The sequence below is a fragment of the Arachis hypogaea genome, chromosome 7 (genome assembly GCF_003086295.3).
Source record: "Arachis hypogaea cultivar Tifrunner chromosome 7, arahy.Tifrunner.gnm2.J5K5, whole genome shotgun sequence".
In the NCBI taxonomy this organism is placed as follows: Eukaryota; Viridiplantae; Streptophyta; class Magnoliopsida; order Fabales; family Fabaceae; genus Arachis; species Arachis hypogaea.
Genome location: NC_092042.1, coordinates 28,970,372 through 29,042,460, shown reverse-complemented (window position 1 = coordinate 29,042,460; position 72,089 = coordinate 28,970,372). Strand labels below are relative to the sequence as shown.

At 39.1% G+C, this 72,089-nt stretch overlaps 4 protein-coding genes and 1 long non-coding RNA gene across 5 annotated transcripts; 2 read left to right on the top strand and 3 right to left on the bottom strand.

The window, feature by feature from the left end:
• Positions 1-17,008: 17,008 nt before the first annotated feature.
• On the top strand, positions 17,009-21,783 carry LOC140174333 (serine/threonine-protein phosphatase 7 long form homolog). The gene is made up of 5 exons (XM_072198774.1): positions 17,009-17,053; positions 20,405-21,120; positions 21,204-21,294; positions 21,497-21,716; positions 21,767-21,783. Exons 1-5 carry the CDS (start codon positions 17,009-17,011, stop codon positions 21,781-21,783), a joined length of 1,089 nt encoding a protein of 362 aa, XP_072054875.1.
• A 27,764-nt stretch (positions 21,784-49,547) lies between these two features.
• Positions 49,548-51,132, bottom strand: LOC112702892 (protein ELF4-LIKE 4). Its single transcript, XM_025754122.3, has 2 exons — positions 50,356-51,132; positions 49,548-50,040 (listed from the first exon to the last, which is right to left on the bottom strand). The coding sequence occupies exons 1-2, from the start codon at positions 50,814-50,816 to the stop codon at positions 49,989-49,991; spliced, it is 513 nt and encodes a 170-aa protein (XP_025609907.1). The 5' UTR covers positions 50,817-51,132; the 3' UTR covers positions 49,548-49,988.
• A 4,633-nt stretch (positions 51,133-55,765) lies between these two features.
• Positions 55,766-58,918, bottom strand: LOC112702890 (inositol 3-kinase). The gene is made up of 2 exons (XM_025754121.3): positions 57,765-58,918; positions 55,766-56,214 (listed from the first exon to the last, which is right to left on the bottom strand). Exons 1-2 carry the CDS (start codon positions 58,680-58,682, stop codon positions 55,939-55,941), a joined length of 1,194 nt encoding a protein of 397 aa, XP_025609906.1. The 5' UTR covers positions 58,683-58,918; the 3' UTR covers positions 55,766-55,938.
• LOC112702891 (uncharacterized) lies at positions 58,780-60,426 on the top strand. Its single transcript, XR_003154319.3, has 2 exons — positions 58,780-58,925; positions 59,914-60,426. It is a non-coding gene; the product is annotated as an uncharacterized lncRNA (long non-coding RNA).
• Positions 60,427-60,517: 91 nt separating this feature from the next.
• On the bottom strand, positions 60,518-61,422 carry LOC140174332 (secreted RxLR effector protein 161-like). Its single transcript, XM_072198773.1, has 2 exons — positions 60,776-61,422; positions 60,518-60,638 (listed from the first exon to the last, which is right to left on the bottom strand). Exons 1-2 carry the CDS (start codon positions 61,420-61,422, stop codon positions 60,518-60,520), a joined length of 768 nt encoding a protein of 255 aa, XP_072054874.1.
• Between the last annotated feature and the right edge of the window lie 10,667 nt (positions 61,423-72,089).

The window sequence follows — 72,089 nt, the reverse complement described above, 5'->3', positions numbered from 1 at the left end:
AAGAAGGAAAGAATACCAACATAGGAGCCAGCCTAGGGGAAACCCTGAAGCAAGGGTTGACTAAGCTCCTAAGAGACAATTCCGACCTCTTCGCCTGAAAAGCCTCCGACATGGCCGGGATAGACCCCAAGCTAATGTCCCATAAGCTCTCGGTATACCCAGGATCCCGACCTGTACAACAGAAAAAGCGCAAGCTTGGCCCTAAACGAGCTCTAGCGGTGGAAGAGCAAGTACAGGCACTCCTAGAAGCCAGCTTCATCAGAGAAGTCAAATATCCAACATGGCTAGCAAATGTAGTGCTAGTCAAGAAGCAAAATAGCAAATGGAGAATGTGTGTCGACTACACCGACTTAAATAAAGCATGTCCCAAGGACCCTTATCCACTTCCAAGTATTGACGCTCTAGTAGACTCCAGCTCAGGGTATCAATACTTGTCGTTCATAGATGCCTACTTGGGATATAACCAAATCCCGATGTATGAGCCAGACCAGGAGAAGACATCGTTCATCACGCCCAGAGCAAATTTTTGTTACGTGGTCATGCCATTTGGATTAAAAAATGCAGGGGCCACATATCAAAGACTGATGAACAAAGTGTTCGCTTCCCACCTGGGGAGCTCAATGGAAGTCTACGTAGATGACATGCTAGTGAAAACCAAGGAAGAAGTCGACCTCTTGTCAGACCTCTCACAAGTCTTCGACACCATAAGCCTACACGGGATGAGGTTAAATCCCGCAAAGTGTACCTTCGCAGTAGAGGCCGGAAAATTTCTAGGGTTCATGCTAACACAAAGAGGGATCGAAGCAAATCCCGACAAGTGTAAAGCTATCCTTGAAATGAAGAGCCCGACTTGCTTAAGAGAAGTCCAACAATTGAATGGCCGACTAGCAGCCCTCTCCAGGTTCTTGGCAGGATCAGCACTCAAATCCCCTCCACTGTTTTCTTTATTAAAAAAGGGATGCCAGTTCGAATGGACTCCAGAATGCGAAGGAGCGTTCCAGGAGTTCAAAAAGTTCTTGAGCCAACCACCAATCTTGACCCGACCTCTAAGCGGGGAAGATCTCGCCTTGTATCTGTCAATAGCAGATAAAGCTGTCGCATCAGCCCTGATAAGGGAGGACGAGGTCGGACAGCATCCAGTTTACTTCATCAGCAAAGTTCTACAGGGCCCTGAACTAAGGTACCACAAACTAAAGAAGTTTGCATACTCCTTAGTAATAGCCTCACGAAGGCTACTGCCTTATTTCCAAGCACATACCATAAGAGTCCGAACGAACCAACCCATGAAGCAAATCCTCCAGAAGATGGATGTTGCAGGGAGAATGGTTCAATGCGCAATAGAGCTCTCCGAGTTTGACTTAAAGTATGAAACTCGGACAGCAATTAAGGCCCAATGCCTCACTGACTTCATAGCGGAATACGCGGGAGATCAAGAGGAAAAACCAACTACATGGGAACTTTATGTAGACAGATCCTCAAACAAGACAGGAAGCGACGCAGGCATAATATTAGTCGACGAAAGGGGAACCCAAATAGAGGTGTCCCTCAAATTTCAATTCCCAGCTTCAAATAATCAAGCAGAGTATGAAGCCCTTATTGCAGGATTGAAACTGGCAGAGGAGGTCGGTGCAACGAAAGTGATGATATACAGCGACTCTCAAGTGGTGACCTCCCAGATAAATGGAGAGTATCAGGCCAAAGACCCAAACATGAGAAGGTACTTGGAAAAAACTCTGGAACACTTAGGGCACTTCACGGAAATCGAAGTTAAGCATATAACTTGGGATCTCAATAGCAGAGCAGATGCCCTCTCCAAGTTAGCAAGCACCAAACCAGGAGGGAATAACAGAAGCCTGATCCAGGAAACTCTCCAAGAACCCTCTGTAGTAAAAGTAGAAGACAAACGAGATGTCCTTGAGATAACAGGGCTAAACCTCGGATGGATGAATCCTTTGGTCGAATACCTAAAATTCGACATCCTCCCCAAAGAGGAAAAAGAAACTAAGAAAATCCAGAGGGAAGCACAATACTACACTATGGTGAAAAATATTCTCTATAAAAGGGGTATATCAACACCGTTGTTGAAGTGCGTACCGACCTCAAGGACCACGGAAGTACTAGAAGAGGTTCATAATGGGATCTGCGGAAACCATCTCGAAGCCAGGTCACTAGCCAGAAAAGTAATCCGAGCTGGATTCTACTGGCCAACCTTGGAGAAATATGCCACATAATTTGTGAAAAAGTACCAACCATGCCAGATGCATGCAAATTTCCATGTGGCTACCCCTGAGGAGCTCATCAGCATAACTTCTCCATGACCCTTTGCAAAATGGGGAATGGATTTGTTAGGTCCTTTTCCCCAGGCGCCAGGACAAGTCAAATACTTGATCGTGGGAATAAACTACTTCACAAAGTGGATAGAAGCAGAGCCATTGGCCACCATCTCAACCCAAAGAAGTCGGAGGTTCCTCTACAAAAATATCATCACAAGGTTTGGAATACCCTATTCCATTACTACAGACAAAGGAACCCAGTTCACTGACTCTACCTTCAAAAGCCTAGTGGCCAGCATGAAAATCAAACACCAGTTCACCTCGGTGGAGCATCCACAAGCCAATGGACAAGCCGAGGCAGCCAACAAAGTCATACTGGCAGGGCTGAAGAAAAGACTACAAGAAGCAAAGGGAACTTAGACAGAAGAGCTCCCACAAGTGTTATGGGCTTATCGAACGACGCCACAATCTACTACTGGCGAAACACCCTTCCGACTTGTTTATGGCATAGAAGCCATGATACCGGTGGAAATCAGTGAACAAAGCCCAAGGGTGATTTTCCATGATGAAATCGGGAACATACAGGGACACAAAGAGGAACTCAAGCTCCTCCCTGAAATCTGCAAACAAGCCCATATTAAAGAAACGGCATTAAAACAAAGAATGGTGAACAGATACAACCAGAAAGTCATTCGAAGGAGCTTCACTGCAGACGACTTGGTCTTGATTAGAAATGACATAGGAGTCAACAAGTCTGGGGAAGGAAAGCTCGCTGCTAATTGGAAGGGACCATACAAGATTAGAGAAGTCTTAGGAAGAGGTTATTATAAGGTGACCGACTTAAACGGCACCGAGTTACCAAGGTCGTGGCATGCTTGCAACATGAAAAGGTACTATAGTTAAAAGCGAACCCTACTCCTTGATGTACTCTTTCCCTACTTCACGATTTTTTTCCCAAAAAAAAACAAAGGGTTTTTTCTGAAGAAGGGTTTTTAACGAGGCATCACAGTAGGGCCTAAGGGGAATAAATTGCTAAAAACCCTTAGTAGCAGTAAAAGTACCTTTCCAAATAAATAAAAATCTTTTACAAACATCTCTTACAAAAAAATTCCTTCTCGATTATTCTTTTTCTTTTTCTACGAAATGCGCCGACTTAAGCTCGACAAAGCGTGAAAATCCCATGAACCGACCTAAATGGTCGTCAGGATAAAACGACGAGGTACAAGTCGGTGTAAAGAGGTTATAAAAGTTGATCGTAAGAAACTTGGAAACACTCCGACTCATAAGTCGAAATGAAAATCCGAGTAGCTCGGAAACACTTCGACCTATAAATCGAAATGAAAAACCGAGTAGAAAAAATGCATCGCAAAAATAACCTAAGTCACAAAAACTCAATAAACCGCAAAGTTGAGTATAAGGAATAGTGAAAAAGAGATCGAAAAACCTATTAAAAAAGCCAAAAGACTGTCCTAAGTCCTCAAAGCGAAAAAAGCTCAGAAGGACAGACAAGCCAAAAGAAAAGGTTTTTCAAGAAAAGATCAAAGAAATTTTCTAAGTATCAAAAACAGAAAAGCATGCACACGAAAGATAACTTAAACCCTTATCCAAAAAAGGGTATTTCTAAAATATTTTGTTTACGGCCTTAAAAGGTCAAATAAAATGTCAACTACCACCACCAACATAAAAGAGAGAGTTTAAAAAGAGGGGACCCACAGGCCGGGCCCCTATATAGCCAACAAAATTTTTAAGCATCACCACCGGGAGTAGTCGGATCACCACCAAAATCAGGAAGATCGGCCGCAACGCCACCAGGATCAGGGAGAGGAGCACCCACAGAAGTTGGAAGAGAAGTCTCGGGAGCCTTGGAAGAACTCGGAGCATCGTCTGGTCGGGGAGGAGTGATGAGCGGATAATTTATACGCTTTTTGGCATTGTTTTTATATAGTTTTTAGTAAGTTCAAGCTACTTTTAGGGATGTTTTCATTAGTTTTTATGTTAAATTCACATTTCTGGACTTTACTATGAGTTTGTGTGTTTTTCTGTGATTTCAGGTAAATTCTGACTGAAATTGAGGGATTTGAGCAAAACTCTGAAGAAGGCTGACAAAAGGACTGCTGATGCTGTTGGAATCTGACCTCCCTGCACTCGAAATGGATTTTCTGGAGCTACAGAACTTCAATTGGCGCGCTCTCAACGGCGTTGGAAAGTAGACATCCAGGGCTTTCCAGCAATATATAATAGTCCATACTTTATTCGAAGATTGACGACGTAACTTGGCGTTGAACGCCAAGTTCATGCTGCTGTCTGGAGTTAAACGCCAGAAAAACGTCATGATCCGGAGTTGAACGCCCAAAACACGTCAAAACTCGAAGTTCAACTCCAAGAGAAGCCTCAGCTCGTGGATTGATCAAGCTCAGCCCAAGCATACACCAAGTGGGCCCCGGAAGTGGATTTATACATCAATTACTTACTCATGTAAACCCTAGGAGCTAGTCTAGTATATATAGGACATTTATCTATTGTATTAGAAATCTTTGGTCTCAGTTTTGTTTTATTCTTCATCTTAGGAGATCATTGATCACGTTAGGGGGGCTGGCCATTCGGCCATGCCTGAACCTCTTTTACTCATGTATTTTCAACGGTGGAGTTTCTGCACACCATAGATTAAGGGTGTGGAGCTCTGCTGTACCTCAAGTATTAATGCAATTTTATTATCTTTTATTCAAATCTCTCTTATTCTTATTCCAAGATATTCATTCGTACCCAAGAACATGATGAATATAATGAGTTAGATAACCCTCATTATCATTCTCACTTATGAACGCGCGTGATTGACAACCACTTCCGTTCTACATGCAACAGAGCTTGAATGCGTATCTCTTAGATTCCCCAACAGAATCTTCGTGGTATAAGCTAGATAGATGGCGGCATTTATGAGGATCCGGAAAGTCTCACCTTGTCTGTGGTATTCCGAGTAGGATCCTGGGAATCCGGAAAGTCTAACCTTGTCTGTGGTATTCCGAGTAAGATTCCGGTAATGAATGACTGTGACGTGCTTCAAACTTGCAAGTGCTGGGCGTTAGTGACAGACGCAAAAGAATCAAGGGATTCTATTCCAGTAGGAGCGGGAACCAACCGGTGATTAGCCGTACTGTGACAGAGTGCGTGAGCATTAGTTTTCACTGCGAGGATGGGATGTAGCCATCAACCATGGGTGATGCCTCCAGACGATTAGCCGTGCGAGTGACAGCCGCATAGGATCATTTTCCCGAGAGGATTGAAAGTAGCCACCGCTGATGGTGAACCCCTATACAAAGCTTGCCATGGAAAGGAGTAAGAAGGATTGAGTAGAAGCAGTAGGAGAGCAGGCGTCCTTGAGCCATGCAGCATCTCCATTCGCTTATCTGAAATTCTCACCAATGAATCTGCATAAGTCTTCTATCTCGTTTATTATTTCTATTTTCTTATCTTTATTTTTGAAAATCCATAAACCAATTTAATCTGCCTGACTGAGATTTACAAGGTGGCCATAGCTTGCTTCATACCAACAATCTCTGTGGGATCGACCCTTACTCACGTAAGGTTTATTACTTGGACGACCCAGTACACTTGCTGGTTAGTTGAACGGAGTTGTGATAACAACTGGTGCCACAATAATGATTTCATACAACTTAAAGAACAGTGATCACAATTTCGTCCACCAAGTTTTTGGCGCCGTTGCCGGGGATTGTTCAAGTATGGACAACTGACGGTTCATCTTGTTGCTCAGATTAGGTAATTTTCTTTTCAAAAATCTTTTTTTCAAAATTTTTCTTTTCTTTTTCGTTTTTCTAACCATGTTTTTTCGAAAAAAAATTAGAATAAAAATACAAAAAAATTAGAAAATCATAAAAATCAAAAATATTTTGTGTTTCTTGTTTGAGTCTTGTGTTAATTTTTAAGTTTGGTGTCAATTGCATGCTTTTAAAATTTTTCTTGCATTTTTTTTCGAAAATCTCATGCATTCATAGTGTTCTTCATGATCTTCAAGTTGTTCTTGATAAGTCCTCTTGTTTGATCTTGATGTTTTCTTGTTTTGTGTTGGTGGTTGTTTTTCATGTGCACGTTTGCATTCATATTTTCCATGCATTAAAGATTTCTAAGTTTGGTGTCTTGCATGTTTTCTTTGCATTAAAAATTTTTCAAAATTATGTTCTTGATGTTCATCATGATCTTCAAAGTGTTCTTGGTGTTCATCTTGACATTCATAGCATTCTTGCATGCATTCATTGTTTTGATCTAAAAATTTCATGCATTTCAATATTTTTGTTGTTTTTCTCTCTCATAATTAAAAATTCAAATATCAAAAAAATATCTTTTCCTTATTTTCCTCCAAATTTTCGAAATTTTGGGTTGACTTGGTCAAAAATTTTCAAAATTAGTTGTTTCTTACAAGTCAAGTCAAAATTTCAATTTTAAAAAAATCTTATCTTTTCAAAATCTTTTTCAAAAATCATATCTTTTTCATTTTTTTTATAATTTTCGAAAATTTTAAAAAATTAATTTTCAAAAATCTTTTTCTTATCTCTTATATCTAATTTTCGAAATTAACTAACAATTAATGTGATTGGTTCAAAAATTTGAAGTTTGTTACTTTCTTGTTAAGAAAGGTTCAATCTTTAAGTTCTAGAATCTTATCTTGTAGTTTCTTGTTAGTAAAGTCAATTTAAAAAAATTAAATCTTTTTCAAAATATCTTTTATCTTTTATTTTATCTTTTATCTTATCTTTTTCAAAAATTTTATCTTTTTCAAATTTGATTTCAAAATATCTTATCTAACTTCTTATCTTCTTATCTTTTTCAAACTTTGATTTCAAATCTTTTTCAATCAACTAACTAACTTTTTGTTTATTTCTTATCTTTTTCAAAACCAACTAACTACCTATCCCTCTCTAATTTTCGAAAATTCTCCCTCTCTTTTTCAAAAATTCTTTTTGTTTTAAATTTTAATTTTAATTATATTTTGTCTTTGATTTTCAAAAATTACTAACCTCTTTTTCAAAAATTATTTTCGAAATCTTCCTTCTCTTTTCTTCTTCTATTTAATTATTTAATTACTAACACTTCTCTTCACCTCTCTTCATCTAAAATCCGAATCCATCCTTCTTCTTTCTTATACCCCTTTCTTCTTCTACTAACATAAAGGAATCTCTATACTGTGACATAGAAGATTCCTCTTTCTTTTCTTGTTTTCTTCTCTTTCATATGAGCAGGAACAGGGAAAAGGGCACTCTTGTTGAAGTTGATCCAGAACCTGAAAGGAATCTGAAGAGAAAATTAAGAGAAGCTAAATTACAACAATCCAGAAACAACCTTTCAGAAATTTTCGAACAAGAGAAGGACATGGCAGCCGAAAATAATAATAATAATAATGCAAGGAGAATGCTTGGTGACTTCACAAAGCCAACGTCCAAGTTTGATGGAAGAAGCATCTCCATTCCTGCCATTGGAGCCAATAACTTTGAGCTTAAGCCTCAACTAGTTGCTTTAATGCAACAAAACTGCAAGTTTTATGGACTTCCATCTGAAGATCCTTATCAGTTTTTAACTGAGTTCTTGCAGATCTGTGAGACTGTAAAGACGAATGGAGTTGATCCTGAAGTCTACAGACTCATGCTTTTCCCTTTTGCTGTAAGGGACAGAGCTAGAATATGGTTGGATTCACAACCTAAGGATAGCCTGGACTCCTGGGATAAGCTGGTCACTGCCTTCTTGGATAAATTCTTTCCTCCTCAAAAGCTGAGCAAGCTGAGAGTGGATGTTCAAACCTTCAAACAAAAAGATGGTGAATCCCTCTATGAAGCCTGGGAAAGATACAAGCAGCTGACCAAAAGATGTCCATCTGACATGTTTTCAGAATGGACCCTATTAGATATATTCTATTATGGTCTCTCTGAATTTTCGAAAATGTCATTGGACCATTCTGCAGGTGGATCTATTCACCTGAAGAAAACGCCTGAAGAGGCTCAAGAACTCATTGACATGGTTGCAAACAACCAGTTCATGTATACCTCTGAGAGGAATTCCGTGAATAATGGGATACCTCAGAAGAAAGGAGTTCTTGAAATTGATGCTCTGAATGCCATATTGGCTCAGAACAAAATGTTGACTCAACAGGTCAACATAATCTCTCAAAATCTGAATGGATTGCAACATGCATCCAATAGTACTAGAGAGGTAGCTTCTGAAGAAGCTTATGATCCTGAGAACCCTGCCATGGCAGAGGTTAATTACATGGGTGAACCTTATGGAAACACCTATAACCCATCATGGAGGAATCACCCAAATTTCTCCTGGAAGGATTAACAAAAGCCTCAACAAGGCTTTAACAATGGTGGACGCAATAGGCTGAACAATAGTAAGCCATATCCATCATCTTCTCAGCAACAGACAGAGAACTCTGAACAAAACACTTCTAATTTAGCCAATATAGTCTCTGATCTGTCAAAGGCCACTTTCAGTTTCATGAATGAAACAAGATCATCCATTAGAAATTTGGAGGCACAAGTGGGCCAGCTGAGTAAGAAAGTCATTGAAACTCCTCCCAGTATTCTCCCAAGCAATACAGAAGAAAATCCAAAAGGAGAGTGCAAGGCCATTGATTTAATCAAAGTGGCCGAATGCATAGTGGAGGAGGAGGACGAAAATCCTAGTGAGAAAGACCTCCTGGAATGTCCTTCAAGCAAGAAGGAGTTTCCTATTAAGGATCCTGAGGAATCTGAGGCTCATACAGAGACCATAGAGATTCCACTAAACCTCCTTCTGCCATTCATGAGCTCTGAAGACTATTCATCCTCTGAAGAGGATGAAGATGTGACTGGAGAGCAAGTTGCTCAATATTTAGGAGCTATCATGAAGCTGAATGCCAAGCTGTTTGGTAATGAGACTTGGGAAAGTGAACCTCCCTTGCTCATTAGTGAACTAGATACTTGGATTCAGAAAACTCTACCTCAAAAGAAACAAGATCCTGGCAAATTCTTAATACCTTGCACCATTGGCACCAGGAGCTTTGAAAAAGCTCTATGTGATCTTGGGTCAGGGATAAATCTGATGCCACTCTCTGTAATGGAGAAGCTAGGGATCATTGAGGTACAACCTGCCTTGTTCTCATTACAATTGGCAGACAAGTCAGTGAGACAAGCTTATGGAATAGTAGAGGACGTGTTAGTAAAGGTTGAAGGCCTTTACATCCCTGCTGATTTCATAATCCTAGACACTAGGAAGGAAGATGATGAATGCATCATCCTAGGAAGACCTTTCCTAGCCACAGCAGGAGCTGTGATAGATGTCAACAGAGGTGAGTTAGTCCTTCAATTGAATGGGGACTACCTTGTGTTTAAGGCACATGGCCATCCCTCTGTGACAGAGGAGAGTAAGCATGAAGAGCTTCTCTCAGTTCAGAGTCAAGAAGAACCCACACAGTCAAACTCTAAGTTTGGTGTTGTGAGGCCACAACCAAACTCTAAGTTTGGTGTTAAGATCCCATATCCAAACTCTAAGTTTGGTGTTGGGACTACACACTAAAATTGACCTGATCACCTTGTGGCTCCATGAAGAGCCACTGTCAAGCTATTGACATTAAAGAAGCACTTGTTGGGAGGCAACCCAATTTTATTTATCTAATTTTATTTTATTTTGTTTCTTTGTTATTTTTGTGTTTAATTAGGTACATGATCATGAGGAGTCACGAAAAAAATCTAAAAAATTAAAAACAGAGTCAAAAATAGAAGAAAAAAATTGTTCACCCTGGAGGCAGCGCAGACTGGCGTTCAACGCCAGTAAGATGCATCTGGCTGGTGTTCAACGCCAGAACAGAGCACCATTCTGGTGCTGAACGCCAGAAACAAGCAACAACCTGGCGTTTAACGCTAGGAATGTGCACACAGAGGACAAACTGGCGCTGAACGCCAGAAACAAGCATGAAACTAGCGTTCAACGCCAGAAACATGCATTACATGGGCGTTGAACGCCCAGAACGTGCATCAATGGGCGTTTGAACGCCAGAATGATGCATGAAGGCATTTTACACGCCTATATGGTGAAGGAATGGTATTTCTTTTCACCTCAGGATCTGTGGACCCCACAGGATCCCCACCTCAGGATCTGTGGACCCCACAGGATCCCCACCTACCATATTCCCACCTTTCCTTTAATCCTAATCACACTCTCCTAATCCAAATCTCATTTTCACTCTTCCCCATGTCACAAAACCCAACACTTCCCACCAATCACCTCAATTCCTCTTCCCAATTACCCCATTCACCATTCACATCAACCCACTCTTCCCCATAAACCCCACCTACCCTCATCAAATTCAAATTCATTTTCCCACCCATTCCCACCCAAAATGGCCGAACCTATAACCCTCCCCTTTCCCTATAAATACCCTTCCACTCTTCTTCATTTTCACACAACACAAACCCCATCTTCTCCCAAATAGCCGAACCCCCTTCCCCCCCTCTCTACTCTATTCTCTTCTTCTTCTTCTACTTTTCTTTTCTTTCTTGCTCGAGGGCGAGCAACATTTTAAGTTTGGTGTGGTAAAAGCCTAAGCTTTTTGTTTTTCCATCACCATCAATGGCACCTAAGGCCGGAGTATCCTCAAGAAAAGGGAAAGGGAAGACAAAAGCTTCCACCTCCGAGTCATGGGAGAAGGAGGGATTCATCTCCAAGAGCCATCAAGACCACTTCTATGATGTTGTGGCAAAGAAGAAGGTGATCTCCGAGGTCCCTTTCAAGCTCAAAAAGAATGAGTATCCAGAAATCCGACATGAAATCCAAAGAAGAGGTTGGGAAGTCCTAGCCAACCCCATGCAACAAGTCGGAATATTGATGGTTCAAGAATTCTATGCCAATGCATGGATCACTAGAAACCATGATCAAAGTATGAACCCGAATCCAAAGAACTATATCACAATGGTTCGGGGGAAATACTTAGATTTTAGTCCGGAAAATGTGAGGTTGGCGTTTCACTTGCCTATGATGCAAGGAGATGAACGCCCCTACACTAGAAGGGTCAACTTTAATCAAAGGTTGGACCAAGTCCTTATGGACATATGTGTGGAAGGAGCTCAATGGAGAATAGACTCCAAAGGCAAGCCAGTCCAACTAAGAAGACTGGATCTCAAGCCTGTGGCTAGAGGATGGTTGGAGTTCATCCAAAGATCCATCATCCCTACTAGCAACCGATCTGAAGTTACTGTGGATCGGGCCATCATGATCCATAGCATCATGATTGGAGAGGAAGTAAAGGTTCATGAGGTCATCTCCAATGAACTCTATAAAATAGCCGACAAGTCCTCACCCATGGCACGGCTAGCCTTCCCTCACCTTATTTGCCATCTATGTTACTCAGCCGGAGTTATCATAGATGGAGATGTCTCCATTGAAGAAGACAAGCCCATCACCAAGAAAAGGATGGAGCAAACAAGAGAAGTTCCTCACGGCCCTCAAGATGAACATGAGGAAGTTCATCATCAACATATGCCTCAAGGAATGCACTTTCCTCCCAACAACTATTGGGAGCAACTCAGCACCTCTTTGGAAGATTTGAGTCATAATGTTGAACAATTAAGGGTGGAACATCATGAGCACTCCATCATTCTCCAAGAAATAAGAGAAGATCAAAGAGTAATGAGAGAGGAGCAACAAAGGCAAGGGAGGGACATAGAAGAGTTTAAGGACATTGTTGGTCCTTCAAGAAGAAGACGCCACTAAAGGTGGATTCATTCCTTGTTCTTTATTTCTTTCTGTTTTTCGGTTTTTAGTATTATGTTTATCTATGTTTTGTGTCTCTACTTCATGATCATTAGCATGTAACCATGCCTTAAAGCTATGAATAAAATCCATTAATCCTTCACCTCTCTTAAATGAAAAATGTTTTAATTCAAAAGAACAAGAAGTACATGAATTTCGAATTTATCTTTGAATTTAATTTAATTATATTGATGTGGTGGCAATAATTTTTGTTTTCTGAATGAATGCTTGAACAGTGCATATTTTTTATCTTGTTGTTTATGAGTGTTAAAATTGTTGGCTCTTGAAAGAATGATGAACAAAGAGAAATGTTATTGATGATCTGAAAAATCATGAAATTGATTCTTGAAGCAAGAGAAAGCAGTGAAAAAGGAAGCTTGCGAAAAAAAAATGGCGAAAAATTGAGAAAGAAAAAGAAGGAGCAGTAGAAAAAGCCAATAGCCCTTAAAACCAAAAGGCAAGGGTAAAAAAAGGATCCAAGGCTTTGAGCATCAATGGATAGGAGGGCCCAAGGAAATCAAATCCAGGCCTAAGCGGCTGAATCAAGCTGTCCCTAACCATGTGCTTGTGTCATGAAGGTCCAAGTGAAAAGCTTGAGACTAAGTGGTTAAAGTCGTGATCCAAGGCAAAAGAGTGTGCTTAAGAGCTCTGGACACCACTAACTGGGGACTCTAGCAAAGCTGAGTCACAATCTAAAAAGGTTCACCCAGTTATGTGTCTGTGGCATTTGTGTATCCGGTGGTAATACTGGAAAACAAAGTGCTTAGGGCCACGGCCAAGACTCATAAGTAGCTGTGTTCAAGAATCAACATGCTTAACTAGGAGAGTCAATAACACTATCCGAAATTCTAAGTTCCTAGAGAAGCCAATCACTCTAAACTTCAAAGGAAAAAGTGAGATGCCAAAACTGTTCAGAAGCAAAAAGCTACAAAGTCCCGCTCATCTAATTAAATTAATATTCATTGATATTCTGGAATTTATAGTATATTCTCTTCTTTTTATCCTAATTGATTTTCAGTTGCTTGGGGACAAGCAACAATTTAAGTTTGGTGTTGTGATGAGCAGATAATTTATACGCTTTTTGGCATTGTTTTTATATAGTTTTTAGTAAGTTCAAGCTACTTTTAGGGATGTTTTCATTAGTTTTTATGTTAAATTCACATTTCTGGACTTTACTATGAGTTTGTGTGTTTTTCTTTGATTTCAGGTAAATTCTGACTGAAATTGAGGGATTTGAGCAAAACTCTGAAGAAGGCTGACAAAAGGACTGCTGATGCTGTTGGAATCTGACCTCCCTGCACTCGAAATGGATTTTCTGGAGCTACAGAACTCCAATTGGCGCGCTCTCAACGGCGTTGGAAAGTAGACATCCAGGGCTTTCCAGCAATATATAATAGTCCATACTTTATTCGAAGATTGACGACGTAACTTGGCGTTGAACGCCAAGTTCATGCTGCTGTCTGGAGTTAAACGCCAGAAAAACGTCATGATCCGGAGTTGAACGCCCAAAACACGTCAAAACTCGAAGTTCAACTCCAAGAGAAGCCTCAGCTCGTGGATTGATCAAGCTCAGCCCAAGCATACACCAAGTGGGCCCCGGAAGTGGATTTATACATCAATTACTTACTCATGTAAACCCTAGGAGCTAGTCTAGTATATATAGGACATTTATCTATTGTATTAGAAATCTTTGGTCTCAGTTTTGTTTTATTCTTCATCTTAGGAGATCATTGATCACGTTAGGGGGGCTGGCCATTCGGCCATGCCTGAACCTCTTTTACTCATGTATTTTCAACGGTGGAGTTTCTGCACACCATAGATTAAGGGTGTGGAGCTCTGCTGTACCTCAAGTATTAATGCAATTCTATTATCTTTTATTCAAATCTATCTTATTCTTATTCCAAGATATTCATTCATACCCAAGAACATGATGAATATAATGAGTTAGATAACCCTCATTATCATTCTCACTTATGAACGCGCGTGATTGACAACCACTTCCGTTCTACATGCAACAGAGCTTGAATGCGTATCTCTTAGATTCCCCAATAGAATCTTCGTGGTATAAGCTAGATAGATGGCGGCATTTATGAGGATCCGGAAAGTCTCACCTTGTCTGTGGTATTCCGAGTAGGATCCTGGGAATCCGGAAAGTCTAACCTTGTCTATGGTATTCCGAGTAGGATTCCGGTAATGAATGACTGTGACGTGCTTCAAACTTGCAAGTGCTGGGCGTTAGTGTCAGACGCAAAAGAATCAAGGGATTCTATTCCAGTAGGAGCGGGAACCAACCGGTGATTAGCCGTACTGTGACAGAGTGCGTGAGCATTAGTTTTCACTGCGAGGATGGGATGTAGCCATCAACCATGGGTGATGCCTCCAGACGATTAGCCGTGCGAGTGACAGCCGCATAGGATCATTTTCCCGAGAGGATTGAAAGTAGCCACCGCTGATGATGAACCCCTATACAAAGCTTGCCATGGAAAGGAGTAAGAAGGATTGAGTAGAAGCAGTAGGAGAGCAGGCGTCCTTGAGCCATGCAGCATCTCCATTCGCTTATCTGAAATTCTCACCAATGAATCTGCATAAGTCTTCTATCTCGTTTATTATTTCTATTTTCTTATCTTTATTTTCGAAAATCCATAAACCAATTTAATCTGCCTGACTGAGATTTACAAGGTGGCCATAGCTTGCTTCATACCAACAATCTCTGTGGGATCGACCCTTACTCATGTAAGGTTTATTACTTGGACGACCCAGTACACTTGCTGGTTAGTTGAACGGAGTTGTGATAACAACTGGTGCCACAATAATGATTTCATACAACTTAAAGAACAGTGATCACAATTTCGTCCACCAAGGAGACTCTATGATTCTCTGACCCTGAGTCTTCAACTCAGACTCAGACACAGGTCGGGGAGGAGACACAATGGCCCCATCAATGACAATCTTGTCAGGGTCCAAAGGAAAGAGATCCAGATCGGGAGCAAGGACTCCGACCTGCTCCTTAAAAATCCTCCAAGCCTCCTCGGTTCCCTCAGCAATAGAGTCCTCCAACTCGGCGTAAGCAGTCCGAGAATTCAACAAGTCCTTCCTCACCTCCACGAGGTCCTTGAACAAGCTCGAATAACTCTCTTGCGCCTTCTTCCTCAAGCCCTCCTCCATATTGCATTGGGCTTGTAACTTGCTCCCCTTCTCCCGAAGGCCATCCCTCGCCTCCTTCAATTTAGCGACCTCCTCCTTCAACTCCTTCTCATGTTTATGATACATGAGAAGTCTTTCCTCCAACTCTTCAACCCTCGAAGTTGAACCCATAGAGCTAAGAGGAGCCTTCTCAAAAATATCAAGAAACTTAGTGCACACCGCCACCGCCCTGACATTTTCCTGAGCCAGAATAGTGAGGTGGTTCCGGACAAAAACATCATCCATACCTATACGGGTATGGGGATAGATGTGTTTCCGGATAAATGAAGGAGCATCCACCTTAGCCTCACCTTCAAAAAAAGAGGAAGACTCTAAAGTCTTGTGCTTCTTCTTGTCTGGCTCAGGAAAAGATCGGGGGGAAGGGGGCGGCTGAGAAGAGGCCGAGGAGGAAACAACAATAGTACGAGAAGAGGTCCCCAAATTTTGGGAAGAAGGGGGAGGAAGAGGAAGAGGAGAGCTAGTTACCCTGGCGCTACCGGTCCTGGCTCGGGACCTCGTTTTGGCCTCCTGGACCCTCTGGTAAGATTCACTGGAATTCCTCTTCGCCATCTCTGCAAAAAACAAATTAGTAGCAAAAAAAGTCAGACAAGTCGGGAAAACAAATCGGAAATAAAGCAAAAAAGGCAAAGGCTACCTAATTGTGTTTGGACAAAGGTCGGCGACCCGTGGAGAAATTTTTTGGTATCCAAATATGGGGCCCTCCCCCACACTTCTCGGAGGAACCCCACAATGGCTGCCTCCACCTCATCCAAGTCGTCCAAGCCATATTTCTCACAGGGGGAGGCCTCCAACCAGTACAGAGGAAAGCGAGGAACAGAATTTTCATCCAGAAAAAAGGGGTGGTGACCCTCTACACCTTGAACTTTGAAAAAATAATTTTTGAAGTCGTGGAAGGATTCATCAAAAAGGGTAAAAACTCTCCGACCTTATATGGCTAGGAAAGACACCCATTGCTGCTTGTTATTTAGCCCACTGAAGGGCTTGGTCATGTGGAAAAGATAGAAGAAAATCCTCAAAGAGGTCGGAAAATCTAAGGCGTGGCTGATAAACTGGTAAATTTTCAGAAAACCCCAAGAATTGGGGTGAAGTTGGGTAGGAGCAACTCGGCAGTGACGTAAAACAGCTATTTCAAAATTAGAAAATGGAAGAAAAACACCCAAACGGGTAATCATGCTTTCATACATGTAGAAAAAAATGAGGGACCTCCTCAGTATCCCTCCCAAAACAAACCCGGTCTTCCAGACCCAGGACCACCAATTCATACTTTGGCTCATCCTCCTCAGAGGTACAAATATGGTGATGAGTGTGAAGGTTGGTGATAAACTCGGCATCAACCAAGGGTTCCTCCCCCAAGACTGTAACATCAACCCACTGAGCAAGAACTTCTACAGAAGACATTTTTTCCTAAGGTACGATGAAAACCTACAAAGGAAAAAGAAAAAAGAATAAAAAACGAGAGTTCCTAAGGGGGCATGGAATCTAACAGAAACCTACGGCGTCATCTTCTCCCTCTCCAAAGAAAATAAAAGGCATGCAAACAGAAGCACTTAATAAAAGGGAAGAAAGAACCAACCTTTGCCTGAAAAGGGGTAGAGGAAGATGAAAGCCTTCAACGAAAGTGTTCCACGAACAGATACGAAAGTGTTCCACGAACAGATGAAAGGGAAAATTTGAAAAATCGAAGAAACGAAACAACGAAAGAAGGGGGAAACACTTATAAGCACGTTAGGGGCATAATGGTAAAAATGGAAGCGATCATTAATGAATGCACCGTTACCAAGGTAATTAATACCTACGCATACCCCTAACGGACGCGACGTTTGATTAGACGTAACTGTGAAAATCAAAAGTCACAAAAATTCACGTCGGTTGCAAACAATCACGTCGGTTCCCTCACAAGTCGGTCACAACCCCGAGTAGAATACTCGAACCCAAATCTTAAAAGAAATTGGGCTCGACTAGGGGCACTGTTCATACCCTGGCCCAATGATAAGGCCCAGGTCCCAACAAAAGGCCAACCCAAAAGGGTTGAGCCTCACCTTGTACCGACCTCTTCCCTACGAAGTCGGTTCTTACCACGACTAACCCTAAAGAAGTCGGGGACGAAGATTAGCTGGCAGATAATCACTCATTCAAATGAGTAACTGCCCCTAAAACCTCTCTACCCAATTCCAGGAGCCATATCTCAACCTCCCTAAGATAAAGGGACGGTTATCCACCTCAAAAGGCGGAACTACTTCAGCGGTGGTTATGGGTTCACCACTATAAATACACTGGCACCTCTCAGGTATCTCAGAAGCCCAATACTCTCTAGACCTGTTTTACCCCTTTGCTGACTTTGGCATCGGAGTGTCTTTGCAAGTACCACCCCCATTCTCCCTTACACAAGTCGGATGGGGTCTCGGAGCACAAACCCACTTGGACGTTTCACCGTTCAGACGATTGGGCCAGCCAAACTTGTCCAACCCATTAATCTCCAGTTACCCATCGTAACAGTCTCTATACTTTTTTTTTAAATTGGATCCCTGCACCAATTTTTTTTTCAATTAGGTCCCTCTTAGCAGTAATTGGCTTAATTTTATAGGGACCAAACTAAAAAAAAATAATTAGTACAGGGACCCAAATAAAAGAGAAAAAAAATATAGGAATCCAATTAAAAAAAATTTGGTACAAGGACTCAATTAAAAGAAAAAAAAAATATAGGGACCTAATTAAAAATTTTACAAAAATATAAAGACCAACAGAATAATTAAACTTTATTAGAAATAATAGTTAAATTAAATAGTTTTTTTTCTAATTAAAAGTTAACAAGAGAATTTTTCAAATAAAAAATTAATTAATTCACATAAATATAAATACTTATTGCCATTATATCTCTTCTTATTTTGTTTTAAATTCAATTATCTAATCTAATTATTCTAATAATTTTATTTTAGTTGTAAAACGTGTATGAAAAAAACTAAATGGTACTTAATTTTTTTATCTAAAAATAAATTTAAAAATCTTTTCAGGTCTTTATTTGCGTGCCATAAAAATTTAAGTTTACGTCTTTAAATAGGATGCGAATTTTACAAACCACAAATTTAAGTTACTTTAAAAAAAATTTAAATAATAAATATTTATATTAAAAATAATTTATAAATAAGTTATTTTATTTTTAACTTTTTAATTCTAAAAATATTTATTTTAAAAAATGGGTGATAAAAAAATTTTATTACAAAAAAAGTTATTTTTTTTTAATTTCTCCATAAACATTAAAATAGTTTTTTAAAAAGCTGTAATTTGATTTTAAAAATTGTACCAGACTTATCCAAACGAGCTAATGTCATGATCTCAGCATCCCAAATTTCAGTTTGAAATTTAAGCCTAATTTGAGTAAATAACTTAATTAAGTTATTTTTTTAAAAATAGATTAAACAATAAATACTTATATTAAAAGTAACTTGTAAATAAGTTATTTTGTATTTAGTTTTTTAGTTTTAAAAATGTTTCTTTTAAGAAAAGAATCATAAAAAAATTTTTATCATGAGAGAAGTCATTTTTTTTAACTTCTCCATAAACACTAAAATAGTCTTTTAAAAAGCTGCAATTTAGTCTTAAAAATTGTAGTAGACATTAATATTATATATTTTCATAAGTTAAAAAAAAAAGTAATTTATGGACCTACTCAAACGGATCCTTAAAGCTTTCTTAATTCTTTAGTTCATCGAAACCTTCTTCTAGAGTAGTTTTTTAAATATGGCAACTACTCCAATGAAAATGCTAAAAATATCGAGTTTTTTATTTTTAATATTGGGGGAGAAGTGGTGTATAACAACGATATGGGACTTCATGGTGCATAACCAGAGTGTGACGGCCAGGATCGAAGAAATCGGACGGTCCGATTTGAGGAGCTGTAATCGGATGGTCCGATTTTGGGCTGGGAAGGTACGCAAATCGGACGGTCCGATTTGTGACCCCCCTGCCACATGTCGCGCATGCACGTTGGTCCATGTTTGATGATCAAATCCCAACCACCCGAGCTCCCTTAAGGTAGTTTCAGTTCCCTTTCCCTTTCCCATTTCACTTTCACTTTGTTACAATTCCCTTCTCCCATATACCCCACCCCCAAGCCACGGTGAACAACTCCATTGTTGAAGGTTTGAGCTCCAAAAAATTGGACCACAGTATGCCTAAAAGAAGAAAAATAAAAGATGTGAATCGTCCAGAACTTCATATTGCTAATTATCTTGATCATCCTAATTATGTAAGTTTTCAATCCAAAATTTTTTATTTTAATTAAAATAATATTTATAATGTTAGAGATTAGTAATAGTTTATTGTAATGATAATGTTAGGAATTAGTGGAGTAATAATATTTAGATATATTTGAATTCAATTAAAATAATATTAGAGATTATTGGATATTAATATTGATATTGTTATTAAAAGAATAATTGCAATAATAATATTGTTAATAATAATACGGTTATTATAAAATTTTGGATGTATGATAAATAAATCGAATAAGTAATATTAATATTAATAATTGTTAATAAGTAATATTAATATTAATATTAATATTAATATTAATAATTATTAATATTAATATTAATATTAATAATTGTTATTAATATTAATAATACATATAGTATTGTAATAGTAATAATTATTACTGCTAGTAGCGTTGAATTTAACTATCAGTAGAATAGAATACATATAGTAGTGCAATGTGTGTGCTGTACGTGTGAATATAAATAAATAAGTTAAGTAGTTTTAATTTAATTGTTAGTAATAAATAATTTTTTTGTAGTTAATCAATATTGTATTAGTAGTCGTTCGTAAATAAATATTATGAATTAGAAATTGTTGAATTAATTATTTATGTTATAAGTTTAATATAAATAATTAATTAATGAAGGGTTAGTGATTGATTTATTATTGTATGTTTGCTCTTAGAGCAGAATAAAATAGAGTAGTTAGTTATTTGAGTATTAATAGATAATATAATAGTTATTTGTATAAAGTATTGTATTGTATTGTTGTTATTAATATATTTATTGATTCTTATGTGTGGCTGATTATTTGATAATGAAAATTCGATTCTTTTAAGTTTAATTTGTTAATTTATTAATATTATTGTTTTTGTTTAGGGATCTAGAATGTTGCAATGTGACCACTACATGCCGCCAGATCGGTACAATCCAATAGCGGAGGGGTTTTTACGGGACACCGGTTTTTATTATGTTTCACAGATTGGAGTTGTCCAATGTCAGGCAGCATTGGTTAATGCTCTGATTGAGAGATGGCGCCCCGAGACTCACAGCTTCCATTTTTCGGTTGGTGAGTGTGCTGTGACACTGGAGGATGTGGCGTTAATTTATGGTCTTCCGACGAATGCTTTGCCAGTTACGAGACCGACACTGAGTAGTTATGAGGCGTTAGAGGCTGAATGCTTGGATCAGTTTGGTGTTGCACCTAGGCAGGCAGACTGTAGGGGAAGTTTCATCAAGTTGACGTGGTTTCGAGCATTGAAGGATCGGTTAGTGTTGGTTGATGATATCCAGATTCAGAGGTACGTGAAGTGCCACATAATGTTATTGTTTGGAACCGTTATGTTTGGAGATAAGTCTGGAGCAGGGGTGCACTGGAAGTTTCTCCCATTACTTCGTAACTTTGCCGGGATAATACAGTTCAGTTGGGGTTCGGCATGCCTAGCACACCTGTACAGAGCTTTGTGTAGGGCAACTCGTGTCGACTGTAAGGAGATTGATGGTCCGTTGACACTCTTGCTTGCCTGGGCTTGGATCCGCCTACCGTTCCTTGCGCCGATTCCTAGCAATCCTCGAATCTTTCCGATTTCAAAAAGGTAAACTTAATTAATAAACACTTTTTAATAATGTATCTTAAATTTAGTTGATAAATGTATATTAACGAATTGCATGATGTTAGGTGGCATAACTGGGAACGTGTGAATTGGCCTTACAGATTGAGGAAACTTGAGCATTTTAGGGGATACCTGGATGCTCTGCAAGAAGGACAGGTCTGTTGTAATAAATACGTAGTTGTTTTCAATTAGCCGTGTTATTATTAATTGTGTAATCCTCGGTTACTTGCATAATGTGTCATGTTTGATTATTTGAGTTGTATATTGATTATTTGAGTTGATTAGTTGGCTTGGTTATTCGTTTAGCCGTATTATTATTCTGTGTGTAATCCTATGATTACTTGCATAATGTGTGCAGTTTGTTTGGGAGCCTTATGCAATTGGAAGGACCGATCCGGAAGTGATTCCTCTTGACATCCGTCAGCATTTTGCTATTTGGAGTGCCACAGTTCCACTTATATCTTTTGAATGTGTTGAGTGGCATGCATCTGATAGACTGAGGAGGCAGTTTGGCTTGACTCAGGGTATTCCTGATCAGGAGCGAGACCTAGGTGAAGCACACGGCGAAGTTTTGACAGGTCCGAAGAATCAGGATTGGTCTGGAACCCACTCATCCTGGGTTATGCAGTGGACGAACCGGTATAGTCTAGTTCTTCTCGATGACACGGTGCCCTCACAGCATCAGGCAGATATCTACTTGCATTGGTACCGAGGTGCATTTGGTGACCACTTGCAGCTGTCACAGATGGAACCGCAAGATAATCAGTGGTGGACGAAATTGTGGTTTCTATCTTTTTGAGCTTTAGCATATATTTACTCTTAGGGCACTGTTTATTTTCACAACTCCGTTCAACTAACCAGCAAGTGTACTGGGTCGTCCAAGTAATAAACCTTACGTGAGTAAGGGTTGAATCCACAGAGATTGTTGGTATGAAGCAAGCTATGGTCACCTTGTAAATCTCAGTCAGGCAGATTAAAATAGTTTATGGGTTTTCGAATTTTAAAGAAGAAATAATAAAATAGAATATAATAAAGAGGGATAGAACACTTATGCAGATTCATTGGTAGGAATTTCAGATAAGCGGATGGAGATGCTGTAGAGCCCAAGGACGCCTGCTCTCCTACTGCTTCTACTCAATCCTTCTTACTCCTTTCCATGGCAAGCTTTGTATAGGGGTTCACCATCAACTGTGGCTACTTTCTTCCTCTCGGGGAAATATCATGTGCGGCTGTCACTCGCACAGCTAACCAGTCTGGAGGCATCACCCATGGCTGATGGCTACATCCCATCCTCGCAGTGAAAACTAATGCTCACGCACTCTGTCACAGTACGGCTAATCACCGGTTGGTTCCCGCTCCTACTGGAATAGAATCCCTCTTTTGCGTCTGTCACTAACGCCCAGCAGGTTAAAGTTTGAAGCACGTCACAGTCATTCATTACCGGAATCCTACTCGGAATACCACAGACAAGGTGAGACTTTCCGGATTCCCAGGATCCTACTCGGAATACCACAGACAAGGTGAGACTTTCCAGATCCTCATAAATGCCGCCATCTATCTAGCTTATACCACAAAGATTCTGTTGGGGAATCTAAGAGATACACATTCAAGCTCTGTTGCATGTAGAACGGAAGTGGTTGTCAATCACGCACGTTCATAAGTGAGAATGATAATGAGGGTAATCGAACTCATAACATTCATCATGTTCTTGGGTACGAATGAATATCTTGGAATAAGAATAAGAGAGATTTGAATAAAAGAAAATAGAACTTCATTAATACTTGAGGTACAGCAGAGCTCCACACCCTTAATCTATGGTGTGCAGAAACTCCACCGTTAAAAATACATAAGCAAAGAGTTCAGGCATGGCCGAATGGCCAGCCCTCTCCATGATCAAGTGACCGAATGAAAAAGACTAAAAATGGTCAAAAGATATCTAATACAATAGATAAATGTTCTATATATACTTAGACTAGCTCCTAGGGTTTACATGAGTAAGTAATTGATGCATAAATCCACTTCCGGGGCCCACTTGGTGTATGCTTGGGCTGAGCTTGATCATTCCACGAGCTAAGGCATTTCTTGGCGTCAAACTCCAGGTTATGACGTGTTTTGGGCGTTCAACTCCGGATAATGACGTTTTTCTGGCGTTTAACTCCAGACAGCAGCGTGTACTTGGCGTTTAACGCCAAGTTACGTCGTCATTCTTCGAATAAAGCCTCAATTTCAGTCAGAATTTACCTGAAATCACAGAAAAACACACAAACTCATAGTAAAGTCCAGAAATGTGAATTTAACATAAAAACTAATGAAAACATCCCTAAAAGTAGCTCAAACTTACTAAAAACTATATGAAAACAATGCCAAAAAGCGTATAAATTATCCGCTCATCACAACACCAAACTTAAATTGTTGCTTGTCCCCAAGCAACTGAAAATCAAATAGGATAAAAAGAAGAGAATATACTATAAAGTCCAAAATATCAATGAATATTAATTTAATTAGATGAGCGGGACTTGTAGCTTTTTGCTTCTGAACAGTTTTGGCATCTCACTTTTTCCTTTGAAGTTCAGAGTGATTGGTATCTCTAGGAACTTAGAATTTCAGATAGTGTTATTGACTTTCCTAGTTAAGCATGTTGATTCTTGAACACAGCTACTTATGAGTCTTGGCTGTGGCCCTAAGCACTTTGTCTTCCAGTATTACCACCGGATACACAAATGCCACAGACACATAACTGGGTGAACCTTTTCAGATTGTGACTTAGCTTTGCTAAAGTCCCCAGTTAGTGGTGTCCAGAGCTCTTAAGCACACTCTTTAGCTTTGGATCACGACTTTAACCATTCAGTCTCAAGTTTTTCACTTGGACCTTCATGACACAAGCACATGGTTAGGGACAGCTTGATTTAGCCGCTTAGGCCTGGATTTTATTTCCTTGGGCCCTCCTATCCATTAATGCTCAAAGCCTTGGATCCTTGCTTTAAAATTTTTGCCACTTTTTTTTTTCTGCTTTTTCTTGCTTCAAGAATCAATTTCATGATGTATTTCAGATCATCAATAACATTTCTCTTTGTTCATCATTCTTTCAAGAGCCAACAATTTTAACACTCATAAACAACAAGATCAAAAATATGCACTGTTCATTCATTCATTCAGAAAACAAAAATTATTGCCACCACATCAATATAATTAAATTAAATTCACTAATAATTTCGAAAATTATGTACTTCTTGTTCTTTTGAATTAAAACATTTTTCTTTTAAGAGAGGTGAAGGACTAATGGATTTTATTCATAGCTTTAAGGCATGGTTACACACTAATGATCATGAAGTAGAGACACAAAAACATAGATAAACACAATACTTAAAAACCGAAAACAGAAAGAAAATAAAGAACAAGGAATGAATCCACCTCTAGTGGCGTCTTCTTCTTGAAGGACCAATGATGTTCTTCAACTCTTTTATGTCCCTTCCTTGCCTTTGTTGCTCCTCCCTCATTGCTCTTTGATCTTCTCTTATTTCTTGGAGAGTGAGGGCGTGTTCATGGTGTTCCACCCTTTTCTTGGTGATGGGCTTGTCTTCTTCAATGGAGACATCTCCATCTATGATAACTCCGGCTGAATAACATAGATGGCATATGAGGTGGGGGAAGGCTAGCCGTGCCATGTATGAAGGCTTGTCAGCTATTTTGTAGAGTTCATTAGAGATGACTTCATGAACCTCTACTTCCTCTCCAATCATGATGCTATGAATCATGATGGCCCGATCCACAGTAACTTCAGATCGGTTGCTTGTAGGGATGATGGATCTTTGGATGAACTCCAACCATCCTCTAGCTACAGGCTTGAGGTCCAGTCTTCTTAGTTGGACTGGTTTGCCTTTGGAGTCTACTCTCCATTGGGCGCCTTCCACACAAATGTCCATTAGGACTTGGTCCAACCTTTGATTGAAGTTGACCCTTCTTGTGTAGGGGCGTTCATCACCTTGCATCATGGGTAAATGAAACGCCAACCTCACATTTTCCGGACTGAAATCTAAGTATTTCCCCCGAACCATTGTGAGATAGTTCTTTGGATTTGGGTTCATACTTTGATCATGGTTCCTAGTGATCCATGCATTAGCATAGAACTCTTGAACCATCAATATTCCAACTTGTTGCATGGGGTTGGTTATGACTTCCCACCCTCTTCTTTGAATTTCATGTCGGATTTCCGGATACTCATTCTTTTTGAGCTTGAAAGGGACCTCGGGGATCACCTTCTTCTTTGCCACAACATCATAGAAGTGGTCTTGGTGGCTCTTGGAGATGAATCTCTCCTTCTCCCATGACTCTGAAGTGGAAGCTTTTGCTTTCCCTTTTCCTTTTCTTGAGGAAACTCCGGTCTTGGGTGCCATTGATGGTGAATGAAAAATAAAAAGCTTAGGCTTTTTACCACACCAAACTTAAAATTTGCTCGTCCTCGAGCAAAAAAAGAAAAGAAGAGTAAAAGAAGAAGAAGAGAATTTTGGTAGAGAAGTAGAGAAGGGGGTTCGGCTATATGAGAGAAGAAGAAGATGTTGTGTGGTGTGAAAATGAAGAAGAAAGGAGAGGTATTTATAGGGAGGGGGAGGGTTAGGTTTCGGCCATATGGGGTGGGAATGGGTGGGAAATTGAATTTGAATTTTATGAGGGTAGGTGGGGTTTATGGGGAAGAGGAGGTTGATGTGAATGGTGCATGGGGAAATTGGGAAGAGGAGTTGAGGTGATTGGTGAAGGGTTTTGGGAAGTGTGACATTGAAAATGAGATTTGGATTAGGAGAGTGTGATTAGGATTAAAAGAAAAGGTAGGTGGGGATCCTGTGGGGTCCACAGATCCTGAGGTGGGGATCCTGTGGGGTCCACAGATCCTGAGGTGAAAAGAAATACCATTCCTTCACCCTATAGGCGTGTAAATTGCCTTCATGCATCATTCTGGCGTTCAAACGCCCATTGGTGCATGTTCTGGGCGTTAAACGCCCATGTGATGCTTGTTTCTGGCGTTGAATGCCAGTTTCAAGCTTGTTTCTGGCGTTCAGCGCCAGATTGTCCTCTGTGTGCGCATCCTGGCGTTAAACGCCAGGATGTAGCTTGTTTTGGGCGTTCAGCGCTGGTGGACGAAATTGTGATCCTTAATTAAAGGCTCCTTGGCATGTGCCAAAGAGAACTAATTTAACTAACTGATTACTTTCTTTTCACAATTCCGTTCAACTAACCAGCAAGTGTACTGGGTCGTCCAAGTAATACCTTACGTGAGTAAGGGTCGAATCCACAGAGATTATTGGTTTGAAGCAATCAATATTTATTTTATTAACCTTAGTCAGGATGTCAACAAGGATTATTTGGATTAAAAGTGAAATTACTAGATTTGATTATAAAAATAAAAGAGGGAACAATGTTACTTTGATTTGCAGTATTGGGGAATATGTTGGAGTTTTGGAGATGCTTTGTCCTCTGACTTCAACTCTTCCTTGAAATCCTCTTCTCACACGCAGGTTCCTTCCATGGCAAGCTCTATGTAGGGTGTCACCGTTGTCAGTGGCTACTTCCCATCCTCTCAGTGAAAACGTTCCTATGCTCTGTCACAGCACGGCTAATCATCTGTCGGTTCTCAATCAGGTTGGAATAGAATCCATTGATTCTTTTGAGTCTGTCACTAACGCCCAGCCCTCAGGAGTTTGAAGCACGTCACAGTCATTCAATCCCAGAATCCTACTCGGAATACCACAGACAAGGTTTAGACTTTCCGGATTCTCATGAATGCCGCCATCAATCCGGCCTATACCACGAAGATTCTGTTGGGGAATCTAAGAGACATTCATTCAGTCTAATGTAGAACGAAGGTGGTTGTCAGGCACACGTTCATAGATTGAGGAAGGTGATGAGTGTCACGGATCATCACCTTCTTCACAATTAAGCGCGAATAAACATCTTAGATAAGAACAAGCGTGTTTGAATGGAAAACAAAGGAATTGTATTAAATCATCGAGACGTTGCAGAGCTCCTCACCCCCAACAATGGAGTTTAGAGACTCATGCCGTCACAAAGTATGTAATTCAGATCTGAAAAATGTCATGAGGTACAAGAAATGTCTGTAAAAGTTGTTTAAATAGTAAACTAGTAACCTAGGTTTACAGAAAATGAATAAGCTAAGATAATTGGTGCAGAAATCCACTTCTGGGGCCCACTTGGTGTGTGCTGGGGCTGAGACTAAAGCTTTCCACGTGTAGAGGCCTTTCTTGGCGTCAAACTTCAGGTTATGACGTGTTTTGGGCGTTTAACTCCGGATAATGACGTTTTTCTGGCGTTTAACTCCAGACAGCAGCATGAACTTGGCGTTTAACGCCAAGTTACGTCGTCTATACTTGCGCAAAGTATGGACTATTATATATTGCTGGAAAGCCCTGGATGTCTACTTTCCAACGCCGTTGAGAGCGCGCCAATTGGACTCCTGTAGCTCCAGAAAATTCATTTCGAGTGCAGGGAGGTCAGGATCCAACAGCATCAGCAGTCCTTTTTCAGCCTAAGTCAGATTTTTGCTCAGCTCCCTCAATTTCAGCCAGAAAATACCTAAAATCACAGAAAAACACACAAACTCATAGTAAAGTCCAGAAATATGATTTTTGCCTAAAAACTAATATTATTTTACTAAAAACTAACTGAAACATGCTAAAATCTACATGAAATTACCCCCAAAAAGCGTATAAAATATCCGCTCATCACAACACCAAACTTAAACTGTTGCTTGTCCTCAAGCAACTAGATGAATAAAATAGGTTCTAACAGAAATAAAGAAATAATAATATTCTCGAGTTTTAAATGAGGCTCAGATTCTTATTAGATGAGCGGGGCTTGTAGCTTTTTGTCTCTGAATAGTTTTGGCATCTCCCTGTATCTTTAAATTTTCAGAATGATTGGCATCCTTAGGAACTCAGAATTCAGATAGTATTATTGACTCTCCTAGTGTAGTATGTTGATTCTTGAACACAGTTATTTTATGAGTCTTGGCTGTGGCCCTAAGCACCTTGTCTTCCAGTATTACCACCGGATACATAAATGCCACAGACACATAACTGGGTGAACCTTTTCAGATTATGACTCAGCTTTGCTAGAGTCCCCAGTCAGTGGTGTCCAGAGCTCTTAAGCACACTCGTTTGCTTTGTATCACGACTTTAACCACTCAGTCTCAAGCTTTTCACTTGGACCTTCATGACACAAGCACATGGTTAGGGACAGCTTGGTTTAGCCGCTTAAGCCTGGATTTTATTTCCTTGGGCCCTCCTATCCATTGATGCTCAAAGCCTTGGATCCTTTTTACTCTTGGCTAGTGCCCATGGCTTGTGAATATTGTGTTTTTTTTTTACTGCTTTTTCTTGCTTCAAGAATCAATTTCATGATCTTTCAGATCATCAATCAATATTTTTCGTGTTCCTCATTCTTTCAGGAGCCAATATTCATCAAATTCAAAGTACATATTATGCACTGTTCAAGCATTCATTCAGAGAACAAAAAGTATTGCCACCACATATAATTAATTATAAATTTTATTTATTAAGAACTCGAAAAATATAATTTACTTCTTTATTCTAAAAGAAAATCTACTACTTTATTCATGCCTAATGATGATGAGAAAAATAAATTATAACTTAATTGGAAATAAAATCAAAATAGACATCCTAATTACTACTAAATATCTTCTAAGGTCAATTTCTAAAAGGAATAATTATCACTAAGTTAAAACAGAAAAATTGGAACTCAGCAACCTGTTGTTTTGAGGAGTGGATGCTCCTCTAATTCTTTGGGGTGTGGTTCAAGGATTAATTTTTGGCGCTTCAGCTCCCTTAGATCACGCCCTTGCTCCTCCTGTTCCTTGAGCAGTTTGCAAATCATGCTACCTTGATTATTCTGTTCTTCCTTTATTTGATCCATAGCTTCTTGCAATCTGGAAATAGAAGCCTCAAGCTGTTCCCAATATTCGAATTGGGGCAGTTCTGGGAGGGCTTCTTGTGCTCTCCTTCTGGTGGAATCCTCTTGTTGCTGTTGCCTGACCATTGATGTTCCAGTAATGGGCTTTTCAATTAGGATATATTCAGTTATTCCCATCTTTACTCCAGCATCTTTGCAAAGCATAGAAACCAGGCTTGGATAAGCCAATTTAGCGTCCTTAGAATTCCTGTTTGCTATTTTATATAGCTCACAGGAGATCAGCTGATGGACTTCCACTTCTTTTCCCAACATGATGCAGTGAATCATGACAGCTCTTTTGATGGTAACTTCAGAATGGTTGCTGGTAGGCAATATGGAACGACTAATAAAATCCAGCCAGCCTCTGGCTACTGGTTTTAGATCTTCTCTTTTGAGTTGAACTGGGATGCCAGTTGTACTGGTAGTCCACTTAGCTCCAGGGATGCATATATCCTCCAGAACCTTGTCCAACCCTTTATTGACCCTCATCATTCTCCTATTAAAGGAGTCTGGGTCATCTTTCAGTTGAGGAATCTTGAATATCTCCCTGATCTTGTCAGAATTGGTATGAATGATCTTCCCTCTGACTAAGGTCTTATGGTCAAAGAGAGCAGCTCCAATGATTCTTTGTCTTTCTGTCTGCCATAGATTAGCATAAAATTCCTGAACCATGTTCTTCCCCACTTTCGTTTCAGGATTGGCCAGAATTTCCCAATTCCTGTTTCGAATTTGCTCTTGGATCTCCGGATATTCATCTTCTTTCAGATCAAATCTGACTTCCGGGATCACTGATCTATGACTCATCTTGTAGTAATGGTCTGAATGTTCTTTAGTTAAGAACTTCCCTTGATTCCAAAGTGGCTTTGGAGCGCTTTCTTTCTTCCCTCTTGGGGCGGTTTGCTTTCCTTTAGGAGCCATGATCTTAAGTGAGTATGTTTTTGTGATCACGGATAAGCACACCAAACTTAGAGTTTTGCTTGTCCTCAAGCAAAGGAGAAGAAAGAAGAGGGATAGAAGGAGAGCAATTGTGGAATGGTGATGGTGAGGGGACGCCGAACACAATATATAGGGAGGGGGGGTGGGAAATTTTCGAAAAAAAAATAAGAAAGAGATAAAATAGAAGATATGATTTTAAAAAATATGATCAGAAAAAGATATAATTTTGAAAAGAAAAAGATATGAATTATAATTTAAAAGATAGATTTGAAATTTAATTTTGAAAAAGATTTTAAAAGATAATTGATGTGTTGAAAACAAATTTGAAAAGATGATGGATTGAATTGGAAAGCCATTTGTTCTTTTGGGTTAAGATAAATCTAAAACATTTGCAATCATTGGATTTTAGAAATTAGGATAAACTTTTTGGAATTGAAAGTGATAATTTGAAATATGTTTATGCAAGAAAGTATGAATTGAAACATAAAAAGTTAGAAAAAATGTGAAGAAAAACGAATTTTACCTCCTTCCCACCATCCTGGCGTTAAACGCCCAACTGTTGCATGGTTTGGGCGTTTAACGCCCAAATGTTGCTTCTCCTGGGCGTTCAACGCCCATGTGATGCTTCTTTCTGGCGTTGAACGCCAGGAAGTCCTTCTTCACTGGGCGTTTTTCTAAACGCCCAGAATGCTAGCAGATTGGCGTTAAACGCCCAGAAGGTGCATCTTTCTGGCGTTTAACGCCCAGAAGGCTACCCTTACTGGCGTTAAACGCCCAGTGGGTGCTTCTTTTGGGCGTTTAACGCCCAAAGTGTTTCTTACTGGCTTTTTCATGCCAGTGAGCTTCCAAATTTTTCTGTAACTCTTGGGACTTCAATAAATTTGCTATTTCACCTTTGAAGATACTTAGACCTAAACCTGTAAAGAAAGAAAATTTATTTAATTAGTAATTAAACTTTGTACATGGCTGGGTTGCCTCCCAGCAAGCGCTTCTTTAATGTCATTAGCTGGACTATCACTGATCTTCAATTAAGTCTCAGTTTTGAGCATTCTTGCTCGAGATTACCTTCAAGATAGTGTTTAACTCTTTGTCCATTAACAATGAACTTTTTGTTAGAGTCACTATCCTGAAGTTCTATGTATCCATATGGTGATACGCTTGTGATTACATATGGACCTCTCCACCGGGATTTTAATTTCCCAGGGAATAATTTGAGCCTTGAATTAAATAGCAGAACTTTCTGTCCTGGCTCAAAGACTCTGGATGACAATTTCTTATCATGCCATCTTTTTGCTTTCTCTTTGTAAATTTTTGCATTTTCGAAAGCATTGAGTCTAAATTCCTCTAGCTCATTTAACTGGAGTAATTATTTTTCTCCAGCTAACTTGGCATCAAGGTTCAGGAATCTGGTTGCCCAATAGGCCTTGTGTTCCAGTTCCACTGGCAAGTGACATGCCTTTCCATACACCAGCTGGTATGGAGAGGTCCCTATAGGGGTCTTAAATGCTGTTCTGTATGCCCATAGAGCATCATCCAAGCTTCTTGCCCAATCCTTTCTACGGTTAATTACAGTCCATTCCAGGATTCTTTTAAGTTCTCTATTTGAGACTTCAGCCTGCCCATTAGTTTGTGGGTGATATGGAGTAGCCACCCTGTGGTTGACTCCATAACGTACCAGAGCAGAGTAGAGCTGTTTATTACAGAAATGAGTGCCCCCATCACTGATTAACACTCTAGGGATACCAAATCTGCTGAAGATATGTTTCTGGAGGAATTTTAACACTGTTTTAGTGTCATTAGTGGGTGTTGCAATAGCCTCCACCCATTTGGATACATAATCCACTGCCACCAGAATATAGGTGTTTGAGTATGATGGTGGGAAAGGTCCCATGAAGTCAATGCCCCATACATCAAACAACTCAATCTCCAAGATTCCTTGTTGAGGCATGGCATAACTGTGAGGCAGGTTGCCTGATCTTTGGCAACTATCACAGTTAAGCACAAATGCTCGGGAGTCTTTATAGAGAGTAGGCCAGTAGAGGCCACTTTGGAGGACTCTTGTGGCTGTTCGTTCACTTCCAAAATGTCCTCCATACTGTGATCCATGGCAATGCCAAAGGATCTTCTGTGCTTCTTCTTTAGGCACACATCTACGGATTACTCCGTCTGCGCATCTCTTAAAGAGATATGGTTCATCCCAAAGATAGTACTTTGCATCTGTGATTAATTTCTTTGATTGCATCTTACTGTATTCTTTGGGTATGAATCTTACTGCCTTGTAGTTTGCAATGTCTGCAAACCATGGCACTTCCTGGATGGCTAGTAGTTGCTCATCCGGAAAGGTTTCAGAAATTTCAGTGAGAGGGAGGGACGCCCCTTCCACTGGTTCTATTCGGGACAGGTGATCTGCTACTTGATTCTCTGTCCCTTTTCTGTCTCTTATTTCTATATCAAACTCTTGCAGAAGCAACACCCATCTGATGAGTCTGGGTTTTGAATCCTGCTTTGTGAGTAGATATTTAAGAGCAGCATGATCAGTGTACACAATCACTTTTGATCCTACTAAGTAGGATCTGAATTTGTCAATGGCGTAAACCACTGCAAGTAGCTCTTTTTCTATGGTTGTGTAATTCTTCTGTGCATCATTTAGCACACGGCTGGCATAGTAAATGACATGCAGAAGCTTGTCATGCCTTTGTCCCAATACTGCACCAATGGCATGGTCACTGGCATCACACATCAGTTCAAATGGTAATGTCCAGTCTGGTGCAGAGATGATTGGTGCTGTAACCAATTTAGCTTTCAGAGTCTCAAATGCCTGCAGACACTCTTCATCAAAGATAAATGGCGTGTCTGCAGCTAGCAGGTTGCTCAGAGGTTTGGCGATTTTTGAAAAATCCTTTATAAACCTCCTATAGAACCCTGCATGTCCCAGAAAGCTTCTGATTGCCTTAACATTAGCAGGTGGTGGTAATTTTTCAATTACTTCTACCTTAGCTTGGTCCACCTCTATCCCCTTGTTCGAAATTCTGTGCCCAAGAACAATTCCTTCAGTCACCATAAAGTGACATTTTTCCCAGTTTAAAACCAGGTTAGTCTCTTGGCATCTTTTCAGAACAAGTGCTAAATGGTTAAGGCAGGAGCTGAATGAGTCTCCAAATACTGAAAAGTCATCCATGAAGACTTCCAGAAATTTTTCCACCATATCAGAGAAAATTGAGAGCATGCACCTCTGAAAGGTTGCAGGTGCATTGCACAGGCCAAATGGCATCCTTCTGTATGCAAATACTCCAGATGGGCATGTGAACGCCGTTTTCTCCTGATCCTGGGGATCTACTGCAATTTGATTATAACCTGAATATCCATCCAGGAAGCAGTAGTATTCATGACCTGCTAGTCTTTCTAGCATCTGGTCTATGAAAGGTAAAGGAAAATGATCCTTTCTGGTGGCTGTATTGAGTCTTCTGTAATCAATACACATACGCCACCCTGTAACTGTCCTTGTAGGAACCAGTTCATTTTTTTCATTATGAACCACTGTCATGCCACCCTTCTTAGGGACAACTTGGACAGGGCTCACCCAGGGGCTGTCAGAAATAGGATAAATAATCCCAGCCTCTAGTAATTTAGTGACCTCTTTTTGCACCACTTCTTTCATAGCTGGATTTAGCCGCCTTTGTGGTTGAACCACTGGCTTGGCGTTATCTTCCAACAAGATTTTGTGCATGCACCTGACTGGGCTAATGCCCTTAAGATCACTAATGGACCACCCAAGAGCTGTCTTGTGCGTCCTTAGCACTTGAATTAGTGCTTCCTCTTCCTGTGGCTCTAAGGTAGAGCTTATAATTACAGGAAAGGTTTCACCTTCTCCCAGAAATGCATATTTCAGGGATGGTGGTAATGGTTTGAGCTCGGGTTTTGGAGGTTTCTCCTCTTCTTGAGGGATTTTCAGAGGTTCTATTATCTTCTCTGATTCCTCCAAATCAGGCTGAATATCTTTAAAGATGTCCTCCAGCTCAGATTCGAGACTCTCAGCCATATTGACCTCTCTTACCAGAGAGTCAATAATATCAACACTCATGCAGTCATTTGGGGTGTCTGGATGTTGCATGGCTTTAACAACATTCAACTTGAACTCCTCTTCATTGACTCTCAAGGTCACTTCCCCTTTTTGGACATCAATGAGGGTTCGGCCAGTTGCTAGGAAAGGTCTTCCTAGAATGAGAGTTGCACTCTTGTGCTCCTCCATTTCCAGCACCACAAAGTCAGTAGGAAAGGCAAATGGCCCAACCTTGACAATCATGTCTTCAATCACGCCTGATGGGTATTTAATGGATCTATCAGCAAGTTGAAGACATATCCTGGTTGGTTTGATTTCTTCAGTCAAACCAAGCTTTCTGATAGTAGATGCAGGTATTAGGTTGATACTTGCCCCAAGATCGCATAAAGCTTGCTTGGTACAAACACCTTCTAATGTGCATGGTATCATAAAGCTCCCAGGATCTTTAAGCTTCTCAGGTAAGCTTTTCAGAATGACTGCACTGCATTCTTCAGTGAGGTAAACTTTTTCAGTTTCCCTCCAATCCTTCTTATGACTTAAGATCTCCTTCATGAACTTAGCATAAGAAGGTATTTGCTCAAGTGCTTCTGCAAACGGAATCTTTATTTCAAGAGTCCTGAGATAGTCTGCAAAGCGGGAAAATTGCTTATCCTGTTCCGCTTGGCGGAGTTTTTGAGGATAAGGCATTTTGGCTTTGTATTCCTTAACCTTAGTTGCTGCAGGTTTATTACCTACAGAAGTGGGTTGGGAAGCCTTTTTAGAAGGATTGTTGTCAGCACTTGTATGTGACTGATCACTCACTGGCATTTGAATGCCAGGTGTGGAAGCTGTGGTGGCGTTAAACGCCACCTCCTTGTTTGTTACTGGCGTTTGAACGCCAGAACCATGTTCCTTTTGGGCGTTCAACGCCAGATCCATGCTTGTTTCTGGCGTTGAACGCCAGGAATGAGCATGGTTTGGGCGTTCAGCGCCAACTTTATCCCTTTCTGGGCTCTGCCTGTCCTCAGAGGGATTTTGAGTAGCTATTTGTTCATTTCCTGTCTTCTTGCTGCTTTGAAGTGAGGTATTTAATGTTTTCCCACTTCTTAATTGAACTGCTTGACATTCATCTGCTATCTGTTTTGACAGTTGCTTTTCTGTCTGTTTTAATTGCACTTCCATGTTCCTGTTAGCCATTCTTGTTTCCTGTAACATTTCCTTGAATTCGGCTAGCTGCTGAGTTAGGAAGTCTAATTGTTGATTAAATTCGTTAGCCTGATCCACCGGACTGAGTTCTGCAGTTACTGTTTTAACTTCTTCTTTCATGGAAGATTCACTGCTTAGGTACAGATGCTGATTTCTGGCAACTGTATCAATAAGCTCTTGAGCTTCTTCAATTGTTTTTCTCATATGTATAGATCCACCAGCTGAGTGGTCTAGAGAAATCTGAGCTTTTTCTGTAAGCCCATAGTAGAAGATGTCTAATTGTACCCATTCTGAAAACATTTCAGAGGGGCATTTTCTTAGCATCTCCCTGTATCTCTCCCAGGCATCATAAAGGGATTCATTATCTCCTTGTTTGAAGCCTTGGATGCTTAGCCTTAGCTGTGTCATCCGTTTGGGAGGGAAATAGTGATTCAGGAATTTTTCTGACAGCCGTTTCCATGTTTTTATGCTGTTTTTAGGCTGGTTATTTAACCACCTCTTAGCTTGATCTTTTACAGCAAATGGAAACAGTAGTAATCTGTAGACATCCTGATCCACTTCCTTATCATGTACTGTATCAGCAATTTGCAGAAATTGTGCCAGAAACTCTGTAGGTTCTTCATGTGGAAGACCAGAATACTGGCAGTTTTGCTGCACCATGATAATGAGCTGAGGATTCAGCTCAAAGCTACTAACTCCAATGGAGGGTATACAGATACTACTCCCATATGAAGCAGTAGTGGGGTTAGCATATGACCCCAGAGTCCTCTTGGACTGTTCATTCCTACTTGCTTCCATTATGGAATACAAGTTGAGAATTTATATGTTGAGAATTATTTATTTTATAGTAATGGAATAAATAAAAATGGGATAAATAAAAAGAAGTTAAAAATATTTTGAAACTGAAAATTGAATTTTTAATATAAAATTTTCGAAAAGAAAATGTGGTTCAAAATTAGTTAGAAAAATAAATTTTTTTTTTTTTGAATTTTGAATTTTATGATGAAAGAGAAAAGCACACAAAAAACACAAGACTTAAAATTTTTAGATCTAGTGCTCCTTATTTTCGAAAATTTTTGGAGGGAAAACACCAAGGAACACCAAACTTAAAAATTTTAAGATCAAGACACAAGAAAAACTCAAGAACACTTTGAAGATTCACAAGAACACTCACACGAAAATTTCAAAGAAAAATATAAAAGATGCAATTGACACCAAACTTAGAACAAGACACTAAAACTCACGAAAATTAGCAATTAATTAAAAGAAAATAATAAATTTTAAAAAGAGATTTTTGAAAAGAAACTATCCTATCAAAATTTAATGACTCTTTAACAATAAAAATAAGACTAAAAATAAAAATAAATTATTCCTAATCTAAGAAATAAAATAAGCCTTCAATTGTCCAAACTCAATAATCCCCGGCAACGGCGCCAAAAACTTGGTGGACGAAATTGTGATCCTTAATTAAAGGCTCCTTGGCATGTGCCAAAGAGAACTAATTTAACTAACTGATTACTTTCTTTTCACAATTCCGTTCAACTAACCAGCAAGTGTACTGGGTCGTCCAAGTAATACCTTACGTGAGTAAGGGTCGAATCCACAGAGATTATTGGTTTGAAGCAATCAATATTTATTTTATTAACCTTAGTCAGGATGTCAACAAGGATTATTTGGATTAAAAGTGAAATTACTAGATTTGATTATAAAAATAAAAGAGGGAACAATGTTACTTTGATTTGCAGTACTGGGGAATATGTTGGAGTTTTGGAGATGCTTTGTCCTCTGACTTCAACTCTTCCTTGAAATCCTCTTCTCACACGCAGGTTCCTTCCATGGCAAGCTCTATGTAGGGTGTCACCGTTGTCAGTGGCTACTTCCCATCCTCTCAGTGAAAACGTTCCTATGCTCTGTCACAGCACGGCTAATCATCTGTCGGTTCTCAATCAGGTTGGAATAGAATCCATTGATTCTTTTGAGTCTGTCACTAACGCCCAGCCCTCAGGAGTTTGAAGCACATCACAGTCATTCAATCCCAGAATCCTACTCGGAATACCACAGGCAAGGTTTAGACTTTCCGGATTCTCATGAATGCCGCCATCAATCCGGCCTATACCACGAAGATTCTGTTGGGGAATCTAAGAGACATTCATTCAGTCTAATGTAGAACGAAGGTGGTTGTCAGGCACACGTTCATAGATTGAGGAAGGTGATGAGTGTCACGGATCATCACCTTCTTCACAATTAAGCGCGAATAAACATCTTAGATAAGAACAAGCGTGTTTGAATGGAAAACAAAGGAATTGTATTAAATCATCGAGACGCTGCAGAGCTCCTCACCCCCAACAATGGAGTTTAGAGACTCATGCCGTCACAAAGTATGTAATTCTGATCTGAAAAATGTCATGAGGTACAAGAAATGTCTGTAAAGGTTGTTTAAATAGTAAACTAGTAACCTAGGTTTACAGAAAATGAATAAGCTAAGATAATTGGTGCAGAAATCCACTTCTGGGGCCCACTTGGTGTGTGCTGGGGCTGAGACTAAAGCTTTCCACGTGTAGAGGCCTTTCTTGGCGTCAAACTTCAGGTTATGACGTGTTTTGGGCGTTTAACTCCGGATATAGACGTTTTTCTGGCGTTTAACTCCAGACAGCAGCATGAACTTGGCGTTTAACGCCAAGTTACGTCGTCTATCCTTGCGCAAAGTATGGACTATTATATATTGCTGGAAAGCCCTGGATGTCTACTTTCCAACGCCGTTGAGAACGCGCCAATTGGACTCCTGTAGCTCCAGAAAATCCATTTCGAGTGCAGGGAGGTCAGGATCCAACAGCATCAGCAGTCCTTTTTCAGCCTAAGTCAGATTTTTGCTCAGCTCCCTCAATTTCAGCCAGAAAATACCTAAAATCACAGAAAAACACACAAACTCATAGTAAAGTCCAGAAATATGATTTTTGCCTAAAAACTAATATTATTTTACTAAAAACTAACTGAAACATGCTAAAATCTACATGAAATTACCCCCAAAAAGCGTATAAAATATCCGCTCATCAAGCGCCAGAAGGATGCTCTGTTCTGGTGTTGAACGCCAGCCAGATGCATCTTCTGGGCGTTGAACGCCAGCCCGTGCGTCCTCCAGGGTGAAAATTTTTTTCTTCTGTTTTTGACTCTATTTTTAATTTCTTTGATTTTTTCGTGACTCCTCATGATCATGTACCTAATTCAACACAAAAATAACACCAAAACAAAAAAAAATCAAATTAGATAAATAAAATTGGGTTGCCTCCCAACAAGCGCTTCTTTAATGTCATTAGCTTGACAGTGGCTCTCATGGAGCCACAAGATGATCAGGTCAATTTAGTGTGTTGTCTCCACACCAAACTTAGAGTTTGGATATGGAATTTGAACACCAAACTTAGAGTTTGGTTGTGGCCTCACAACACCAAACTTAGAGTTTGACTGTGTGGGTTCTTCTTGACTCTGAACTGAGAGAAGCTCTTCATGCTTACTCTCTTTTGTCACAGAGAAATGGCCATGTGCCTGAAACACAAGGTATTCCCCATTCAGTTGAAGGACTAACTCTCCTCTGTGAACATCTATCACAGCTTCTGCTGTGGCTAGGAAAGGTCTTCCTAGGATGATGCATTCATCATCTTCCTTCCTAGTATCTAGGATTATGAAATCAGCAGGGATGTAAAGGCCTTCAACCTTCACTAGTACGTCCTCTACCATTCCATAAGCTTGTCTTACTGACTTGTCTGCCAATTGTAATGAGAACAAGGCAGGTTGTACCTCAATGATCCCCAGCTTCTCCATTACAAAGAGTGGCATCAGATTTATCCCTGACCCAAGATCACATAGAGCTTTCTCAAAGCTCATGGTGCCAATGGTGCAAGGTATTAAGAACTTGCCAGGATCTTGTTTCTTTTGAGGTAGAGTTTCCTGAATCCAAGTATCTAAGTCACTAATGAGCAAGGGAGGTTCACTTTCCCAAGTCTCATTACCAAATAGCTTGGCATTCAGCTTCATGATAGCTCCTAGATATTGAGCAACTTGCTCTCCAGTCATATCTTCATCCTCTTCAGAGGATGAATATTCTTCAGAGCTCATGAATGGCAGAAGGAGATTTAATGGAATCTCTATGGTCTCTAATTGAGCCTCAGATTCCTTTGGATCCTTAATAGGATACTCCTTCTTGCTTGAAGGACGTCCCAGGAGGTCTTCCTCACTAGGATTTTCGTCCTCCTCCTCCTTAGTGCATTCGGCCACTTTGATCAAATCAATGGCCTTGCACTCTCCTTTTGGATTTTCTTCTGTATTGCTTGGGAGAATACTGGGAGGAGTTTCAATAACCTTCTTACTCAGCTGGCCCACTTGTGCCTCCAAATTCCTAATGGAGGATCTGGTTTCATTCATGAAACTGAAAGTGGCCTTTGACAGATCAGAGACTATATTAGCTAAATTAGAATTATTTTGTTCAGAGTTCTCTGTCTGTTGCTGAGAAGATGATGGATATGGCTTACTATTATTCAGCCTATTGCGTCCACCATTGTTAAAACCTTGTTGAGGTTTTTGTTGATCCTTCCATGAGAAATTTGGATGATTTCTCCATGATGAGTTATAGGTGTTTCCATAAGGTTCACCTAAGTAATTAACCTCTGCCATGGCAGGGTTCTCAGGATCATAAGCTTCTTCAGAAGCTACCTCTCTAGTACTGTTGGATGCATGTTGCAATCCATTCAGATTTTGAGAGATTATGTTGACCTGTTGAGTCAACATTTTGTTCTGAGCCAATATGGCATTCAGAGCATCAATTTCAAGAACTCCTTTCTTCTGAGGTACCCCATTATTCACGGAATTCCTCTCAGAGGTATACATGAACTGGTTGTTTGCAACCATGTCAATGAGTTCTTGTGCCTCTTCAGGCGTTTTTTTCAGGTGAATAGATCCACCTGCAGAATGGTCCAATGACATTTTTGAAAATTCAGAGAGACCATAATAGAATATATCTAATAGGGTCCATTCTGAAAACATGTCAGATGGACATCTCTTGGTCAGCTGCTTGTATCTTTCCCAAGCTTCATAGAGGGATTCACCATCTTTTTGTTTGAAGGTTTGAACATCCACTCTCAGCTTGCTCAGCTTTTGAGGAGGAAAGAATTTATCCAAGAAGGCAGTGACCAGCTTATCCCATGAATCCAGGCTATCCTTAGGTTGTGAATCCAACCATATTCTAGCTCTGTCTCTTACAGCAAAAGGGAAAAGCATGAGTCTGTAGACTTCAGGATTAACTCCATTCGTCTTTACAGTATCACAGACCTGCAAGAACTCAGTTAAGAACTGATAAGGATCTTCAGATGGAAGTCCATAAAACTTGCAGTTTTGTTGCATTAAAGCAACTAGTTGAGGCTTAAGCTCAAAGTTATTGGCTCCAATGGCAGGAATGGAGATGCTTCTTCCATCAAACTTGGATGTTGGCTTTGTGAAGTCACCAAGCATTCTCCTTGCATTATTATCATTATTATTTGCGGCTGCCATGTCCTTCTCCTGTTCGAAAATTTCTGAAAGGTTGTTTCTGGATTGTTGTAATTTAGCTTCTCTTAATTTTCTCTTCAGAGTCCTTTCAGGTTCTGGATCAGCTTCAACAAGAGTGCCTTTATCCTTGTTCCTACTCATAAGAAAGAGAAGAAAACAAGAAAAGAAAAAGGAATCCTCTATGTCACAGTATAGAGATTCCCTTATGTTAGTAGAAGAAGAGAGAGGTAGAAGAATGAAGAAGGAAATCCGGATTTGTGGATGAAGAGAGGTGAAGAGAAGTGTTAGTAATTAAATAATTAAATAGAATAAGAGAAGAGAAAGAAATTTTTGAAAATAATTTTGAAAAAGAGGTTAGTAATTTTCGAAAATTAAAGATAAGATAAGTTTAAAATTAAAATTTAAAACAAAAAGAATTTTTGAAAAAGAGAAGGGGAATTTTCGAAAATTAGAGAGGGAAAAGTAGTTAGGTGGTTTTGAAAAAGATAAGAAACAAACAAAGAGTTAGTTAGTTGATTGAAAAAGATTTGAAATCAAGTTTGAAAAAGATAAGAAGATAAGAAGTTAGATAAGATATTTTGAAATCAAATTTTGAAAAAGATAAAATTTTTGAAAAAAAGATAAGATAAAAGATAAAAAGATAAGATAAAAATTTTAATAAAAAGATACTTTGAAAAAGATTTAATTTTTTTTTTTAAAAAGACTCAACTAACAAGAGACTACAAGATAAGATTCTAGAACTTAAAGATTGAACCTTTCTTAACAAGAAAGTAACAAACTTCAAATTTTTGAACCAATCACATTAATTGTTAGCTAATTTTCGAAAATTTGATATAAAGATAAGAAAAAGATTTTGAAAATATTTTGAAAAATAATTTTGAAATTTTTGAAAATTTAAAAAAAAATGAAAAAGATATGATTTTTGAAAAAGATTTTGAAAAGATAAGATTTTTAAAATTGAAATTTTGACTTGACTTGTAAGAAACAACTAATTTTAAAAATTTTTGACCAAGTCAACCCAAAATTTCGAAAATTTGGAGAAAAATAAGGAAAAGATATTTTTTTGATTTTTTGAATTTTTAATTATGAAAGAGAAAAACAACAAAAATATTCAATGCATGAAATTTTTAGATCAAAACAATGAATGCATGCAAGAATGCTATGAATGTCAAGATGAACACCAAGAACACTTTGAATATTATGATGAACATCAAGAACATAATTTTGAAAAATTTTTGATGCAAAGAAAACATGCAAGACACTAAACTTAGAAATCTTTAATGCATGAAAAATATGAATGCAAAGATGCACATGAAAAACAAGAAAAGACACAAAACAAGAAATCATCAAGATCAAACAAGAAGACTTGTCAAGAACAACTTGAAGATCATGAAGAACACTTATGAATGCATGGGATTTTCGAAAAATGCAAGAAAATTTTTTAAAACATGCAGTTAACACCAAACTTAAAAATTAACACAAGACTCAAACAAGAAACACAAAATATTTTTGATTTTTATAATTTTCTAATTTTTTTTGTATTTCTATTAAATTTTTTTTTCGAAAAACATGTTTGGAAAAACGAAAAATAAGAGAAAAATTTTTGAAAAAGATTTTTGAAAAGAAAATTACCTAATCTGAGCAACAAGATGAACCGTCAGTTGTCCATACTCGAACAATCCCCGGCAACGGCGCCAAAAACTTGGTGGACGAAATTGTGGTTTCTATCTTTTTGAGCTTTAGCATATATTTACTCTTAGGGCACTGTTTATTTTCACAACTCCGTTCAACTAACCAGCAAGTGTACTGGGTCGTCCAAGTAATAAACCTTACGTGAGTAAGGGTCGAATCCACAGAGATTGTTGGTATGAAGCAAGCTATGGTCACCTTGTAAATCTCAGTCAGGCAAATTAAAATAGTTTATGGGTTTTCGAATTTTAAAGAAGAAATAATAAAATAGAATATAATAAAGAGGGATAGAACACTTATGCAGATTCATTGGTAGGAATTTCAGATAAGCGGATGGAGATGCTGTAGAGCCCAAGGACGCCTGCTCTCCTACTGCTTCTACTCAATCCTTCTTACTCCTTTCCATGGCAAGCTTTGTATAGGGGTTCACCATCAACTGTGGCTACTTTCTTCCTCTCAGGGAAATATCCTGTGCGGCTGTCACTCGCACAGCTAACCAGTCTGGAGGCATCACCCATGGCTGATGGCTACATCCCATCCTCGCAGTGAAAACTAATGCTCACGCACTCTGTCACAGTACGGCTAATCACCGGTTGGTTCCCGCTCCTACTGGAATAGAATCCCTCTTTTGCGTCTGTCACTAACGCCCAGCAGGTTAAAGTTTGAAGCACGTCACAGTCATTCATTACCGGAATCCTACTCGGAATACCACAGACAAGGTGAGACTTTCCAGATCCTCATAAATGCCGCCATCTATCTAGCTTATACCACGAAGATTCTGTTGGAGAATCTAAGAGATACACATTCAAGCTCTGTTGCATGTAGAACGGAAGTGGTTGTCAATCACGCACGTTCATAAGTGAGAATGATAATGAGGGTAATCGAACTCATAACATTCATCATGTTCTTGGGTACGAATGAATATCTTGGAATAAGAATAAGAGAGATTTGAATAAAAGAAAATAGAACTTCATTAATACTTGAGGTACAGCAGAGCTCCACACCCTTAATCTATGGTGTGCAGAAACTCCACCGTTGAAAATACATAAGCAAAGAGTTCAGGCATGGCCGAATGGCCAGCCCTCTCCATGATCAAGTGACCGAATGAAAAAGACTAAAAATGGTCAAAAGATATCTAATACAATAGATAAATGTTCTATATATACTTAGACTAGCTCCTAGGGTTTACATGAGTAAGTAATTGATGCATAAATCCACTTCCGGGGCCCACTTGGTGTATGCTTGGGCTGAGCTTGATCATTCCACGAGCTAAGGCATTTCTTGGCGTCAAACTCCAGGTTATGACGTGTTTTGGGCGTTCAACTCCGGATAATGACGTTTTTCTGGCGTTTAACTCCAGACAGCAGCGTGTACTTGGCGTTTAACGCCAAGTTACGTCGTCATTCTTCGAATAAAGTATGAACTATTATATATTGCTGGAAAGCCCTGGATGTCTACTTTCGAACGCCGTTGAGATCGCGCCAATTGGAGTTCTGTAGCTCCAGAAAATCCATTTCGAGTGCAGGGAGGTCAGAATCCAACAGCATCAGCAGTCCTTTTGTCAGCCTTCTTCAGAGTTTTGCTCAAATCCCTCAATTTCAGTCAGAATTTACCTGAAATCACAGAAAAACACACAAACTCATAGTAAAGTCCAGAAATGTGAATTTAACATAAAAACTAATGAAAACATCCCTAAAAGTAGCTCAAACTTACTAAAAACTATATGAAAACAATGCCAAAAAGCGTATAAATTATCCGCTCATCAATCAGCCTGGTGATCCTATGCATAATCAGGAGAACCAAGACCCACAATCACCGCAACCACCATCGCCACCGCAACCACCACCGCCCCCCTCACAAACACAGGCACAACAAGAGCCTGACCAGTTCACTCCATACATTCCTGACACGCATTCTGCGGATTACCTGACTCCACCAGTATATCAGCAGTACTGGAGTGTCCCGCACCAAGAATCTATTGGACAAGGTTCTTTTAGCCAGCTACTTGGGTTCATGGCTCCTGGTCCAGGTTACTCATATCCAGCTTATAGAGACATTCCCACCGGTCAGATGGCCCAACCGAGTGGGATAGCTCTAGGTAGATTGTCATTGGATACGAGACCTCGACAGCACACTTCCTCTGGTACATCCGGAGGTAGATTTTCTGTTGACTCTGGTATGAGTGATGATGCCACGAGGGGTATCATACAGAGCGGCGTTGAACGTCCTGTTCCAATGAATCTCATTCTAGAGAGCTACCAGCCAGCTGATGAGGACAATGATGACTTTCTGGTTGACCATCCAGATGGGGATGAGGTTGCAGACGAGGATGATGATGCGGATGACGATGAGGATGAGGCGGATGGTGAGGATCATGATGATGGGGGTGATGGTCCGGTTCATGATTCAGCGCCTACTGCAGGTAAAACATGTTGGAGTAAATTGATTATTTTACTTGTTTGTTGATTTTGGAAGTACTTGTTTGTTGAAGTAGTTGGTTATTGATTATTCGATTTGATTAGTTGATATGATTACTTGGTGATCGATTATGTGATTTGAGTATTGATTAATCGGGTTCATTGTTGAGTTACTTGTTTGTTGAATTTGTTGGTTATCGATTATTTGAGTTGATTAGTTTATTTGACTATTTGGTTATCCAATGTTTTTATAGGTACAACAACTAGCGAAAAGGGAAAAGGATACAACCTTAGAGCTGACCCCCCTCGGCGGAGTGCTAGTCGGTATACCCCATCCGCTTTTAAGAAGGTTGCAAAGAAATGCAAGAAATTAGTCAAAGATGTAAAATGGGCAATGAGAAAATGATGTTGAATTTATATAGCATGTGTTGGACTTATTTACATAGCATGTGTTGGACTTATTTATGTACCATGTCTTATACTTATTTATGTACCATGTCTTATACTTAATTATGTAGAATGTGTTGGGATTATTCATAGCAATGGTTCAATTTTGTTGAATGTTTGAGTTTGGAAATTGTTGAGAACAGGTTTGAGAAATACTTGGATGGGACTCGAATAGGGTGGCAAAGTCCGAGTTTTAGAGGAGATGCTGCCGAATTTTTATAAAATTTAAAGTCTCTATTGAAGTAAATATCTAAAAAGATTTGGTTTTAAACATGATACATTTAAAATACAATATATAAAATACTCAAAGTCATACAATATATAAAATACTCAAAGTCATACACTAAATCGAGTAACCGCTAAGGCCGGAGCTCTATTGCGTTGTACCACCCGGATTACTTGGCCCACCACGTTGACGACATCTACTACGGCTGTGGCCCTCGGCCCCGCATTGCTTACATCGCCTAGGACCACGCAACATCCGAGTGTCCATCTCATTCAAGAACCGGGTCATCCTTGGCCGACCTTTGGATACCCGTCTTAGGAATGGATTGCCTACGAATCGAGGTCCATGATAAACTGGCCATGTTGTCGGATTCCCGAGTGGCCTAAACCTAACCCTGTACACTCGTCGAATCTGGTCCATTTTGTAGACATCATGTACATACAGTTGCCAATCAAGACGTTGGTTTGCACAACAAGCAAACACATGTCGACACGGAAGCCGGTCAACTTGGAACTCACCACAGTCACACCTTTGTTGACGGAGGTCCACTGTATACTCCACACCACTAGGACACTCACGCACTTCGAATACCTCATTTTGTCGGTCAAAGCAACTAACTTGGATGTTACCTGCTGCCTGCTGATTTGCATGTAGTTTGGAGGTTACAAGCTCAGAGAACACATGTCCTGCATTAATTCGAGCCTCAGCCTCGGCTCTTTTTCGGGTGAACAATTCATTAAGCCTGTAAAATGTTGCCTTAACAAGTGCAGTGACTGGAAGATTGCGAGCCCCTTTCAATACCGAGTTGATGCATTCTACTAGATTGGTTGTCATATGACCCCATCGATATCCCCCATCAAATGCCAAGGCATACTGCTCACGCGGAATTCGATCCAGCCAGTTGGTATAAGCCTCACCTCGCTCACGTAACCGCTGGTAACGCGTCTCGTACTCGCGAACTGTTCGCGAGTATCCTGTCACTTAAAAAAGGGCCCACCATAAGAAACGTTCATCGTAATAACTGAGTCCAGGAGTAAATGTAATCGTAAATTTCATACCGATGTTGACGATAAGCTTCTGCAGATACGGAGCCTTGAATTTCCTCAGAAAGTTGGACTATATGTGTCTGATGCAAAACATGTGGAATGCTCTGGGAGGAGACCACGCTCCGTGACTACGAGCAATAGCAGACCTAATGGAGTCGTGTCGATCGGAGATAAGACCCACACCGTCACGTGTCACAACATGCTGTCGCAAGTTACTGAGAAAAAAGTGCCATGCCTCAGATGTCTCTCCCTCAACTATGGCAAATGCAATCGGCACGATGTTGTTGTTGCCATCCTGTGAGACTGCAACCAACAAACAACCCTTGTACTTTCCATACAAATGAGTTCCGTCTACCTGCACTATTGGCTTGCAATGTCTGAAGGCTCTAATACAAGGGTAATAACTCTAGAAGACTCGGTTTAGCACACGAATATTAGGAACCAAGTCATCTCCCTGATACGCAGGCATTGTTTCAAAATGAACAACTGCGTGTTGCTCCTTGTGACACATGGCCTCAAACCATATCGGCAAGGCTTCGTACGAAGCTTCCCACCCTCCGAAAATTGACTCCACTGCCTTCTGTTTAGCCAACCATGCTTTGCGATAACTAATTGTGTAGTTAAACTTTGACTGTACTTCCGCAATCACTGATTTCACCCTAATAGACGGGTCAACTTCTACCAACGGCTTTATTGCTTCTGCAACTTTGTTGGAATCTAGCTTCGAATGATCTTGAGAAATGGTGGCCCTAGTACAGGTGTGACTACCGTTGTACCTCCTTATCTCCCAACAGAACTTTCTGGACATTTTGCTCACCCTTATCAGCCAATCACATCCTGCACCATACTGGGTGCATTTAGCATAGAATGTCGTCGGCTCTGACTCATGCACCCGATAATCCACACCTATGCGGATTGTATAATCTTTCATCGCCTTAATTACTGCCTCCCTAGAACTGAATTCCATCCCCACAGTAAATTCACCATCCGGCAAAAGGGGAAGCTCTGCTGCAATAACATCACAAATTTTCGAGTAGTCAGAACTAATAATGTAAGAAACTAATAAGAACAGAACAATGGAAAACGTACTTTTCAAAACCGAACCGGTTATCGAACCGGCCGGTCATCATCGAACCGGCCGGTCCTGTTCAACCTACAACTCTTACGCTAATACCGTGCTTATTTGGACCGACCAATCCGGTCTAGGTGGCCGGTCCAGTCAAATCGGTCATTTTGGTCGACCAACCTGGTCCGGTTGAACCGGCCGGTCCGGTCGAACCGTCAACTTCCTTCCTAATGCCCTACGTATTTCGAACGACCGATCCGGTCTAGATGGCCGGTCATTTTGGTTGACCAAACTTTTTCGGTTGAACCGGCATGTCCGGTCTGGTCGAACCGGCCGGTCCGGTCTGGTCAAACCGTCCGGTCCGGTCGAACCAACCTACCATGTCCAAGCGTCTGTCCCGGTAGTACCAGCCGAGCCAGTTTGATTCAATCACCAATTTGACTATATTAAACGTTAAACAATTACTAATTACATGCTATATTTTGCCTATTTACCCTTGTCTTAAGTATTTGTCCTAAACAAATAACCCACGCACAAATCATACTATCACAAATCTTAACTTAAATTAACGGCGCACCTGCATTTAAATATTGAGGATACTCCGGTGCATGCATGGCATCCAAATCCAACGACCGCATGAAACTCGGCTCCACAAACGGCTGCTGATTTGCTAGTGCATTTGCCACGTCTGCTACATCTGCCACCATAGCCTCGTCAGCTTGATCTTCGTTTCCACCCGGATCAACGACCTCGTAGTTACTTTCGAAGTCTTCTTCACTATCACTGTTGTAATCTTCCAATTCAATATCTCGGTCCGCTGCAGATTGCTCGAACTCGATATACAATTCGATAAACGTCATTCGCGACCGACTTTCAAGATACACTGAAAACATTTCTTGCATGCTCGCCTCGTCGGTCACGTATTTCGTTTGAAATTGCACGAACCCACCAAAGACAGATATAGGATATCTGTACAGAATACACGACACTCTCCTAGATATTTCAAAATCCATCTTCTCACATATGATCCCTTTTAATTCTTCAAATGATAGTGTGAATGGAATAACAATATCTAACGGATTATCACACACAAATTTCACTCCTTCTGAAGTTTGTAATAAAATATGGCCATCATAATATACTTTTAACCTTACTCTATCATCCATGATAATAGAGAAGAAGAGATCTACAAATAGAGAAGAAAAGATCTGCAAAGAGGAGATGTAGAGAGTTGTAGCAACGAAGGAGAAGAATGAAATGAGCTGCTTAAATTCAGTGGGTGCATCTATATATATATACCACACCCAAATCGGACCATCCGACCGGATGTATGCCCATTCGAATTTTTTAGAACAAAAAAATCGGACGGTCCGATTTCCAGAAAGCCCGCCCAAAAAAATTTCCTTACACAAAATCGGTAGGTCCGATTTGGTGATAAAAAAATTTTGAAAACAGGACCTCAAATCGGTTGGTCCGATTTCCTTGGGCAAAAAAAAAAATAACTCATCGGCATGCTACAACTCGTATGGTCCTACTTCCATGCATGCACCATCAGCGCCCACAAATCGGACGGTCCGATTTGTGACCCTAACACCCTGCAAGAAATCGGACCGTCCGATTTCTCTCCGTCAGCTGACCGCCGTCACAGACTTGTTAAACACCACTAGCCTCCATAAACGGGCGTTACACCACACCGTGCATCATATCCAAAAAAATTAGCTAAAAATATCTTCTCATGATCTTTATTTAAAAAAGTGTGACTTATTTATTTAATAATATTTTAAATAAAGATAGTGCTTTTACTTTAAATAAAAATCAAAGCTTACAAAACTGCAACTTATTACCAATAATCAAAATAAAATATCTTTGCATGAATCTTCTTGGAGCAACCACCTTTAAATATACTCTCTAAAGCCTCTACTCCAATTACCAGAATCTCATATGGAATCAAATAACCAGTTAACTTGACCGTAGTATATCAACTCATGATCAAAATTTAAAAAACGCAAACAACAGCAATAACAAAATAAGTAAATTAAATAACTAAACAACCCATGAGCCAAAGAGACATAAACTCAAACAGGGTGGACCGGCCATGATCATCTTCTCCATGATGAGCTCAATAATGTTACAGGTTCAATCCTTGTATCCTTGTATCTCTCTTCTTCACCTATCTAGAAGGGCCTCCATTGAAACACAAAGAAACCATGAACATGCAAAATTAAATCAATACATCAAAAGTACCTCTTACATCAGCACGTGGTTAAGGAAGGTAGTATGGATGAACTCTCACAGCCATCATCAATTCAACAATCCTTACAACATAACAACCAATGATCAAGCATCCATTGCACAAAAGCAGAACACAGAATAGCCACCGATAACAACAGTCACTCAGTTCATTATTTCAAACCACACTAGAAGAATGCAATCTCAGTATATATAACACACAGTTCTCTATAATTTCACAAACACATTTAATTGTATAAAAAAAAAATGAAAAAATTCACTGACACATGAAAGCAAAACACCTTACACCTCACAGACTAAAAACTGATCCAAGAGCCCTAACCAACTGAATTTATCAATCTCAGCAAAACATATATAAAGAGAAACAAAGAAAGAATTACTCCGGTTTCTCCTGCACGAGCTTTTCCGAGTCAATCTCACTGCTTTCTTCATCTTCGTCCTCGTCGCTGCCGCGGTTCTTGCCGCTCACGGTGATGGCAGAGACGGCGGACGCAGCGCGGCGCTGGCGAACAATTCCAGAGAAGCTTGTAGACATATCGGAGTAGATGGATAGAACCTTCGAGATGTTTCCGTTGATCTGACGGATAAGACCAACGTTCTTCGCCATGTTATGAGGGATCTTCGACTCATGGTTGCTGTTAACCTTCTGAATCAGCGTGCGGTTCTCGTCCAGCACAGTTTGCGCCTGCAGGAAGCTCCGGCTCAGCGTGTCCCATGCCTCGCGGTCACACTCTCCTTTGTCTTCCTCTTCATCACCGGAAACTTCGGCCGTCTCTCCGTCGGCAGCATCAGCCGCCTTGGTAGGCCAGTCAGGCTTCGTCGTCGCAGCGGTTTCGTCCATCTCCGGCGTTAAACATTCCGTTCAAAATCCCCTCTCTCTCTCTCTCTCTCCGTTTAAAAGTTGAAGAAACTTTTTGAGAAAAAAATAAAACAACGGGTTTATAGCTGGGCGATTGACTTGAGAGACGACAATGGCGGTTTTTTTTATAGCTTAAATTGGGAGATTGGTGGCGGTGACAATGAAACTTGACGGTCTAGTGAGTGTTAAGTTAATTTTTCAAAGGACGGTAGGTGGAGAAATGGGATTTGAAATATCTTTTTGTGGTTTTTGATACGACGATGAATAAAATAGTCTAAATTAATAAATATCTTTGGATGGTTTACTAATAAATATTTGGAAAAATAAATATCTTCGCAGCAGACGAGCTGAGATGGACCGTTGGATCATAGGATCGGAGAAAGTAAAATTAAAACAAATTTAAATAACAATGCCAACAATGCTAAAAGCACAAGTTCTAGACCATATTAAAAAGTGTAAATTTTATAAAAATTATTTTTAATATGGAAGTAGTGATGTTGTTTTAGTTGAATATTGAAATTTGAAGTGTATTATATTATTGAAAAGTCTTTAAATTCATATAAAGTTTGTAAAATTTGAATTTTTGTAAAGAAAGTTATGATCATTCAAAGTTTTGTGTCAAAATCTGAAATTTTGTACGGTTACAGCATTTTGTGATTTTTGGTATGTGGACACGTACAGCTCTGCGATATTTTAAACCTATGCATACGCACACGCAGAGGCAGGCAATCTGTTTAGAACGACACAGCTTGTGCGCGCACATACCCAATGAACATTTGCAACCTGTGCGCACGCACACGTTGGGAAGGGCAATCTGTAGAGGATGCTAGCACACTTTGTGCGAGCGAACAAAATTGAAAAAATTGGTACCTGTGCATACGCACGCCTCTATGCGTACGCACACATTTTAAAACTTTATCTAGGCGTGCGCACGCACGCCCCTATGCGTACGCACACGCCCTGTTTTTCAAAATTTAAACTTTGTTTTCAACTATTTCACCTTTCCAACAAGATTGTAAGCTTCTGTGACATCATTTTAAGACTCTTGGGCTTATTGTTGGGCATTGAATCATAGGATAGGTCTTAGAGATTTTATTTGGTATTCCTTTGAAAAGTTAGAAAACGGAGATTCAGGTTTCTGGTGTATTGAGGATGAGTTTGGTTGAGAGAGAAGGAAGAGTAGTGAACTTGGTGATTACTTACAACGAATTGAGAAATTGATGGCTAACGAGTCGGAATAGAAATTAAGAACCGATGATGGTTATTATGAGCTTGATGGATATTGAACGTGGACAGTGTGTCAGGCATTGTATCTTTGGGTTAAGTACAATGAGAACTAAAAAAGGAATGATAATCTTGTTGAATGTGAAAAATGTGTCAGACACTATATCCTTGGGTTAAGCATGATGGTGTGTAGGGCACTATATCCCTGGGAATGAATTATGATTGATAATTTTTTTCTACTGCAAGAGTGTGTCAGGCACTATATCCTTGGATTACGCATGCGAGTGTGCCTGGCACTATATCCGTGGGTGAATAGAGTGTACCCGGCACTATATCCGTGGGTCAATATAGTGTGCCCGACACTATATCTGTGGGCGTGGCAGAAAAGCTACATCTGAAAGGATGTGTCGGGTTGGCAGTTATAGACCGACAAGTGATATCACGAGCCAATAGGACATGCATTCATCATATGCATCTCTTATATGCTTGTTGGCTTTGATTACTTGAGTTTGCCTATTTGTATAATATGCATACTTGATTCTTGAATTACTTGTTATATATGAATATTATCTATATTTTACTTACTTGCATTATCTGTGTTTGTCTGGTGCTGAGGAGGATAGGTAGGCGGTGACGATGGGGTTGCATGGAGGTTAGGTTGGCGAAGGCTATGGGATACAGCGGTGTGGTTTAATATTAGTTAGAAATTTCCTAAGTTTAGATAACCCTGTTTACGGTTTATGGTTTAAGTTATTTATTTTATTAAGGCTTGGATATTCTGTATCGATGTGAAGTTATAGGATTGTCTCTGGCGTCTCGGAACCTTATTTCTTACATTATTGGGCACTGTTACCATATTGAGAACCTCCGGTTCTCATACCATGTTCTGTTGTTGTTTTTCAGATGCAGGTCGCAACCCACCTCGGTGAGTTGATTGGTGGTGACAGAGCGGAGGATCTTCTTTCTGTTTTGGAAGTCTTTTAGTCTCTTTTATTTACTCTCTCATCTTTTGTATTTTACTTTTGCCTAGAGGCATTATTTTGAGAGAACAACTTGTATAAGCTACTTTAACTTTCCGATTTCTGTATGGTCTGTATGTAGCTAGCCGACTTAAACTCCGCAAGTCGTGGCTAGATCATTACTCTATTATATCCTACTATTTTGTTATATTATATCTATACCTTGTGCTTTAAGTTAGAAGTTTCGTTAGTACGTTTTGCGCTTTTTAAATCCTGTTTTTGAACTATATCCATCATTGGGTTCCTAGAATATATTAATTCTTCTATATATTATATGTATAAGCTTTAGACTTATCGTAACTTCTGATTAACCTTTGCTTTACGCGCGAGGTAAAGTTTAGGGTAATTAGGGTGTTACAATTAGCCTATAAGGTGAATATTTGAACAATGTTGGGATGAGATTGAATAAGGAAAAGTTGAAGTGTTTAAGCTAGATTGACATTGTTATAAATGTTTATGTTGTACTTGAGTTAGTTGTAACATTGACTTCAGGGATCTGTTAATAGAATTGATGGCGGGACAAAATTGAGACGATTTTGAAACGTTAGGGACTTAAATAGAACGAAAACGTTTGGGATAAAAATGATACATAAAATTAAATTTTAATTTTATCCTTCAATAATATCATTTTTTTACGATATATAGTTATTCAATTATTTTTTAATCACATCTAAACAAATTACACTTAATCACATTACTTTCATTCTAAATAAATTTATTTTCTTATAATTTTGCACTTAGAAATTTTTACTCATCATGAAATGTTTGTAAAATTACTAGAATCACATTACTTTATTGTATATATATTATTTTTTTTCGCAAGTTTATGTATTAGTCATTTTACAAATATTTCATGATGATTAAACATCTTTAAGAGTAAATTTATAAAAAAAATAAAGTTTCTAAAAAAGTAATGTGTTTAAGTGTAATTTACTTACATATGATTAAAAAATAATTGAATAACTACGTACTGTAAAAAAATAATATTATTGAATGATTAAATTAAAATTTATTTCTATATATCGTTCTTGTCCTCAATGTATTCGTCCTATTTAAATCCCTAACGTTTTAAAATCGTCTCAATTTTGTCTCACTGTTAATTCTGTTAACAGATTCCTAACGGAAGAACAACATTGAATTAATTTTGAAACATTAGGGACTTAAATATGACGATTTAAATGTTAAGAACAATTTTGAGACTTAATCCAAATATTAGGAACAAAAATGATACTTTATTCTTATTTTTATTATCCCTAAATATATTACAAAAGAATTATAGCATAAAATCCAAAATTTTAACTAATCACATCAATTTTATATTAACTCTAAAATATTAAAATAATTTTACTCTACATACTCTAACATTTTAACTAATTACAAACACTTTTTAATTATCCCTAAACATATTTACAAAAATTAGAGCACTGATTACTAATATTTTAACTAAACTAAGCTTTTAAACTATACTAACAAATTCTAATATAATAGCAATCTCTGAACAATACTAACTAATACTAACCAATATTAATACTAATTAAAATTTATATTAAATAAATTAACTTACATATGTAAAATGATTTAAAAATTGAATAATATTTTTTCAGATTTAATAAGATCACAAACTATTATTTTTACTTCACTCTTTTTTTTTTTGGTCAAATGGATTAGACCCCTAATCCTAGGCATTACTCATGTATTACACACCCACACAACACACTCATACACACTACATGAGTTCATTTAAGGGTTCATTTTTCCTCTCATAGGACTTGAACCCGGGTGCAGCTACTTGCGAGGCAGCAGATCCTGCCACTAGCACCAAGTCTCGGCTGCTTTACTTCACTCTTTTAACTTTGTTAATCACACTCACGGTAAAGCTTTTTCCATCTCTATTAAAATTTGGTGAGTGAAGATGAATATAAAGTTGGAAAATGACCTTTTTTTTTCTTTGGTTTTGGTTTCACTCCGTGTAGTATAGAAAAAGAGAGAAAACAATGTTCCATAAATTCCTCCCCTCTCCATCGCAACTGCATGTTGGATACTTGGTATTATTTTTGTTTTACAATAATTTATTTTAGTATAAATATGATATAATATTTGTTAAATTTAATTTTTAAAAATAAAATTTTATTACTTTAGTATATAAAATTTAAAAATTTATATATACTAATTTTATATTGGCTCAACCCAATTTGTTTCGGGTCGCTTTCGAATCAGGTCACAGTATATTTAGTGACTTTTTAGAGCCGGATCCGAATCTAATTAACTTGAGCCCGACCTAGCCCATGAACATCCTTAATTCTACCTCAATTTCCAACGTGGCCCTTACTTTTTTCGGTAAACTACCAATTTACCCCATCATTTGGACTTATTGATTGGACCGGTGATTTCAACCTCAGAAATTATTTTTCCCATAAACCCACGTTACACAGCAAATGAGCCATTTCTAGAAAAAAAAAAAAAACACCAACATTGGGCTAAAATTAGAAAGAAAAACGGCCTTCAGCAATGAAGCAATGCATCAGTTAACGATTGTCATAAAAAACTAAAAATGATTTACTTTTATGCCTCCTACATAATTTTATACAAATGGCTTGTGGTGGAGTGTATGCGTAACGGAATTGTGTTGCTAATCATCAAATTTCATGATCTCAACAACCAGTCCAAATGGAATTTCAATCCGTTGAATTTGATATATATTTTTCTTTCCCTTTTTATTTCTTATTAGTGATTAGTAAAACTACAAGTTATAACTACAATTAGGCTACATGTGGAATTTGGTGTACAAAATGCAGCGTTCCTTAAAATGAAAGAGTGCAGGAAAATTGAATGTGACATTTTGAGCTCCAACATCAATGAGATCAAGGTTTGCCATCGCAACTTGGAATCGGTTCCTCTTGAACGTAATTCAGTGGCAGTTTTGCCTTTGAGTTATTCTGCTCCGCCGACTCCTTTGGAGAGCTCACTAAATTCCAATCTGGTTCTTGAATCTGGGACATAACTACGGTTTTAGTAGCAGCAAGAGATTCATAGAATTGATCTTGATCAGGTGATTCCCGAAACCCCAACCAATCACCTCTTCTTTCTAAGCAGGGGAAGTCTTGTATCTTCCTTTTCTGCATCTCATCCTTAACTACCTGAAATTAGTATTATGCAAATATAAGTGAGGGCCAGGGCAACATGACAAACAAGATTTTCTTCAAACTATTCGGAGTTAAGAGTTAGAAAAAAAAATGCATAGCCGTGCCTTGATAAATCTGGTTCTGAAATCATTTAAATTAATTGCGTGGTATTGTGAATTTCTATAACCATGTTAACCAAACGTCGAAATGATAACCAAATAGCTGTTATCTTAGTATAAATTGCACATTATGATCCTAGACTCAACGCTTTTTATTCCCAATATAATGATAGCAACTCCAGTTTATATGCAAAACCAAATCAATGAAAACCAATTCCTGATATCAGTTAATCAGCATTTATTTTTGTTACTACATGAATGTCTCAAATGACCTACTTTAACTAGGTGCACGATGCATCAAAGATAATACAATAGTATAGATCTAACAGAAATTATCGATGTGAAAGTATGCTAGATCTATAACACTGGATTATCTCCATGCATCATAGCATGGTTCACAAACTATAGATATCTGTAAATGAAAATTCCACTAATGTGCTTGGCCATCCCCCATAACTCAAAAGGTTAAAATTCATACGGGGAGCTCTGACAGCATCATCCTACATGAAGAACAATTCCTGTTTCCACTGCTAATGTCCACCTCTGAAGATTCTAAGAATACATTCTTAGGTATTTCTATAGCAAAAAGAAGTTATTTAACAATAAATGCTATCACAAGCTATGCTGAGTGACCGCCATTTGTCTCCCATTTTAACATTTTTAAAGCAAAAGAATAAAGCCAAAGTAGCCCACATCGAATGGTACATAAACAAAGGAAAATTCCATACCGCAAGAATATAAATTTCTCATTTCAACTTTCCTAAGTTTCCTCCGCACTTATATGTGGTTTCTTAACACTCCAAGATAGGGATGTATTATTACGTTGGATATGCAGAAGCTTTAATACAGAACATCAATCTCTGCCAAAATTCAAACTGACATCACTAACATGACAGCACTCTCCAAACGACCTCCACAATCAATTTCAAATCAACGAATGATCTTTATAATTCAAGTTTCTCATACTATTTCTGTACTAGAAAAATGCACAAAGGAACCCTTTTTTTTTTTGGGAGAATGTATACGCAAGACGGATCCTGCAGACTTCTAAACTCTTAAATGATAAGTTGTCCACAATAAGCATTTTGATTGCATAGCATTGCTCTTGTACACAACTTTGTTTCGGAACAGCTATCGTTACTAAAATCAAAGTGACACAAACACGCGTATACAGCAAGCAACTACATCGAATGTGCTCTAGCCTTCTTTCCTCTTCTTCCCAAAAACCCTCCTCGGTATCTAATCTAACGGTGAAAGAAGGTTCGTCAACTCGATAAAAATGACGCACACGTTTGAATGTGAAACAAGTTAAACTTTTTCTAATGAGTTCGTTCACCTATTATGACCATCATCCTATGATTTCTATTCACTACTATTTCAATTATAAGTTTATAACCAACAAGGCCAAAAGATAAGAACAAAGAGAATAAAAAAAAAGCAACAAACCTGAAACAACTTGGCATCAAGCTTTGGGGGACCAACCTGGGCCACAGCCAAGGAACCAAAGAAATTCCCCAACAACGCCGCATCCCAAACACCCAAACCCATCACGATCCCCGCCGCGAACCCGCCCAAGAAACTGTCCCCTGCCCCCGTCGGATCAACCTGATCCGCCGCAAAAGGCGGCACTTTCAACTCCCCGTCCTTCCAGAACACCTCACACCCATGCCTTCCGCACGTGACCACCACGCAGCACCACTTCCTCGCCTCCTCAATATCGACGAAAATCGCCTCTTCTGCCGAACACTTCAAGAACGCGATCCGAGGGAGAAGGTGGAAGAATCCCGTTTCATTCAAATTCACGAGGCTCACCGTTCCATCTTCGGGGTCGAATGTTCGGATTATGGCCTGCGCGTCGACGAAAACGACGTCGCATAGGTCGAGCATTGTTTGGAGCGTCTCAGGGAGGATCTCGCCGGCGACGCCGACAGCCAAGCCGAAGAGGAAGAGGGAATTGGAGGGGAGGTCGGAGGGGGTTATGGGATCGCATGATCCTACACGTTTGAGGATTCGGTCGGGGTGGCCGGAGGGGGGAAGGGAGGTGGTGTCGGGGGTAGCGGAGAGGAAGTGAGCGTGGAAGACGGTAGTTTGGGAGGTTGAGACGACGATTGGGGGGTGGAGGGTGGTGGTGGTGGTGGCGGAGGAATAGGAGAAGTCGGAGCCGACCTTGGAGAGGAGGAGGAAGGGGAGGGAAAGGGAGTGGAGGACGGGGATGATGAAGGAGGGGGCGCCGCCGAGGGCGTGGGCAGTTACGTGGTGGTCGCGGATGAGGACGTCATGGCAGTAGTTTCCGACGACAAGGCCTCCATGGGCAGTGGTGGGGGCGGTGGGGGAAGGGGGTTGCGTGGGAGAGTGGATAACCATGGTGATGAGGGAGAGAAGGGATCATGGGTGAGAATGAGAAGGGGTTTCAAGAGTTGTGAGAGTCCATTATTATTGTTATAGAAGAAGGAGAAAATGAAGAGAGTTAGAGAGGGATGTGGTGTGGTGTGAGAGGAAGACGACGACGCGCGCCACAAATGTGATTTGGGTGTCAATACCTAGTTAGTTGCTGCCTTCCTGCCTTCCTTCCTTTCTACTTTCAACAGCAAGGCGCCCAGAATTTTGGTATGTCTCTCCCTCCTCTTTTATATTGTTTTCTTTGTTTTTTTTTTAATTATTATTATCGGCCACTAAAATGGATCAAATCATGGGATCATCAGCTTAGTTGATGCATGTCGACAGTGGTAAACATGATAAAGACTGAGGATATAAAAAGTTGAAATGGTGCGGGAATACTAAATGTTAATTGGTTTTCAAATAAATAATTATACTTTTAATATATTTAAATATAGAGTTAAATTTTGATGTACTTACCGTTATTCAATCGTATAATGGCATTTATTGTTTTAAATGACCATTCACAGTGGTCAATATTAAAAATAATTATTTTTATTGATATAATATTATGTAATTAAAATAAAATTATTTTATATTAATAATATATTAAAATTAAATTCTTTTATATATATATATATATATATATATATATATATATATATATATATATATATAAATATATTATATTTGTGAATGACAAAAATAGCCGTGAAAGCGGGTGCAGTTGGGTATTACCGGCAGCAGAGGATTAACCAAACTCGTAAAATTCCTACAAAATTTAATGGGCATCTGCATGTATTACCTACAAACAGTGAAATTACTAAAGTATCACTACTTATATATAAAAGTTCTATTATATTATTTTGTTAGAAATTATTTTTATTTTATTTTCTTTTAATATTTATATTAAAAATTTTATGTGCATGTGAATTATGTTAAATTTGTGTTTAGATTATATTTTAATATGATTAATTGAATTATATTAGATTATATTATAGTTGTGTTAATTTTAAAAATTAATATTTATAGATATTCATGATTCACATTTTTTATGAGGAGAATTAAATAAAAATACGTAATGGAAATTGGACAAAAATAAAAGTATTTTTTAAGGAATCATCTAGCGTACATATCAAGTTTCATACAGATTTACACATATTTTTTCTGGCTGCATCTCTTCTTGACATGTGTTACCATCTTTTGCATAATGGTGCAGGGATCAGGAGAAGGTAGGCGCTCATGGAATGGTTAGCTAAGCCAAGCTGTTGGGTTGCACAACAGCTTCATGGGTTGGGCCTTTTAGATCGGGAGTGTTTCTTAGAAAAAAAAATGGATGAAACAGTTGGGTTGAGTCTTCAGCAATCTTTCATTCTCGCACCATGCCCAGTTGTCAACAGAAGGAGAAACATCTCTCTAGAAGGAAACCCAGGTTCCTCCACTGCAACCTCCGCCATCAGGACTCTGATTGTCGCCGTCAGTTGCACGGGAGCCGTTGAGTCTGCAGCAAAATTTGGACTTCTAATAGATACAAAGTAATATGAAATTGAACACTACCCACAATAATGCACTAACTATAACAAAGACAATATGAGAAAATATGATGTGAATTCATTTTCTTTCTTATTTTTGATGATGTTTCAATTACAATGCTACAGAAATATATATAGTATCATCTATTCTATAATTTCAATGATCAAGAATAAAATCCTCCTATGAAAACTCCCTACAAGTTCTCTCCTATTAAAAACTCCTTGCAAACCTTATTTTACTCCCTAAGTTTGCTCTTAGCGTTTCTGTATTATCACAATTTTCTACCTCGGTCACAATTTGAAAAACTGACTCAAATCTTGAACGAACAAATTGTAGTACTCGTATTTGGTTGCATCATCTTGACAACGATTGCCTATGTACCCTTTACCAGGATCAAACGAAACATAGTTCCTTTATTCGCCATGTAATACTTAACATGGAATAATGTTGAGCAAATACAAGCAATGCTGGAATTTGTTTCCTGATACTACTTTAGTCAACATGTCTGCGGGATTTTCATCTGTGTACTTTTACAAGAGAAATGTTGCCTTTTTTCTATAACATCACGCACGAAGCGATATCTTACATCAATATGCTTGGTACGAGCATGATGAACCTGATTTTTTGCCAAATGAATTGCACTTTGACTATCACAACTCAGATTCACGCAATCTTGCTGAAACCCCAAATCATCTAGAAGACCATTTAGCCACAATGCTTCTTTCACCTCTTCTGCTACTACCATGTACTCAGTCTCTGTAGTAGATAGTGCCATTGTAGCCTGTAACATCGATCGCCAACTAACTGGAGCACCTTGTATTTTATATACATAACCGGTCGTAGAACGTCTTCTTTCTAGATCACCAGCATAATCAGAATCAACAAAACCGCTAATTTGACATGATTTTTCACTAAAGCATAAACCTATGTCAATGGTACCTTTCAAGTACTTTAATATCCACTTGATTGCTTCCCAATGTGCCTTACCCGGATTTGTCATGAACCTGCTAACAATACTGACTGCTTGTGAAATATCTGGGCATGTACACACCATAGCATACATCAAGCTACCAACTGCACTAGCATAAGGTACATTTTCCATGCAAGCTTTATCTTCTGCTGTTGTGGGAGATTGTTTACCAGAGAATTTGAAATGTGGAGCCAACGGTGTTACTACTGGCTTAACATTTTTCATTTAGAACCTTTCAATAACGCGCTCAATGTACCCTTTTTGGCTCAAGAATAATTTTCGGCTTGATCTCTCTTTTAATTTCCATGCCTAATATTTTTTATGCAACACCCAAATCTTTTGTTTCAAATTCTTTACCAAGTTGAACCTTTACCTATCTATCTCCACCTTACTCTTAGAAGCAATAAGCATGTCATCCACATATAATAGAAGATAGATATAATCACTTCCAGAAAGCTTATTAATGTATACACAACAATCATAATTACTTCTGGAAAAATCTTGTTTTAACATAAAGGAGTCAAATCGCTTATACCACTGTCGAGGAGATTGTTTCAATCCATATAGCGATTTCTTTAAGCGACATACTTGATTTTCTTTACCCTCAACCTTGAAACCCTCAGGTTGATACATGTAAAATTCTTCCTCTAAGTCACCATGCAAGAAAGTTGTCTTTACATCTAGCTGTTCCAACTCAAGATCACCCTAAGCAACAAGACTCAAAAGCACCCTTATGGAAGTGTGCTTCACCACAGGAGAAAATATCTTGTTGTAATCAACACCTTCTTTTTGTGCAAATTCCTTTGCTACTAACCTAGCTTTGAATCTTGTAACATCTGACTTAGTAGGATCTTCTTTTCTTTTATACACCCATTTACAACCAATTGCAATCTTTCCCACAGGCAACGAGACCACCTCCCATGTCTTGTTCTTATGGAGAGATTGCATCTCTTCTTCCATAATGACCAACCAACTTTCTCTATCTTTATCTTTGATAGCAAGTTTGAAGGTGACCAACTCATCATCCTCTATCGAGAGTGCATAATCTACCAAGTTTACCTGCCCATAATATCTCAAGGCTTGTCTGACCCAAACTTCTGAACGAATTTATAATTTCTCTTTGGCCTAGTCAAAGAATCTTGTTGCTATTGTTGTAATGCATGTGCATTTTCTCATTGAATCTCCTCATGATCAAGTTCATCCTCTGCATCATCTCGAGTAGCATTAGGATGCTCCACCTGAACACTATTAGAATATGTTTGTTGGTATTTAGACTCTATTTCCACCACTTGAGTATTTGAAATTTTTTAACATCACCATCATCTGGCATCGTATCTTTAGACAGAGCTACTATAGATCATTCATCAAAGGTAACATCTTTGCTAATTACAAACTTAGAATCATTTACGCTCCAAAGACAATACCCTTGAACTCCTCTTAGATACCCCAAAAAGATTGCCTTTTTAGCTCTATCATCAAGCTTATTATCTTTGACATGATAATAGGCTGTGCATCCAAAAACTTTGAGTTTCTCGTAATCTGCATGTTCCCTTGACCACACCTTATAAGGTGTGGCTCCATCTAGAGAAGAATGTAGGGATTGGTTCACTATGTAGCAAGCTGTAGCAACCGACTCCGCCCACCACTCTCTACCTAACTCATAATTAGAGCGCATACACCGTGCCTTCTCAAGTAGCGTACAATTCAGTCGTTCAGTGACTCCATTCTTTTGTGGTATTTCTCTAACTGTCCAGTGTCCCACAATGCCTTCTCGATCACAGAACTCCTTGAACGCTCCATCAGTGTACTCTGTGTCATTATCTGATCGTAGAGTTTTCAGCTTCTTACCTGTTCAGTTTTCAACCATTGCTCTTCATCGCTTAAAAGTGTCGAATACCTTATTCTTATGCTTGAGGAAGTAAACCCAAACATACCCGGAATAATCATCAATAAAAGTAACAAAATACCTGGAACCACCCTTGGAAGTAACTTTAGACGGCCCCCAAACATCAGTATGCACGTAGTCTAACAACCATATGCTTTTGTGCTTGCTTGTAGAAAATTTTACCTTGTGTGCCTTTCCATACGCGCAATGCTCACAAAATTTCATTTGTGGTTTCTTCATATTCTTCAGCAAACCTTGTCAACAAAGCAATGATAGACCTTTCTCTGACATATGTCCAAGCCGCATGTGCCATATTCTTGTGCAATTTGTTTGATCTCTACTTCTACCGATTCCAACTGCTAACTCACCTATGACTGTTGTCCCCAAAAGAGAATAAAGATTATCGTGACGAACTCCCTTCATCACTACCAAAGAACCACGAACAACTTTTAGTACCTCATTTTCCGCAACTATTTTGCAACCATTTTTCTCTAACAAACCTATGGAGATAAGATTTTTTCGCAAGTCTGGAATATGTCTCACATCCTTTAAGGTTCTTACTATTCCATCATGCATCTTGATTCTTATAGTACCCAACCCCATAGTTTTACAAGCATGATCATTGCCAATTAAAAATGTGCCACCATTTATGCTTTGATAGGTAGTAAACAACTTCCTATTTGGACACATATGGTGAGATGCTCCTGAATCAAGAATCCACTTATTGAAGATTTCATAAGATTGTTCTGCCACAGAGTAACGGTCCTCTTCATCATTTGAGACGTAGCTTGCTTCTTGCTTTTCTTTTGGGTTGTCATTGTTTTGTTTCTTGAAAGTTATCTTCTTATTTGGACAATTTGCTTTAAAATGTCCAGGCTCCCCACATTTAAAGCATGTTCTCTCTACGTGAGGTCTAGATTTTGGCCTAGACTTTCTACGCTTATTACCTTTTCCTCTTTCATTAGTCCTTCCTCTAGCCGCGAACAATCCTTGTGCTTGATCATTATACTCTCTTCCATTTGGAGATGACATTACACTTGTAGCAACCTTACGTAGATCATCCACTAAAAGTGATGCTCTCGTCTCATCCATGGTGAGAGTGTCACCCACTAGCATCAATGTCTGCACTAGATTTTTATAGGATTTCGGTAATGAAAGTAACAATATAAGTGCCTAATCCTCATTATCAATCTTCACATCTATATCCTTTAAGTTTGATATAATCCTATCAAACTTATTGATATATTCTTAGATTGAGGTACCTTCTTCCATCTTGCATGTATACAATTTGGATTTTAAGTAGATTCTGTTAGTTACAGTCTTCATCATGAAGTTACTCTCTAACTTTGCCCAAACGCCTGCTACAGTTGCTTCTTCATTTACCAAAAAAGCAACATCCCTCTCAAGGCATAAGATTATTGCAGCCCGCGCCTCAAGATCTAATTCTTCCCAATCTTCATCTTTCATTTCCTCTGATTTTTTTCTTTTCCTGCCAGTGCCTTGTGTAATTTTTGTGATATAAGCAGATTTTTCATCTGCATCCTCCAATAGGAAAAATTATTTTTCCATTAAATTTTTCGATTTCATATTTGCCTACTTTGACATTACCACTAGTAGAAGTCATTATATTCAAAATTGAATTTTACCACGCAAATAATGAATAATATAACGTTGGCTCTGATACCAATTGTTGAGTCTGCAGTGGAATTTGGACTTCTAATAAATACAAAATAATATAAAATTAAACACTACCCACAATAATGCACTAACTATAACAAAGACAATATGAGAAAATATGATGTGAATTAACTTTCTTTCTTATTTTTGATGATGTTTCAATTATAATGCTACAAAAATATATATAGTATCATCTAAGCTATAATTTCAATGATCAAGAATAAAATCCTCCTATGAAAATTCCCTACAAGGTCTCTCCTATTAAAAACTCCTTACAAATCTTATTTTACTCCCTAAGTTTGCTCTTAGCCTTCTTATATTCTCATAAGAGCTCCAGCCTCGCACTTCCATCGCCAATCACGAGCGTCGTCACCGAAATGGTGGAGTCTCGCGTTCTATAACCCATAATCCTATTCCGTCGCTCTCCTCCCGCTCTTCTCCCGCCCTCCCTCGTCGTGGTCGTATCATTCAGGTTTGAAGAGAATACCACACCTCATCACATACTAGTTCACAGTGACAATTTATTTTGTGAAAAATTTAAAGTGAAACTCATTTTACAGTGGCATAATTACGGTATAAGGTGGGAAATAGATGTTAATTATTTTCACCTAATACTCTAATAGAACACTGCCATTCTTGCTTGTTTTGGTTCCTATTACAATCTCAATTAAGCCACTTCTTGTTCTTGTACTTCTTCATTTTACCTTTTGGGATTTTGTTGAATAGGTCAAGTGAACAATTCAATGAGGTAGATGGTGCACGAATTTGTAATTCGCACAACTAACCAGCAAGTGCACTGGGTCGTCCAAGTAATACCTTACGTGAGTAAGGGTCGATCCCACGGAGATTATTGGTTTGAAGCAATCAATGTTTATTTTATTTATCTTAGTCAGGATATCAATAGGATTCTTTAGCTTCGTATTTTAATAAAGAAAAGGGTATAAAATAAATGATTATTACTTTAATAATGGAGAATAAATGCGTTACTTGTTATGCAGTAATGAGAAATATGTTGGAGTTTTGGAGATGCTTTGTCCTCTGACTTCAACTCTTCCTTGAAATCCTTCTCCACACGCAAGTCCCTTCCATGGCAAGCTCTATGTAGGGTGTCACCATTGTCAATGGCTACTTCCCATCCTCTCAGTGAAAACGTTCCTATGCTCTGTCACAGCACGGCTAATCATCTGTCGGTTCTCAATCAGGTTGGAATAGAATCCATTGATTCTTTTGCGTCTGTCACTAACGCCCAGCCTTCAGGAGTTTGAAGCTCGTCACAGTCATTCAATCCCAAAATCCTACTCGGAATACCACAGACAAGGTTTAGACTTTCCGGATTCTCATGAATGCCGCCATCAATCCGGCTTATACCACGAAGATTCTGATTAAGGAATCTAAGAGATACTCATTCAATCTGATGTAGAACGGAGGTGGTTGTCAGGCACATGTTCATGGATTGAGGAAGGTGATGAGTGTCACGGATCATCACCTTCTCCATAATTAAGCGCAAATGAACATCTTAGATAAGAACAAGCGTGTTTGAATGGAAAACAAAGGAATTGTATTAAATCATCAAGACGCTGCAGAGCTCCTCACCCCCAACAATGGAGTTTAGAGACTCATGCCGTCAAAAAGTATGTAATTCAGATCTGAAAATGTCATGAGGTACAAGATAAGTCTCTAAAAGTTGTTTAAATAGTAAACTAGTAGCCTAGGTTTACAGAAAATGAGTAAACTAAGATAACTGGTGCAGAAATCCATTTCTGGGGCCCACTTGGTGTGTGTTGGGGCTGGGACCAAAGCTATCCACGAGTTGAGGCTTTTCTTGGAGTTGAACTCCAAGTTATGACGTGTTTTGGGCGTTCAACTCCGGATCATGACGTGTTTCTGTCGTTTAACTCCAGACAGCAGCATGTACTTGGCGTTCAACGCCAAGTTACGTCGTCTATCTTTGCGCAAAGTATGAACTATTATATATTGCTGGAAAGCCCTGGATGTCTACTTTCCAACGCCATTGAGAGCGCGCCAATTGGACTCCTGTAGCTCCAGAAAATCCATTTCGAGTGCAGGGAGGTCAGAATCCAACAGCATCAGCAGTCCTTTTTTAGCCTAACTCAGATTTTTGCTCAGCTCCCTCAATTTCAGCCAGAAAATATCTGAAATCACAGAAAAATACACAAGCTCATAGTAAAGTCCAGAAATATGATTTTTGCCTAAAAACTAATAATATTCTCCTAAAAACTAACTAAAACATGCTAAAATCTACATGAAATTACCCCCAAAAAGCGTATAAAATATCTGCTCATCACAACACCAAACTTAAACTGTTGCTTGTCCTCAAGCAACTAGATAAATAAAATAGGTTCTAACAGAAATTAAGAAGTAATAATATTTTAGAGTTTTAAATGAAGCTCAGATTCTTATTAGATGAGCGGGGCTTGTAGCTTTTTGTTTCTGAACAGTTTTGGCATCTCCCTTTATCTTTTGAATTTCAGAATGATTGGCATCCTTAGGAACTCAGAATTCAGATAGTATTATTGACTCTCCTAGTGTAGTATGTTGATTCTTGAACACAGTTATTTTATGAGTCTTGGCCGTGGCCCTAAGCACTTTGTTTTCCAGTATTACCACCAGATACATAAATGCCACAGACACATGACTAGGTGAACCTTTTCAGATTGTGACTTAGCTTTGCTAAAGTCCCCAGTCAGAGGTATCCAGAGCTCTTAAGCACACTCTGTTTGCCTTGGATCACGACTTTAACCACTCAGTCTCAAGTTTGTAACTTGGACCTGCATGCCACAAGCACATGGTTAGGGACAGCTTGGTTTAGCCGCTTAGGCCTGGATTTTATTTCCTTGGGCCCTCCTATCCATTGATGCTCAAAGTCTTGGATCCTTTTTACCCTTGCCTTTTGGTTTTAAGGGCTCATGGCTTTTTCTATTGCTCCTTCTCTTTTTTTTTTTGACTGCTTTTTCTTGCTTCAAGAATCAATTTCATGATTTTTCAGATCATCAATAATATTTTTCGTGTTCCTCATTCTTTCAGGAGCCAATATTCATCAAATTCAAAGTACAAATTATGCACTGTTCAAGCATTCATTCAGAGAACAAAAAGTATTGCCACCACACATAATTAATTATAATTTTTATTATTGAGAACTCGAAAAATATAGATTACTTCTTTATTCTAAAAAAATCTACTACTTTATTCATGCCTGATGATGATGAGAAAAATAAATTATAGCTTAATTAGAAATAAAATCAAAATAGACATACTAATTACTACTAAATATCTCCTAAGGTGAATTTCTATAATAATACTATCACTAAGCTAAAGCAGAAAAATTGGAATTCAGCAACCTGTTGTTTTGAGGAGTAGACGTTCCTCTAATCTGTGGGGTGCTGTTCAAGGATTAATTTTTGGCGCTTCAGCTCCCTTAGGTCACGCCCTTGCTCTTCCTGTTCCTTAAGCAGTTTGCAAAGCATGCTACTTTGATTATTCTGTTCTTCCTTTATTTGGTCCATAGCTTCTTGCAATTTGGAAATAGAAGCCTCAAGATGTTCCCAATATTCGAATTGGGGCAGTTCTGGGAGGGCTTCCTGTGCTCTCTTCTTGGCTGAATCATCTTGTTGCTGTTGTCTGATGATTGATATTCTAGTGATTGGCCTTTCAATTGGGATATACTCTGTTATTCCCATCTTCACTCCAGCATCTTTGCAGAGCATAGAAATTAGGCTGGGATAGGCCAATCTGGCGTCCATGGAATTCCTGTTTGCTATTTTGTATAGTTCACATGAGATCAGCTGATGGACTTCTACTTCTTTTTCCAACATGATACAGTGAATCATTACTGCTCTTTTAATAGTAACTTCAGAGCGGTTGCTGGTGGGCAATATGGAACGCCCTATGAAATCTAGCCAACCTCTGGCTACTGGTTTTAGATCTTCCCTTTTGAGTTGAACTGGGATGCCAGTCGTGCTAGTGGTCCACTTGGCTCCAGGGATGCATATATCCTCCAGAATCTTGTCTAGCCCTTTATTGACCCTCATCATTCTCCTATTAAAGGAGTCTGGGTCATCTTTCAGTTGGGGAAGCTTAAATATCTCCCTGATCTTGTCAGAATTGGTATGAATGATCTTTCCTCTGACTACGGTCCGATGGTCAAAGAGAACAGCTCCAATTATTCTTTGCCTGTCTGTCTGCCATAGATTAGCATAGAACTCCTGAACCATGTTCCTTCCCACTTTCGTTTCAGGATTGGCCAGAATTTCCCAATTCCTGTTTCGAATTTGCTCTTGGATCTCCGGATATTCATCTTCTTTCAGATCAAATCTGACTTCCGGGATCACTGATCTGTGACTCATTATCTTGTAGTAATGGTCTGAATGTTCTTTAGTTAAGAACTTCCCTTGATTCCAAAGTGGCTTTGGAGTGTTCTCTTTCTTGCCTCTTGAGTTGGGTTGTTTTCCTTTAGGAGCCATGATCTTTAGTGGGTATGTTTTTGTGATCACGGATAAAACACACCAAACTTAGAGCTTTGCTTGTCCTCAAGCAAAAGAGAAGAAAGAAGAGGGATAGGAGGAGAGCAAGTGATTGATGGTGATGAGGAGGGGGGCGCCGAATTTAAAATATAGGGAGGGGGGTTGGGAAATTTTCGAAAATAAGAAAGAGATAAGATAGAAGATATGATTTTAAAAGATTTGATAAAAAAAAAGATATAATTTAAAAAGAGAAAGATATGAATAATAATTTTAAAAGATAAATCTGAAATTTTTAATTTTGAAAAAGATTTTAAAAAGAAAATTGAGTTTTGAAAACAAACTTTAAAAGAGTTGGATTGGATTGAAAAACCATTTGTTTTTTTGGGTTAAGATATATTTAAAATATTTGAAACATGGAATTTTAGAAATCAGGGTTTTTAGAAAACTAACTTGATATGATGGATGACAATTTGGAACATGTTTATGTAAGAAATCATGAATTGAAACATAAAAATTTAGAAAAAAAATAGGATTAAAAACGAATTTGTACCTCCTCCCACCATCCTGGCGTTAAACGCCCACATGATGCATGTTTTGGGCGTTTAACGCCCAATTGTTGCTTCTCCTGGGCGTTCAACGCCCATCTGGTGCTTCTTTCTGGCGTTGAACGCCAGGAAGTCCTTTGTCACTGGGCGTTTTTCTGAACGCCCAGGATGCTAGTAGACTGGCGTTAAACGCCCAGAAGGTGCTTCTTTCTGGCGTTTAACGCCCAGAAGATGCTCCTTTCTGGCGTTTAACGCCCAGATGGCTACCCTTACTGGCGTTAAACGCCCAGTGGGTGCTTCTTTTGGGCGTTCAACGCCCAAAGTGTTTCTTACTGGCTTTCTCACGCCAGTGAGCTTCCAAATTTCCCTGTAACTCTGTGACTTCAACCAATTGCTATTTCACCTTTGAAGATACTTGGACTCATACCTGTAAAAAAAAGAAAATTTATTTAATTAGTAAACAAACTTTGTAAATGGCTGGGTTGCCTCCCAGCAAGCGCTTCTTTATTGTCTTTAGCTGGACTACCACTGAGCTCTAATCAAGTCTCAGTTTTGAGCATTCTTGCTCGAAGTTGCCTTCAAGATAATGTTTAACTCTCTGTCCATTAACAATGAACTTTTTGTTAGATTCATTATCCTGAAGCTCTACGTATCCATATGGTGACACACTTGTAATTACATATGGACCTCTCCACCGGGATTTTAATTTCCCAGGGAATAGTTTGAGCCTAGAATTGAATAGCAGAACTTTCTGCCCTGGCTCAAAGACTCTGGATGACAATTTCTTATCATGCCACCTTTTTGCTTTCTCCTTGTAAATTTTTGCATTCTCGAAAGCATTGAGTCTAAATTCCTCTAGCTCATTTAACTGGAGCAATCGTTTTTCTCCAGCTAACTTGGCATCAAGGTTTAGGAATCTGGTTGCCCAGTAGGCCTTGTGTTCCAGTTCCACTGGTAAGTGACATGCCTTTCCATACACAAGCTGGTATCGAGAGGTCCCTATAGGGGTCTTAAATGCTGTTCTATATGCCCACAGAGCATCATCCAAGCTTCTTGCCCAATCCTTTCTACGGTTAATTACAGTCCGTTCCAGGATTCTTTTGAGTTCTCTATTTGAGACTTCAGCTTGCCCATTAGTTTGTGGGTGATATGGAGTAGCTATCCTGTGGCTAACTCCATAACGTACTAGAGCAGAGTACAGCTGTTTATTGCAGAAATGAGTGCCCCCATCACTGATTAATACTCTAGGGATACCAAATCTGCTGAAAATATGTTTTTGGAGGAATTTTAACACTGTTTTAGTGTCATTAGTGGGTGTTGCAATAGCCTCCACCCATTTGGATACATAATCCACTGCCACCAGAATATAAGTGTTTGAGTATGATGGTGGGAAAGGTCCATGAAGTCAATGCCCCATACATCAAACAACTCAATCTCCAATATCCCTTGTTGAGGCATGGCATAACTGTGAGGTAGGTTGCCTGATCTTTGGCAACTGTCACAATTAAGCACAAATGCTCGGGAATCTTTATAGAGAGTAGGCCAGTAGAAGCCACTTTGGAGGACTCTTGTGGCTGTTCGCTCACTTCCAAAATGTCCTCCATACTGTGATCCATGGCAGTGCCATAAAATCTTTTGTGCTTCTTCCTTAGGCACACATCTACGGATTACTCCGTCTGCACATCTCTTGAAGAGATATGGTTCATCCAAAGATAGTACTTTGCATCTGTGATTAATTTCTTTGATTGCACCCTACTGTACTCTTTGGGTATGAATCTCACTGCCTTGTAGTTTGCAATGTCTGCAAACCATGGCACTTCCTGGATGGCAAAGAGTTGCTCATCCGGAAAAGTTTCAGAGATCTCAGTGAGAGGGAGGGACGCCCCTTCTACTGGTTCTATTCGGGACAGGTGATCTGCTACTTGGTTTTTTGTCCCTTTTCTGTCTCTTATTTCTATATCAAACTCCTGCAGGAGCAACACCCATCTTATAAGTCTGGGTTTTGAATCCTGCTTTGTGAGTAGATATTTAAGAGCAGCATGATCAGTGTACACAATCACTTTTGATCCTACTAAATAGGATCTGAATTTGTCAATGGCGTAAACCACTGCAAGTAGCTCTTTTTCTGTGGTTGTGTAATTCTTCTGTGCATCATTTAGAACACGGCTGGCATAGTAAATGACATGCAGAAGCTTGTCATGCCTTTGTCCCAACACTGCACCAATGGCATGGTCACTGGCATCACACATCAATTCAAATGGTAATGTCCAGTTTGGTGCAGAGATGATTGGTGCTGTGACCAAT

Coding starts and splice junctions, on each gene's coding strand:
- LOC140174333 (XM_072198774.1), top strand. CDS start 17,009: ATGGTAAAAATGGAAGCGATCATTAATGAATGCACCGTTACCAAG. Junction 21,121..21,203: donor ATCTTTCCGATTTCAAAAAG/GTAAACTTAATT, acceptor GCATGATGTTAG/GTGGCATAACTGGGAACGTG. Junction 21,295..21,496: donor ATGCTCTGCAAGAAGGACAG/GTCTGTTGTAAT, acceptor TAATGTGTGCAG/TTTGTTTGGGAGCCTTATGC.
- LOC112702892 (XM_025754122.3), bottom strand. CDS start 50,816: ATGGACGAAACCGCTGCGACGACGAAGCCTGACTGGCCTACCAAGGCG. Junction 50,041..50,355: donor CTCGTGCAGGAGAAACCGGA/GTAATTCTTTCT, acceptor TTATGTTGTAAG/GATTGTTGAATTGATGATGG.
- LOC112702890 (XM_025754121.3), bottom strand. CDS start 58,682: ATGGTTATCCACTCTCCCACGCAACCCCCTTCCCCCACCGCCCCCACC. Junction 56,215..57,764: donor TTGATGCCAAGTTGTTTCAG/GTTTGTTGCTTT, acceptor TACTAATTTCAG/GTAGTTAAGGATGAGATGCA.
- LOC140174332 (XM_072198773.1), bottom strand. CDS start 61,422: ATGAAAAATGTTAAGCCAGTAGTAACACCGTTGGCTCCACATTTCAAA. Junction 60,639..60,775: donor CGTGATGTTATAGAAAAAAG/GCAACATTTCTC, acceptor TGGCGAATAAAG/GAACTATGTTTCGTTTGATC.